General features: G+C 36.1%; 1 protein-coding gene and 3 pseudogenes across 1 annotated transcript; 1 reads left to right on the top strand and 3 right to left on the bottom strand.

The window, feature by feature from the left end:
- The first annotated feature begins 21,686 nt into the window (after positions 1-21,686).
- LOC125829238 (uncharacterized) lies at positions 21,687-22,664 on the top strand. The gene is made up of 2 exons (XM_049508487.1): positions 21,687-22,259; positions 22,430-22,664. Exons 1-2 carry the CDS (start codon positions 21,687-21,689, stop codon positions 22,640-22,642), a joined length of 786 nt encoding a protein of 261 aa, XP_049364444.1. The 3' UTR covers positions 22,643-22,664.
- A 4,962-nt stretch (positions 22,665-27,626) lies between these two features.
- LOC125829289 (uncharacterized) lies at positions 27,627-29,951 on the bottom strand (annotated as a pseudogene).
- Positions 29,952-32,732: 2,781 nt separating this feature from the next.
- LOC125829288 (uncharacterized) lies at positions 32,733-42,469 on the bottom strand (annotated as a pseudogene).
- Positions 42,470-45,266: 2,797 nt separating this feature from the next.
- LOC125829287 (uncharacterized) lies at positions 45,267-51,914 on the bottom strand (annotated as a pseudogene).
- Between the last annotated feature and the right edge of the window lie 20,175 nt (positions 51,915-72,089).

Below are 72,089 nucleotides of genomic sequence, written 5' to 3'. Positions count from 1 at the left end.
TTCGGTCAATCAGAGGTAATTCAACCTCTGGTTCAACAAAATCTGGCTCTACAACTACTCATTTCTTTTCTATCTGCTTTATCTTTTTTCCTTTCTCTCCCGATGGGAGATCTTGCTTTCTTTTCTGTGAAGGATGTGATCTTCCTTCATTTATTATAATATCCTTTGTTATTTTTTGAATGGGCTCGTTTAGGTTGGTGCGTACCATTTCTTCAAAAGATCAAGAAGAAACTCAAATGCAAGTACAAAAAAGTTATTGCAGATAGACTCGCTGATCTAATCGGTGAGTCACCAAATCATTTTGGCGAACCTGAACGAGCTCACCGAAGGGATTGGCTTACCAATGAGAAGAAAATAGCGATAGGTAGAATCATTCGGCGAATCGCCGACTACTTTCGGATAGCAGGATGTGTCCGCCAAAAGTGACAGTGCAACAGGATCCCAGGGATGCAGATAAAGGGCGATTATAATACTTTCGGCGAGTCGCCGAACGTTTTCGGCGCCCTCATACTTCTAACCGAAAGTTATAAAATCAAACGTAAATTGAGGTGCCAAATCATCGGCAGGGTGGAGGCATTAGGCGAACTGCCGAGTCGTTCAGCGATCTCGACCTAGCTCGCCAATTGACCCAACGTGCCTATTTTTTATCCACCTTCTCAAATTCAATCCCCCAAATCCCAGAAAATCAAATCAAAGCATGCACTCATGGAATTCAAATAAGACCCACACTACCCATCACTCTTGAGATACTCAAACTCTCTCAAATTTGTCAAATTTTGGTCATTTGACGATACCCGCTCATAAGATTGGTGTTACCCGATCTTTCATCAAGCAATTTTCGTCATTTAGTGCACATATAGGTTACTCAGACTTCACCCAATCAACCTAACAACTAACATGCAACACCCCTATCGATATCAATTAATTCAAAGTGCAAACACTAAGGCATTCAATTATTTAAGCATTTTAGGCAAGGTTTACGAATTGAAAACAGCATCATAGCAACCTATTTCTATCAGACAGGCCCAACACACATCATCCTGATACTATAACTACAAAAGAGTGCAAAGTTTTCAAAAATAAAATTGGGGTTTTAGAGACAAACCTTGTATGCCGATCAAATAGCTTTTTGTAATGCTAGGCAGCAAAAAAATCCTAGTTCTGAGTACCAATCGACAACTATAATACTAGTTACAAGCAATAATCTGTAAAATGCTACGATTGTGGGAACTTGTGAGGCATCAAAGCGAGGGAAAGTGAATAGTTTTAAAAATTTGGCCGTCTTTGGCCAGATATTAACCGTTCAGTTCCTAGCATTTCAGCGACGTTAGTCATGTCGCCGATAGCATCGACGATGCGCCGAAAGCTTACTTACCTCATCGAGTTTTATAGGACCTCCTTTTTTTTGAGGTCCTTACGGCGGATTAAATCAGAATCACGGATATATTCGGCCACTCGCCCACTGGGTCCTTGGCTCGCCATTTTGTACTACTCAACACCTTTCGCATTTTACCCTACAAAATCAGCACACCCTTATTCGAACAGAATAATTAAAACGCAGTAAAACCTTGGGTTGCCTCCTAAGAAGTGCCTTATTTTACGTCGTGGCACGACGTAAGTTCGGTCTCACTTTCCGTTATTGGGGTTAGCCCTAGTGTCACTAGGTGACCCCAATATGTCATTTGGGTGGAGATGGAGCACTGTGAAACTCAGGAATGACCTGATCAACTAGATTGATCTAGAGTGAGATCCAATCATTTGATTCAACACTTCAACATTCTCCTTCATTTCCTCCAATACTCGATCCTGATCGGTGACCTTTTGGAGAATGATTTGAAGTCTGTCCTCGACAAGATTTTCTCTCCCATCTCTGGACTTCCTCTGCTCATGATGGGGTATATACCTCCCTTTGTTGTTGCATTGGACTTCCACCTCTGAGAGTTTGGTAACTAGTTCGTTTAGCTGAGATGCCAGGGCGGTCAGCGTGAGGCCCTTTTAGACTTCTTGGCTCAATTCCACCAATTTGCCACTACTTTTCTCAGCCATGTTCGTCTAAATGGATAACTCAACGAAAAACAAAATTGAAAGTAAATTTAGTGAACTACGATAAATAAAACGAAAATTCTAGTGAACTGAAAATTCTCGAATAACACCTCTCCGGCAACGGTGCCATTTTTATGCTTATCGTGACCAACGACACCATCCTACGGTAAGAGTGTCTACGATCATCGATAATATAGTAATCCAACCAAGGGTTGGGGTCGTGTCCCAAGGGAGCGGTTTTGAGAATTGATAGAAAAATAGAATTACATTCTAACTAGTCGTAGCTAAAGATATTAACGAACAAAAACATAGTAAATAAAAGGGGGTGACATGAAAGTGTCAAATATCAAATGGGGGTTTTGTAACAACTACTAAAATAGCAAAATAAATAAGAAAATCAAGTATGGTGAAAGTTCTTGGGATGTGACCGTAATATAAGTTGAGATAAATTATTGAGTACGTGCTTTCGATAGGAAATTTGCAAAATAATAGTGACTAGGCTAAACTTTTTAAATGGAAATAAGTTCCCTATCGGCAACTTACCCCGTTTCAAATGCGTTCCTCTCAGATACCCATTTGCCGCATGAAGACCAGCCTACGCCTTACCCCACTCACTCTCTCGAGCCGAGTGTTAGGATATGAGACTAAGGCTCACCCTCTTGGGTTGAACCTCAAGTCGACCCACTCCTTAGGCCATTAGTCTAGTGGTTTTGGTTTCGCGACCTCCCTCTCGGGCAAGCCGAAAATAGATGGGTGGCTTTGTATTATCAACTACAAACCCTTAGATTAAACCACAACCACTAGGTGAAATCACCATTAAAATATATCTAACCTATCAGCAAGCAAGACCCAATAAGAATATCAACCCATATTTGCTAAATCACACCCCAAAAATTAGGGTTTTTAGCCACATATCAAGAAATAAGAAATTATACCTAACATGATAATGAAACCAACTGGGTATAAAAAATTAAACCTTAAATTAAGCAAAGGAAAATGAATAGAGAAGGCTCACTTCCAACTTGGGGAAAAAGAACTCATTTCTTCAAGTCTCCACAAAACCCTCTCCAAACTTGAGAGAAAAATACTATAGACTAATAGTAATTTTTACTCTAAAATGTTCCACTCAAATTTTTTCTAACTAGTATTTATAGTTTCCACAGATTGTGCTGCGGAAGTTTGTTCGGCGACATTAGTCAAGATCACCGATGAACTCGGTGATCCACTTTTTGGTCAGCTCATCGCCTTCAGTGTCATTCCTTTAGCATCCTCGGTGATCCATATGATTCCATTTCTTGTTCTTTTCAGCCCTATTTGCTCCGTTTTACACCTAAGTGTCCATGGTTCCACTAAAACTTTAAATACCTGAAACATCAGCATTTTAATCAGGTATTGAGATAAAAAAAAGTATTCAACGACACTTTTTCCATTATTATAAAGCCCTAAATGAGTCCAATTTGTGGACTCATCAGGCATCATGGTAGATCCAGTAAAGATTGAGGCTATTCGTGATTGGGCAAGGCCCAATTCAATTACTGGTGTTTGAAGCTTTGTCAGTTTTGCAGACTACTACAAATGGTTTGTGGTGGGCTTCTTCACCATTCCTGCACCTTTGACCTAGGTAACTCGCCTACATGTTACTTTTGAGTGGGCTGAGAAGTATGAATTGAGTTTTTGAAAGCTCAAGAGTTGCAGACTACCGCTCATGTATTTACTCTTCCAGTTGAGGACAATGGCTTGATGGTCTATTGTGATGCATCCGACATTGTTTTGTATAGTTTTTTGATATAACAGAGTTGGTTTATTGCTTATGTGTCAAGGCAGCTTAGGCTCCATGAGTGTAACTAACCCACTGATGACTTGGATTTCGCTGTGGTAGTTTTTGTGCTTAACTTCTGGATGCACTACTTGTATAGAGTTTGTCGTGAGATCTACACATATCTCAGTATATTATGAGCCAAAAGGACCTAAATTTAAGGTAGCATCACTAGATTGAGTTTCTGGAAGACTATGACATCTCTATCTTTTACCATCCAGGCATGGTGAATGTGGTAGCATACGCGTTGAGTAGGAAGGTAGTGAGTATGGTAGTCTAGTCTTCCTATCTACTATGGAGCGACCTTTTGAATTGAACATTCAGTCCTTAGCTAACCAGATGGTTCGTTGGATGTTTTATATTCTAGGCGTCTTTTAGCCTATATGGGAGTTCAATCATCCTTACTTGATCAAATCTATAGCCGTCAATTTGAGGATGAAGCCGTTGTGGCACTTTTAGATCAGTGTTAGTTGCTGATATCGGTCAGGTTACTTTGGATTCATATAGGGTTTTGTGATTTGTAGGCTATACTTGCGTTTTGAGAGTTAGGGGTTTGATTCAACCGATACTTCGTGAGGCCTATAATTCTAGGTATTTTATTCATTCGGGCACTGCAAAGATCTATCGTGACTTAAGGCAACATTACTGGTGAGCCGACATAAGGAGAGATTTTACAAATTATATTTCCAATTGCCAGAGTTGCTAGCAGGTGAAGGCTGAGCGTTTGACGCCTGGTGATAAGTTCTGGATATTGCCCATTATGGAGTGGAAGTGGGATCACATCAATATAAACTTTGTGGCAAGTTTGCCTTGGAGGTGTTGACATCATTTGGGTCATCGGTGATCAATTGACCAAGTCAGCACATTTCCTCCCTGATCAGTCTTTATTCAGTGCCAAGAGGTTAGCCCATATCTACATTAGTGAGGTGGTTAATTTTTATGGTGTGCCGATCTTCATAATAAAAGATCGGGGTGCTCAGTTCACTTCTAGCTTTTGAAGGACTTTTCAAGATGAGTTAGGTACTCGTGTTGACCTTAGCACAACTTTCCACCCGCATATTGATGGTCGGTGGGAGTGTATTATCCACGTTGTTGAGGATATTTCGTGGGCTTGTGTTTTGATGAATTCACGATTTGGACTCATTTAGGGTTTTATTTAGATAGATCTAGTGTCCTGAAATGCTTGTTTTGTGCCAATAACTGATGTAAAATCCTTGATTTCAAGGTATTTGGATTGAGGAACAAAGCATGGACACTAGTGAGCAAACACGAACAAGGCAGTTGAAAGAACGAAGAAAAGAAAGCTTGTTGATCGCCTAATCCATTGGGCGAGTCACCGAATGGCTATTATCTCATCTATAGTTCCAATATGCCAAGCTCTGAAGGATAAGATCAAGTCGGCAATGGAAAATCAAGTCAGCGTATCGCCGAACGGTTCCGCGATGTAGTGTTGGTTTACCCAAAGTTACAGAACTTGAGGATGCTGAAGGCCAAAGCAAAAAGGCGATGGAATTGACCAAAGGGCATATCGCCAAGTGGATCGACGATCCCGACTAACTGCGCCGAATGGCCATTCGTACCATATTTTTGGCAACTATAAATACATTTTCAAATATTATGTTTAGTATCAAATTTTATTCTAAACACTCATCAGAGTAATTTTTGAGTTGTGAATTGAGAGTTTGGAGAAAAACGTTTCCTTAACTTTGAAGAATTGAAGTTTTCCATTTTTGAGAAATTGGAAGTGGGTATTTGAGATTCTTGAACTTGGACCTTTGTAAAGACGAAATTAATCTTACCGAGTTGTTGGAAACATAATTTCGTAACGATTTCTATCTTTTTATGATGTCTAGCTAAAACCCCAATTCTTGAGGTGTGATTATGTGATTATAGATTGATTTAGCTGATGGGTATTTCTAATTGTTAGTGTAAATGTTGTTTAGATGTGATTTAAATCAGTAATTGTGGTTTTATTTAAAGGGTTGTAGTTGCAAATGCAATTCTACCTTTGTGCTTTTGGCTTGCTCGAGAGAGAGGTTTTAAAACCAAGATTACTGAATTGATGATCTATGGGTATTGGGTTGTCATTGGTTCAGCTCGAGAGAGTGAATCCCAAACCTTTTTCCACACATTCAGCTTGAGAGAGTGAATGGACTAAAGTGTAGGATGTTCTTAATTGATTACTTATTGGTGTTTGAGAGAAACCAACTTGATTCGGGGTAAATTGTTCGAGAGAAAGTTTATACCTACTAAAGTCTAGCTTATTCACTGATTTACTGCTATTACTAATAGTTGCAATTACCCATTCGTCTACTTTAGCCTATAATCCAATCACACCCCAAGAACCCGTCTCAATATTGTTACTTTCGCGTTATTTGTTGTTGTTGTAGCTGATAGTTAAAACAAAAACCCCATTTGTTATTTGACATTTGTGTCACCCCTAATTTGAATTATGTTTTTATTCGATAATGTCTATTTCTATGATTGACTTGAAAGTATATGTGCTTTCATATTGATTCTCAAACACGTACCACTCCCTGTGGGATTTGACCCCAACTCATTTAGTTGGGTTATATTACTGACTAACAATCGTTCACACTTAGAATTGGATGAAGTGTCCTGATACGTGAAATCAAAATGGCGCCGCTGCCGAGGAGTGGTGTTGGTTGAGAATTTTAAGTTAAGTTGAAATTTGTTCTTGTTAGTTATAGTTTAATATACTTACTTTTAGTTTTGGTTAAGTTGTTTGTGTTTTGAAGCAGGAAGTATGAGTGTGAATGGAAGAAATGGTAGATAAGTAGGCCACCAAGATGACATCGGAAACCTCAATGATGTAAATGAGCCTAATGCTAATGACCCACATCTAATGGGTGGAATTGGTGTCATTCGCTTGCCTCCTCAAGAAGGGAATGTTACGTTCCATATTACAAGTACCATGTTACAGCTCTTACAATTGAAGGGGCTGTTTGGTGGTTTGGCTCATAAGGATCCCCATGAGCACATTAGAAATTGTGTTGATGTTTGTGGGCCGTTCTTCTTCAAGAACATATCCCAAGAGTCGGTTTGGTTGAGATTGTCCCATTTTCTTTAATGGTAGAAGCATGTAAGTGGCTGACTGAATTGCCATGAGAATCAATCACTTCGTTAGAAGAGCTTGTTACCATATTTCAAATGAGATCTTTCCTCCTTCGAAGATAATGAATCTTCGGGATAGCATCCAAAGCTTCAAACGTTTGGAGGGTGAGCCAATTCATGAGACTTTGCTACGATTCAAGAAGTTCATGCTGCAATGCCTAACTCATGGTTTGCCTGACAATGTTTTGCTACAATATTTTTACCGAAGTCTTGATTCAGTGAACAAAGGTGTAGCTGACCAACTTTCTCCGGGAGATTTGATGCAACAACCTTATGTTATAGTAGCCCAACTTTTGGATGGTATGACCACAATTAATCGGGCTTGGTACACCTGTGAGGATCAGGTCTCCCCTCTAACGTTCAAATTAACTAAGGAGCAGCTTGAGAAAGACCATGAGAAAGACCAGAACATGGCCAAGATCATGACACAACTTGACATTTTGCCTAAAAATGTAATGGGTTTTGGTGCTCGGAGTGTCAATGTCGTGGGTGTTGGTGTGTGAATCCCCAAGATGCCAAGTTCGAGGCTTTGTACAACGAAGAGGTGAATTTATTGGCCAACCAAGGTGGTGGTTATCGTTCAAACTACCCAAGCCAAGGTGGTAACCAAGGTTGGAACAGATATGAAGGTTGGAAGGATCGTGATCAAGAATGGAGGGATCGGAATCCCAATTGAAATGATAGAGAGAAGGATAGGTGATCGTGATCAAGAATGGAGGGATCGGAATCCCAATTGGAAGGATGGGGAAAATGATAGGTATGTGCCTCCCCACGAGCACCAAAAGACAAAGGATTCCGAGATCGATTGGTCTAGGGATATGCTTTCTCGTATCCTTAACAAAGTTGAGGGGTCAGACAAGACTTTAAAAGAGCTGAAGGAAGATGTGTCGACCCTTAGCCAGACGGTTACCTCTCATTCTGTCTCGATCAAAAAAGTTGGAGACCCAAATGATTAAGATCTCGTCTAAGAATGAGGTTTGAGTGTGGATGTGCGTCGTGCCGCAACGTTAACTAAGATGTTGCTTGGGAGGCAACCCAAGTTTTATTTGCTTTCTTTTCAAGTTGAAATAATGGTGTGTTGATTTTGTAGGTTAAAGTGTGGAAAGAGTTTGAAAAAGTGGAGATTGGTGAGCAAAAGTCAAGTCGGTGACTCGCCGAAGAGGTCGGCGAGCCCCACTTAGATCGCTGTTGGACTCAAGACAATTTTAAATTGGAGTCTCTAAAACTCGGCAAGCCCAGGAGCTGATTGGCAATTTGCCGAACAGGTCGGTGATCGCGACTTTGTCCGTCGTTTGGACCCCCACAATAACTGAAGGTCCTATAAAACTCAGCGAGGTAAGTGCCCACTCGGCATGTCTCCGAGTGGGTCGGTGAGAAATACTAATGTCGTTGAATGGGTGAGAACTGGACGGTTTTTAAAAGCCAAAGGTTTGAACTTTCAAACTCACACCCCTACTTTAGTATTCAATATTTTGCATCTTTATTGCATTTTAGTCGTCGGATTTGTGTTCGGAATTGGATTACTTTGTTGCCTAGTATTACAAAGTATTTATTCAGCATCTAAGGTTGGTTTTTCAAACCCCGAGTTTATTTTTAGAAATTTGTACTCATTTGTTATTGGTTTTATCTTAGTGAAATGTGTTAGGCCTCTCTGATAGTGTTTGTATGCTAGAATGTCTGTTTTAATTCAATCATTTTTCCTGTATTGCCTTTATTGTTGAATTCCCAAGTTTTTCGTGCCTTAAAATTGATTAAAATTGTGGGGTTGTGCTTGCATGTTGCTGGGTCTAGTCGTGTGAAGTCTAAGTAACCCGCATTTGTGCCAAATGACGTAATTTGCCCAATGATGGAGTGGTTGACGTTATTGCTAAGGGAAAAAGTCGTCAAATGGCCAAATTTGGCCAAACCGGGAGAACTCTGATTATCCCGGGGGCATGGGTGTAATGGGTCTTTGTTTAATTAGAGGAGTGCATGTTTTGATTTTGTTTTCAGGGGCTGCAGGCTTAAATTTGGGAAGTTGGGTTGAAAGTAGGCATGTTGGGTCGTTTGGCAAGCTAGGTCGAGCTCGCTGAAACACTGAACGGTTCGCCGAAGGTCCCTTTATCGCCTTTAATTTCATGCTTAATTGTGAGTTGGATTCTGTAATTCCGGTGAGAAGCCTGAGTTCACCAAATGCACTTGGTAACACGTCGAAGGTCTTCCTTGATGACCCTTGTTCTGCACCCTTAATCCTTAAATGCATTGTAACTTTCGGCGAGCTGATCTTTGCTCGCCAAATGCTGTCAGTGATTCGCCAAAAGGCCCTTTCCATTGCCGACATTTCATTTTTCTGAGGAATTTTTTAGCCAATCCTTACGGCGAGCCTGATCTTGCTCGCCAAAGAGATCCGGTGACTCGCCGACCGGTTCGGTGAGTCTGTCTGCAACTGTTTTCTTTTGTACTTTTGTTTGAATTGTTTCTAACTTTTTCTGATGTTTTGCACACATGGCTAGACCAAATGTTCTTGGTAGGGACACGCCGCCCTGCCAGAGGGCTAAAGGGATAAAAATCAATGAGGATGTAGCTGCATCCAGGGCCAAGGCCACCAAACCTCCCACAGCTGGTGGGAAAAGAAAGGACAAAGAAAAGGCACCTGCGTCACCGAAGGCCAGCTTCGACAATGATGGTATCTACGCCACTCACATTACCACTTCTAAGAGTGAGGGTGAGCACCGGGAGAATCAGGCTGCAACTTCTGAGCCTGAGGAGGATGGGTCACTAGCAGCCTAGAGAGCAGAGTTGCGCTCTAAGAGGATGAATTATCCGTCTAGGATCAAGACGCCCCAGGCCACCACTACCACTTCTCCTGCTCTAGCATGGGTCGTGGTCCTAGCACAATCGGTACAGGGTCCTCCCCCTCGGTCTATGAATAACTGAAAACTGAGGGACTAAGGACAATCATAGAGGAGAAGAGGTTGTCAATTGATGGGATGATAGACAGGTACCCAGAGATCATGAGCTGCCTGAGATCCCACAAATTCCATATCTTCACCAAGCCCCGTGGTCCTTATATTCCGAGTTGGCTCTGAGAATTCTACAGTGTTTACAGTGCTTTGAAACGACAAGGGAAGAAGCCGACAGCCAAATTAAAGTCGGTTGACTATGTGATTGTTAGGGGTAAAGGTAAAGTGTGATAGTAATGCCATCAATGTCATCCTGGAGTGCTCCAATGATATTGATGATGACGGTCAGCACATGATCAGGAAGAAATTGCTGGAGAATATGAAAAGATTGTTATCCCGGCTGATAACAGATGGTACTCCCAAGTGGCTTGAGGTTGGAACGGCCATTGAAAAGAAGGACCTCATTGTAGCAGCAAGGTATTGGTTTGGCTTCATCACCAGTACCATTATGACGTCCAGAATGAGTCAATCATTTGCCATGCCAAAGCAGTCTGTCTTGGTTGCATCATTGATGGGACGAGGCTGAATCTGGGGATGATTATTGCACAAGAGATGCTGAAGAGGGTCAAGCAACGATAGACCTCTCTTCCCTTTCCGGTGTTGATCACCAAGCTGTGCAAACGGGCTCGAGTGCCTAGAGATGAGAAGAAGGATGTGGAAGTAATTCCCGCATCTTCTACCGACATTCGAAGGATCGAGGCGAAGTACTTGAAAGATGAGGTGAAGAAGAAGAAGGCAACCCTGGTGGTGGATACAAATGCATTACCTGCAGAGGCACTAGTGCCTACTCCGGCCCCTGGGCGTTCAGGTACTTCTAGTACTGTTCCTTCTGATACTCCCAATGCTTTTAATGCTCCATTGTCCCCTAGACCTAGATCTGCTGCTGCTGCTGTTTCTCGGCCCCCGCTCACTCAGGCTGCATTACTCCGGATGGGGCAACTGGCCCATTATGCCAATCATCGTGCTGCCAGACTTGAGGCCTCCATTTTGGGCATGATTCAGATAGCCCTTGCTGATTCTGTGACACCATTGATTGCTACCATTGATGCCCTTGCGGCTAGGATAGCGATGTGTGAGCGTGACCAAGGGGCCACCGAGAAGATGATGGCTCTAAAGGCCGCTATTGCTGCGCTAAGGAGAGATGTGGACCAACTGAAGTCCATAGACATGTCCATCATCTTCGAGATGGTGGAGATCCCAGATGTGCCCAGTTGAGCCAGACATGTCTCCGGCTACCACCGGAAATGAAATTTGAGTTGAAGAGGCAACTGATTCCGAGTCTAAGGTAGAGACGGATGAGGAAATGTTTGGGGTTGCTGAGGAGGCTTCTTACAAGGGCCTTACAGAGACTGAGGATGCCATGGTAGATGCGGCTATTCAGGCTTCTTTGGCAGATACACCCTTGGCTGACCGTAATGGAGCTCGTGATACTGTGGAGCTGACTTCGGGCATTGATGCCCAAATTTAGAGTGATGCATTGGGCACTGCTCCCCCAACAGATGGAGCGACTATGTAGACAGTATTACTCTTTACCTCCCTCTAGGTCTTGTCTTTTCATTGACTTTTGGATATTTTGCTTGCATTGAAGATAAATAGCTTTTATTTTGTGGTGGGGTGAGGCCCGTCTTTTGTGATTATAGTTTTGTTTGTACATTGGGCTTTGTGGTATATATGGTGTTTAGAATTGTATTTTATGGATGTTTGAGCTTATGGCTTCTCGTTTTAATTGTAAATGATTTTTGGACCCTTCTGAAAAATTTGTGCCACCTATTGTTTGTGTTTGAATGTGGTTGTTCTCTTGCAAATTTGAGTATCGGTCTTGATCAATACCGATGACTTGAATAGTCCTTATAATCGAACAAATATGAATGTGCGATTACGATGAGGCCAAATGAAGTTGCATAGGCAATATGTGAACTTCTTACATCTCGTTGTGACTAGCCAATTATCAAATTGTGTCTCTTGTGATGAACATTGCACACTAGCAAAAGTGTTAAGTCTTGTTTGACATTGGTGTCAATGCCTTGTGTGATGAGCTTATCGTGAACCCTGTGTGATGACACCTAGAATTTGCCCCGTTGGTCCGGTTGACTAAGTGACGCAATCTTTTGAAATGATCTTAGGCAACTTTGAAAAGTGTGAAACAATTCGATATTATACCTCTTTTGTGGCCAACCTTGTGAGTGTGTGATACTTGCTTGAACACCCTTTGGAACTTAACCCTTTCCTTGGAAGAAACTTGATGAAATTGTGACCTTTCTTTATCCATTACCCATAATCCTCATGATTTGTGGTCTTCTTTAATAGCCAATTTAGGCCAAAAGCCTAAGTTGGGGGTGTGGTGGAAAGAGAAGGTAAATGAAGAAATGCAAAGAAGTCTCCTTTGACCAATGATTTTGGGGAAGATGGAACTCCTCCATACAAAAAAAAAAGAAAAAGAAATGAAAAAGTTGTTAAATAAAACTGCAAAAAGATAATGGGGTGTCCGGTATTCCATGGAAAGTGAATAATTGGGTAACCTATGAGCATAAATGAGAATGATAAGAAGAAGGAAAGGAAGTTTTGTTCACACCACATTTCATGAGGATAGAAGTCACTGAGCCTAAATGACCATACCTTTACACTCAGCCCCGTTACAAGCATTGAAAATACCTTTTTGATCTTCAGTGAGCTGAAACAAAGGTTGATTGGGAAATAAGGGCAAACCTATGGGTGAAATCATGCATTATGTTCATCTTTGTGAGTGTGAGTGTTGCATTTGATTCCGGAGCTATAAATTATTGAACCATTGTGTGTGAATGTGGAATCATTCTTTGTGTGAGGGTATTTGAGTACCTTTGTTGAGCTTGAACTTGCATTTGAAGCAAGTATTGTGAGCTTGAGAATCTTTGGTAATGGTGAGTCACAACTTGAATCTTTGAGTGCACAATTGATCCTTGCATGAGTAAATTGAGTCTTTTTGTGTGCATTCATGATTAAGTCTTGTGTAGCACTATTTGAGACATCCTTTTTGAACTACTGAATTTGAGTTTTACTTAAGGACAAGCAAAACTTTAAGTTGGGGTGTTGATGAGTACGCAATTTGGACTCATTTAGGGCTTTATTTGGATAGATCTAGTGTCCTCAAATGCTTGTTTTGTGACAATAAGTGATGTAAAATCGTTGATTTCTAGGTATTTGGATTGAGGAACAAAGCATGGACACTAGTGAGCAAAAAGGAACAAGGCAGTTGAAAGAACGAAGAACAGAAAGAATGTTGATCGCCTAATCCATTGGGCGAGTCGCCGAATGGCTATTATCTCGCCTAAAGCTCCAGTGTGCCAAGCCCTGAAGGAGAAAATCAAGTCGGCAATGGAAAATCAGGTCGGCATGTCGCCGAACGGTTCCGCGATGCAGTGTTGGATCGCCCAAAGTTACAGAATTTGAGGATGTTGAAGGCCAAAGCAAAAAGGCGATGGAATTGGCCAAAGGGCAGATCGCCGAGTGGATCGACGATCCTGACTTACTGCGCCGAATGGCCCTTCGCACCATATTTTTGGTGACTATAAATACATTTTCAAATATTATGTTTAGTATCAAATTTTATTCTAAACACTCATTAAAGTAATTTTTGAGTTTTGAACTGAGAGTTTGGAGAAAAACTTTTCCTTAACTTTAAAGAATTGAAGTTTTCCATTTTTGAGAAATTGGAAGTGGGTATTTCAGATTCTTCAACTTGGACCTTTGTAAAGACGAAATTAATCTTACCCAATTGATGGAAACACAATTTGGTAACGATTTTTATCTTTTTATGATGTCTAGCTAAAACCCCAATTCTTGGGGTGTGATTATGTTATTATGGATTGATTTAGCTAATAGGTATTGCTAATTGTTAGTGTAAATGTTGTTTAGAAGTGATTTCAATCAGTAATTGTGGTTTAATTTAAAGGGTTGTAGTTGCAAATGCAATTCTACCTTTGTGCTTTTAGCTTGCTCGAGAGAGAGGTTTTAAAACCAAGATTACTGAATTGATGGTCTGTAGGTATTGGGTTGTCATGGGTTCAGCTCAAGAGAGTGAATCCTAAACCCTTTTCCACACATTCAGCTCGAGAGAGTGAATGGACTAAAGCGTAGGATGTTCTTAATTGATTACTTATTGGTGTTTGAGAGAAACCAACTTGATTCGGGGTAAATTGTTCGAGAGAAAGTTTATCCCTACTAAAGTCTAGCTGATTCACTAATTTACAGTTATTACTAATAGTTGCAATTACCTATTCGTCTACTTTAACCTATAATCCAATCACATCCCAAGAACCCGTCTCAATATTGTTACTTTCGCGTTAGTTGTTGTTATTGTAGCTGATAGTTAAAACCAAAACCCCATTTGTTATTTGACATTCGTGTCACCCCTAATTTAAATTATGTTTTTATTCGATAATGTCTATTCCTATGATTGACTTGAAAGTATCCGTGCTTTCATATTGATTCTCAAACACGTACCACTCTCTGTGGGATTTGACCCCAACTCATTTATTTGGGTTATATTACTGACTAACGATCGTTGACATATATAATTGGATGAAGTGTCCTGATACGTTAAACCATGTTTTAGAGTTTGAAAGTCACTAGGACCAGTTCTTGCCTTAGGCGGACTTTGTGTATAACAACTACTACAATTATAGCATTCAGATAACCCGTTTGAGGCCATATATGGTAGGTTTTGTCGCTCTCTGGTTGGCTGGTTTTGGTCTACAGAGCCTAGCCCTTGTGGTACATACTTGATTTAGGAGGCTTTGGCGAAGGTGAAATTGATTCAAGATAGACTTCGGGCAATTCAGATTAGGCATAAGATTTATACGGATCATAGGTGGCTAGATACCTTTGAGGTTTTTAGTTGATGATAGATTTTTCTTCCATGTATCACCCATGAAGGGCGTGATGAGATTGTGGAGGTGGGGCAAGCTTATCCCAGGTATATTGGGCCTCTTGAGATCCTTCGGTCAGGTGTAGAGGTTGCTTATGATTTAGCTTTGTCTCTGATGTTCTCATCTATCCACTAGTCTTTCATGTTTTGATGTTGCACCGGTATGTTCCTAATGAGTCTCATGTGCTTCAGTATGATGTAGTGGAGTTGGATGACTGTTTGACCTTCATGGAGGCGTCGGTTGCCATTCTAGCCAGAGATGTGCGGCGATTGAACTCGAGATACATTCATGTATTTAAGTTATGTTGAAGGCATCCTCTAGATAAGGAGGCAATTTATGAGACCAATCATGATATGTGGGACCAATTTCCTAGGTTGTTCGAGCCTTCAGATATTCTTGACTCTTACTTTCACGAACAAAAGTATTTTTTAGTAGTGGATGATGTAATGACTTGCAGGTCATTTCAGTGTTTATTCCTCAAGCTCGTTGTTTGAAGCTTTCGTGTAATGAGTTTTAGTAACAAACAGTTTGGTACCTGGTCATTCGTTTAGTTTTTATGCGAGTTTTAGTGTTTTGGAATTTTGAACCTTGAACAGTCATTTTTTATTAGGAGTTCAGGAAGATGACCTCAGAATCAAATTCTGACGATTTCTTAGCTCCAGAAGGGTCATTTTAGAATAGTAGCATAGTCAGCACCACTCCCGAGGCTTTCAGTGCGAGTCTGTGCGATTAGGCATTTTAACATTCAAGTTGAGGCCTAAGTTTGACTTTAGTCAACATTTTGTATGAATGAGCTTGGATGAGAATTTTGTTAGTGCGATTAGCTCCGGGATGTCGAGTTTGGTCTAAAACGACCCTTCGTTTAGGTCTTGAGGCTTTCGGGCTGATTCTTAGGCTCCTCATGGATGTTGACGAAGTGGAAAAATGAGTGTCGGCAAGAGGTTTTGCTAAACGGCCAAACTTTGCTTAAGTGGAGTGGAGTTTTACAGGATCGTATCCTCTTGTGGAAAAACTCTCTACATGAGTAGAGGTCCATTGATAGGGGACACTCGCTAAAGCGACCAGCCCTTCACAGGAGATGCTCCACCAAAATGACCCAGGCTTCAGCGAGGAGGTTCCTACATTAAAGTGCACCAACAACTTTAGTATTAAAATCCCAAGTTTCAATTAGATCTTCAGAAATAGTTTGGGGTCCCACCAACATAAACAAAAAATGCTTCCTAACCAAAAACAGCATTTCAAACTTTATGGACTTTCGAAACTTTAAATGGAGTTCGTCTCAACAAAAAGTGGGTCCAACACCTAAACTGTATTTTATCCATAAGCCTTAAGGTTGCTCGAAATGAGTTCAGAACCCTCGAAAAGCAGACCAAAGATCATTCTAGACCAAACTCAATGTTCTTAAGCTAACAGAACAAGGAAAGTAAAAATATACACAAGATTCCAACTTCGAACTGGTGTCACCAGTACAAGAGCTATTGTAAGTATGAGAGTAAGGCTATACAATACATAACTGTCTGAACGAATACAAAATATAGACAATCAATAATAAAAGGAAAGATTAAGTCTTATCACAATCATATCATTAAAAGGGCCTCAAACGAGCATAGAATCAGTACAGATGAAACTTATTAGACGATGCATCAAAAAAATATGCATAAATGTAGTATGAATACTAAAACTATAACAATCTGACCTGATTTTTATGAGTAAGACAACAGTAAAGAATTTAGGTGAGAAAACTTTTCGAATAGTGACTTCAATTTTTTTTGGCTAAGCAAGCCCTAGATGGAATCTGGGCAAGGTGAGGTCTAGGGCATCCGAAAATGGTTGGGATTTGATGTTGAAGTTTGGTTGATATTTTATTGTAGTCATGACATTAAGGAGTCCATAAGGCTTTCTGGAATCAAATTCGGGTAAATGCAACTCTCGAAATTGATCTTGGCATGGACAGGATATTGGTGGAAAACTATATGCACAGTGGAAGTATACCAGAATCATACAACTTACATGAATAATAGACAACACATGGTTTATGCTATAACAAGTACAATCATGTTAGAGGATATAAACTTTTATGAAATTTAATTCAAGAATTACCTCTTGAAACGTGAGCAAATACCTTCAAGTGAATCCACAAGCTAGTCCACAAGCTAGAACCTCTAAGCGAATTCACAAACTGGACCACAGTTCTTCGGTCTTCTACAGTGATCCCAAGTTTACTCCCTAACTCTCTCAATACTTAGGTGGACAAGTATTTTATAGAACACTTCATGTTTTCAAGTGTTAGAAGAATCCTTATTTATAGAGATTTCTTCCTAGTCCAGGGAGGAGAAGGAATACCATGTCTTTATTTACAATAGAAAAAGACATGTACATCTCCCTTTCCTTAGAATAGAATAAGTCATGTCCTTAATTCTCCCTTTCTTTAGAATAGAAAAAGTGATATACTTCTCCTTTGCCTTAGAATAGTGAAAGACACATACTTCTCCGTTTCCTTAGAATAGAGAAAGACACATACTTCTCCCTTTTCCCTTTAGAATAGACTGTGAGTTCTAGTTAAATATGGGCACGGTAGGGACCACAAAATTAATTACTGAGACTTCCTATTATGGAAATAATTCCAAATAATTAATTTGAATTATTCTTCCCATAATAAGTTACAAATCATTCCACTAGAAATTCATAATTGTACTCCTCCATTTATATTTCGAAATTCCCCATTAAACACATATGTAATTCCCCATGTTAAGATTACCGATACTAATCAATAAATTAAATTACTAACGAACTTAATTCAATGATCAATTTCCTTTAGAGCACTGCTTAACATATTTCATGTGCCGAATTCATTAATCCATTTGCAAGGTTTGACACAATGAAAACTTTTAAGCTTCTCAAAAAGGCATATCATCAATCTCTATATCAAGACATGAATTCCGTCAACTAACTTATTATTTCACCAATATATATTATCATCATCCAATCTACCAGGTATATTGACCCATCTTAGAATCTCACCTTTTAATATATCAAAACGATAATTAACATATACGGATCATAATAGTTATATCAAGATTAAGAATATAAGTACATTTAATAGTTTAAAGAATATGTTTTTGTCAGTCAGTCTAAAGCAACTATCTCTACTCGGTCCCGTTCAATACATACAAAATGCACTAGTACAAGAAGTTGGAACTATACCATTCCCATAATCAAGATAAATTACATATAATCTTGTGCTACAATCATACCAATGGCATGTCCAATTCTCATCTTAGATTGTGAACAAAAAAATTTATACTTATAAGAACCGATGATTTAATCCTCTGTGTATTATAAGCTTAAACTCTACACACTAAATCATCTATTATATAAGTAAACAAACACCATAAACGACTATATGATCTATTAAAAATGAATAAATAATTATTCTATAATAAATATTATATCTAAACACATGGTTAATAGTATATATTCCAACAATATGTCAGGACATCCAGGGAAAGAGTTGTAGCATTGGGCTTGTCACTTGAAATAAAACATAGCCTACTTCCATTAGTAGGCAAATTACTTCGACTACACCTAATGTAACGACCCGTTAGTTCGACTACGCCTAATGTAACAACCCTTTAGGTCGTTTTCAACACTAGGATTTCTTTATTTCATAATGGACTCTTTAAATGAAAATATTTGAACTATTTGGTAACTATGATTGTTTAATTGACAGATAATTTTAGAGAATTAATTTAATTGATGATTAGTGGGCTAAGTTAATAATTTATTTAACACCCTATGCCACTTAGTCATGAATAAAAGTGAATTAAACTATGTGGAGTTAAATATATGGGTCACAACCGAAGAAAAAAAAAGGGGGAACGTGCGGCTTCTATCGAAAGAGAGAGAAAAGCTCACTTTAATGTAATCAAACCCCTTTTAGGGTAAGTTTTATATTGGGTTGGATGATATTATTAGTAGTATATGTAATGGTGGAAGTTTGAAAAAAATAGTTGTCATCAATTGGTTGGGTTGAACAGAAAGTGTAATTGAATTGAAATTGGTTGTTGATTCGACATGGGTCCCTGGATATGGTGTGACTATTTTGTTTAATGGTTAATTTTATATGATGACTAATTATAATAGATATTCAGTGATATAGGGCGTAGGGATTTGATGTTTGGAGATCGCGGTCTTTCAGTGAATAGTTCGAAATTTGACTTACTTTTCTTATTATTGTCACATTATGATTTATGATTTGGTATATTTATATAGGTAAGTAAATGTTAGGTATATTGTATTACATGAATAGTAACAAATTTGTAATGTTTAGAGGAATTGAGATTTAACGTTAGGCTTATAGTTTAACAATATGAGACTTTGCATATTAGTTGACACTAAGATTTATGAATTTAATTATAGATTTGGGTGAGTTTTGGGTCTAGGCTAGACATATAGTAATATGAGTGTTTATGGACTCATTTGCTTATGAACATTGTATATTTGATATATTGGGAATGTTTTGAAACTTTACAAAAGGGAAAGGAAAAATTTTGAAGATTCATGACACTTATTTAGCATTCGAGGTGTGTTAAAACTTTCAGACTTTGTTGAATAAAGTTTTTCTAATAAAAGATTAAAAATAGAATAGACAATGGGTGAGGGAGAAAGATGAGAGTCTCGTACCAATGGTGTGATGGGCATTGGTATGAGTATCGGTGTTATAAATGTAAATTTATTATTATAGAATGATGGATTGTAATCAAAGAATGTCAAAGCATAAGAGCATTAGTTGATATATTAATGACTTAGTTTCTTTTGTGTAGTTGTGTTTCTAATTGAACCCACATATTTATGATAGTTAAGGTGATTATATGTCATATCGATAATTGATTGATTGAGGTGTATCATCATCCCCTTTTATTGATATTATATTATACATATACATTGACATGAGATTGAGTATGTGTAAATGTCTAACACGTGGATATCGATCGTGTTGAGATCGATTTGTGATTATAAGTTGGGCACATAGAGATTGTTAATTATTTGATTTTATGATAGTGTATTGAGATTATCCGCACAAACATGTGAAGATCGTTTGTGTCAGTGTATGGACCTCAGATGTCTCCCATGAGTCACGAACTTTTAATGTATTTCCGAGAAGTATCATGTATATACGATTGAGAGAGTACTTGACATTTGAGGCGTATCATTTCATGGTGTTGCATTTGAAAGTCAAGTGTTCAATCTATCTCATAGATGTGAACTTGTGAAGGAGTTTAAGGGACAGAGATAACCAAAAATAGTAATATCCAATATCAATAGAAACACTAAAAATTAATCGATGTAAAACCAAAGAAAGATGTCCTTTTCAAATGGTAAAGCTTACGTTAGGTAAAATAACTACTTCGTTTAACAAAAAGGACATACTTTTCTTGGTGTGTTTCAAAAAAATGATTTTCTTTTCTAGTTATACTTTAAACTCAGCTTTCTACATGCGTATCACACATGTTTAAGATTTAAGAATATTTTAATACATTTAATATAATTTTAATTTAAAATTACAACATTTAGTTAAAATACATCATTCTTTTTTAAAAGAAAATTAAAAACAAAAAATATTTTTTGCTATTTAAATCATAGGATACATGAATAGTTTCCTTAAATTTTTTCTATTTAAAATAAAATCTTGTTATGTATTGTAATAAAAAAAAAAATCGTATGCTTTCTTCCTTTTGGTTCTAAAAAATAAAAGGATGTGCATGCTAGTGAGTAGTGATGTACGGTACTAACTAAGCTTTTTTTTAGAGACTTCCACGTACACCCTTACACACGTAGAAACTATTACACGTGTCAACTGCTAGGATATGAGAAAATCTCACAAAACAAAATTCATCAATTTCCTTGTCTCTCTTGTAAGGTAAAAAAAACATAGTCTGCAATTGCTGGCCCCTCTTCTGCTACTGTGAGTTCAATTTTCCTCTATTATTCAAAGCATTCAAACTTCCTTTTATTCAAATCCACAACGCTTTACTCTTAATGATTCTTTTTTCTCTAATTAATTATTGCTATGTTTTTTTTCTTCTTTTGGTTAGAAATGGAATATTTGTTGCGTTTACAATTTTCAACATGTGTCAGTTGGATGGTTTTCATATTCTGTTTACTTTAATTGAATCACTAAGTAGAATCTATATCATTATCATAATTAATTGCAGAAAAGAAAGTAACAATATCCATCTTTTTTCTCATATAAAAGATAGTTTTGAATGATTTGCTGATGCAAAATAATGGAATTTGCTATTGTTTGATGACACAATTCACTCTGGTTTCAGATTCAATTCCCTACACCAAGCACAGGTGTTAAGACATGCAATTTTGTTTAATAACATGAACTACATCAAAAACTCGTCTTTAGAAGCAATTAATTACTGCACAATTAGCAGTTTTTTAAATAATTTTAAAGTATATAGCGACATTGAATCTGATAATAATTAATAAAGACATTAACACTCCTTATTAAATGTTCTTCAAACCTATAGCATCCGATAACTATTAACTAAGGTTAGTGAAAGCTTTAGCCCTCTTTGGTAACATGCATATTTGTTGCCCCTAAGAAAACAACTTCAGAGGAAAAAATAATCTTTGCCCATCATCAGTACAAATTACTTGCCGTTTATTTTTGGATCCCATCAATGCATGTTTATAAGTAAATAGCTAATAGATTAAAGCTACTTGCAATCAACTATACATAGTAATTTTTTTTAATCACATAAAGATTAAAAGATTTTTATGTTTTGGATTACAGGTAAAAAAAATTAGGAAAATTATAATCTGAAGGCAATTAAAATGTCAGGGGTAACCTTAGCTACGGGTCCAGATGAGACGACATCTTCAGCAAGAAAGCCTGAGCGACAACAAGGTGTAATGGGATCACTTCGAGTAATTGAGCTACAATTAGTAGCTTTCATTATGGTTTTCTCCGCTAGTGGTCTTGTACCATTACTTGATCTAATTTTCCCAGCACTTGCATCCGCATATCTTTTGCTTCTTTCGCGATTTGCGTTTCCATCACTTGGCACAACTACTTCTAGTTCCCACGAGATATTATTTCAGGGCAGTCGGTTTTTCCGTCTTTATATGGTTGCTGGTACTAGTGTTGGATTGTTCTTGCCATTGGCATATGTTTTGGGTGGATTTGCTAGGGGTGATCAACATGCGGTTCGCTCTGCCACTCCTCATTTGTTCTTGCTTTCTTTTCAAATTCTAACTGAGAATATTATAAGTGGATTGTCCCTCTTTTCTCCGCCGATTAGAGCACTTGTTCCCCTGGTTTATACAGTTAGAAGGATCGTTGTCTTGATTGATTGGATACAAGATGTGTGGATCAACAAGACTTTACCCCCAAATGCACAATTCAAGGTACTCCATCTATAATGCCTTGCATATAGGTATCAAATTAACGGATTTGTTCGCGGATGTGTTTTTGGTTTAAAAATTGATTGATTGTATCAAATCTTTTAGAAACTAATTCCATGAAATATTTGTAACTAAAGTACTTTATTATTATTATTATTATTTATTGTTTTCAGGATGTGACATGGTACTGGTTTGGGAAGGGACTGGCAGTGGCTAATCTGGCGTATTTTTCGATCAATCTGTTTGGTTTCTTGATTCCGCAATTTCTTCCACGGGCTTTCGAGAGGTACTTCAGGGAGAGGAGTGAGGTTAATTCGAAGTTGGCTGAAGATAAGCACTCACAAGCTATGAACAGAACAAAACACGCAGACAAGAAGGCAGAGTAATTGGCCAAAATGTATGTCTAGCAGTTTTTGTTTTTTTTTTTTTAATTTGGGAAAATGCATAACTACTCCCGTCTATACCCAAAATCGCAGAGACACACCTAACCTTTACTAAGGTCATATTACCCCCGAACTTATTTTATATGTAATATTCTACTCCTTTTTGGCCTACGTGGCACTATCTTGTGGGCCCAGCGCATGTTGACATTTTTTTCAAGGATAGTGCCACGTAAGCCAAAAAGGTGTAGAATATTATAGATAAATTAAGTTCGGGGGTAATAGGACCTTAGTAAAGGTTATGTGTGTCTCTGGGATTTCGAGCATAGGCTGGGGGTACTTATGAATTTTCCCTTTTTATTTCACTACAATAAGCTGAATGGACTTGTTTTCGTTTTTAGCTGGTTAGCGTAAGAGCGTTTGTTGAGGATCTTACATCGTAGGAACTTAGAAACGTATTTTGTTGTATTTGGATGTGAATTTTTATAGATTCGTTAGAACAATAAATTTTTTATGTAAATCGTGTGAAGTGAGTAATATTTTTTTAATGTGCGTCAAGAAACATTAAATGAGGGGCACATTGTAATGTTTAAAATCAATTCCTTTGAAGTTATCAACAGTAAATCAATTTCATTGAAGCTATTATCGATAATTTTTAAACTTTGTTTTGTAGTTAACACACTTCTAATAAAGTTATAAATGACTAACTTGAGACAAATATCAATACAGACTGACGATAATATGTCTCGACCTATTGATTCGTAAGACTTTATTCATATAATCTATAAATAGAAAATAAATATAGAATCAATAAGTTATCCATATTCGAAATTCGAAATCTACAAGTTTAAAGAGGAAAAACAAAAGGCACAAACCATGAGAGGGAAGTAATTGCACTAACAAATTTTATAATTTGCAAATTATGTATAACGAAGTATGCATCATATTTTCTCCAGAATTAGATAATACTTATTACATACTTATTTCTGATAAAAGTAGAACAAAATTTACCAGCAATGCAAGACATCATATTCATTGCTTCACACACCATTATATATATGGAACATGCTTTGCATATATATTTTCAGCTTAATTTGTATAATAAAATAATAAATCAAAAATGTATTTTAAAATATATGTCACTTGAGAAAATATTTGTTGTTAAGATACGAAGACACCATTTAAAATTTGTGAATTTAAAATTTGAACTTGTATGTGTTTACTGTAAGGGAAAATGCATATGTACCCCCAACCTATGCCCGAAATCCCAAAAACACACTTATATTATACTAAAGTCCTATTACCTCCCACCAAACTTATTTTATAAATAATTTTCTACCTCTTTTCAACCTACATGGCACTATCTTTTGGGGCCCAACGCGTGTTGACTCTTTTTTCAAGCTATCTAGTTGATAGTGCCACGTAGGCCGAAAAGGGATAGAAAATTATTTATAAAATAAGTTCGAAGGTAATAGGACCTTAGTATAGTATAAGTGTGTCTCTGGGATTTCGGGCATAAGTTGGGGGTATTTATGCATTTTCCCTTACTGTAATTCATTACTTTAGTTATTTATTTGCTGAATAGAAATAAATTTGAAAAAGTGGACAAACACAGTCATCATCTAGCAATAAATACGTGAAGAAAATCAATATTAGATAACCCATAATGGTATATAGAAATATGCCGATTGAATTTTATACTCTAGATTACTGTAAATGCATGTAAATACCTCTAACTCTAAATATTAAATTAACTAAGAGAATTGAAATTTAAAGACAAAAGAAATTTTAAAAATTATCAATAACTGATCAAACAGGATGAATAAGCATATTTCTCGACAAAACTAGCTAACAAAGAAAAATAGATGTACATTTATTAATTCAGCCCAAACGTTACATTTATCAATTCAGTCCAAACACTTAAATTTGTTGTCTGATTTATAGCTATTTCTTTTATAATAATAACATATCTCGTAAAATTCGTCTAGAGAGTGTAGGGTGTGCAAAGACCTTACATCAATTCAAAAGACCCTCAACTTGAGTCGAGTATAGCAAATCAGAGTAAATATGAAAAAGAAAAATGACGGCCAAGAGAATATAATATAATATAACAACTATTACGAAAACAGTAACAAAAAAAAGAAGTGCAATAACCAAAACATCATAAAAACAATTGGTGGTAGAAAGCAAAAGGAAGATAGTACAAGAATAAAAGTACTACTATGACAGACACCACTAAGCCTAAACCCTTCGGAAAGCAAGATAACTCTCCACTACAATCTTCTACCTTAATCGACGATCTCCATGCTTAAGCATTTTCTGTAATTGATGAAATCAGATTCTTTTTTCTTATGAGCTTTGAAAGGCGAATTAGCTTAGGTATTTGCCAATAATAAGTTTACCTCATGCACATGGTATTTATAAGACAAAAATTTGCGTAGAATTCTGTAGAAAGCTCAAAAGTTATGTTGGAGAATGGAGAGACATAGAGTTTGCCTAGAATTCTGTAGAAAGCTCAAAAGCTATGTTGGAGAATGGAGGGACATTCTTAAAATTCCTTTTAAAACACATTTTCATTTTTAGTATTTAATATAATATAATATGATATAATTATTATAATTGCTTAGATATTTTATAACATTTTAAATTAAGATAGGGGCAAAATAGTATTTCAACTTTTACTTTTGTGGCTTCCCACTTTTAGTATAATACTAGTTTCACAACACGTGTGTATCATATCATATAGTATACGATGTTGTAAAATTAAATTAATATTACTAAATTAAACTCTAGTAAATGATTATAATTGAAAGAACATAGAAAAAGTACTTTTAAATGATTAGTATAGATTGTCATAGAATTACTTGCTTTTTGAGATCAAAATGACCAGATATCATGGAAACATTTTCAAATTCACTCAAAGTTAAAATATCGGGAGAAAGTGACATTTCTTTAGTAGTATTTTTCCACATTTCTCGGTTCTTTTTTTTCTAATTTAATAGAAAGCAAATACCTAAATTTTCATGCTATGAACTTCGGCGAACCATATCAACAGATTGAGGATTAATCATTTATGAAATTTTTTAATAATCTCAAATTGTCGCACAAAAGAAATCCCCAAGAATTTATAAGAAGTGAATGGTTGTGATTAATAACCGGAGAAACATGAAGGTTGAAATTGTTATGACTTATTTGTAGCAAAATAAGTGTTTTTTAATAAATAAAATATGTAGGTTAACTAAAAGGGTATAAATTTTCTAAAATGATATAAATAATATTGAAGTATGTACGTGATGAAAATCGTAATAGAAAATTACGAGTGTGAATTGATGAATGAGTTTTTACGATTTGTTCACCAACTCTTTCTTATGTGGTACCTCAAATTTCATTGAATTTTGACCTTAATCAAGTGTCGCATATATCATTTGAGATTTTTTAAGAAGAAGAAGAGTAGAAAACTTTAAAAATCATAGATTAAAAGTTAGAGGAAACACCCTCTATTTATAGCTAAAAAATAGTAGTATGAATCAGTGCCTTATTAGAAAAGTCACAATCTTTCGAAAAATTCACTGCTCATCAGAAAAGTCACAATCCTTTGAAAAATTCACAACTCATCGGAAAAGGCACAACCCTTTGGAAAATACACAACCCTTTGAAAAATCACAACCCTTCTAAAAAGTCGCAACACATCGGAAATGTCACAACCCCTCAAAAAAGTCGCAATCCTTCGAAAAAGTCACAACTCTATAATGTGAAAAGTTATCTACTTTTAATATAATAAAATTAATTAAATAAATATATTAAATAATTTGAATATTTTTATTTGGGGATATTATAGTAATTCAACATTGAAGTTTGGAAGTTCATGTTAGATAGATAGATAGATAGATAGATAGATAGATAGATAGATACATAGATACATAGATACATAGATACATAGATAGAAGTATAGAAGTATAGATGATGTGTAAGGGTGCCACAACAACAAAAAGGAAGAGCGAGGAACTTCAGTTAACTGTTAATTTGCAGCCATACTAAAGATATTAGACTCAAAGTTGGAAGTAACGGGTTGACTTTCGTCATCATTTGCTATACTCGATCCAAGTATTGATAACAGACTGCGTTGGTTATTTGGTACGATGTATTACAAAAAGATTATAATGTTATGTAAGTCTTAAAAGAGAAATAATGTAGAAATTTATTTCCGAATGAGCAAATAAGGGATATTAGATGCTCATATTTCTGCTGCTGGCGATATAAAGATGCAGGATGCTCCAGTAGTAGATCAGTATACTCATGTAGTGGTTCAGGGTGTTCTTGTAGCGGTACAAGATACTCGTATAGCAGCTCGGATTTCTCCTATAGAACTTAAACAGCCAGTTGACTCAAATGCAATAATTGATACATTTTATAATGATTGTATTTTCTGACCACAATGGTGGAGAGAGTGTCATATGTTCTGAGGATTATGTAGATAAAGATTCTCTCTGCATTCTCCCTTGCGAGCATGTATATCACCATGATAACATCAGTGGATGGTGGTCAATTGGAGTTAATCAGTGCCCGAAATGTCACCATGATTATTACAATTTAGGTCTCTAGTATAGATACTATATAAAAACAATTAGTGCATGCAACATGTCTTATTTTAGGCTACAACAAGTACATCAAAGTAAGTTGTTGATTCCCACTTTATCTGCAGTCATATAGGATTTGTATATATGCAAATCATGTGCATTTTTTAAAATTTATTAAAGACGTGCAAATTATGTGCATTTTAAAGATAGGATTTGCACGTTGATTTAAAAATGTCCGTTAATTAACAAAATAATAAGCAAATAAGAACGATCAAAACAAAATATTTTGAATATGAATTTTTATATATCATGGTTTTTAAATTTTTTGTATATATTTCAAAACTTCCATTCTCAATAATATAATGCTACTTTGACACACAAGTAGACATTATTTCAAAATATTATGTGTATTTTTAATTTTTCTTCTTTCTCATCATCCATTTATGGGCCAAACGGATTATATTTTTGAGTAAAAGTAATGTCATTACAAAGTTCAACACTGTAACAACAACTTCAATTACTTGACCAAATTTTTTATTATTATTCTTAGGCATGATGGTGTATATTAATATGCCATAAGTGAGTGCTATTGAAGTGACTGTCAACCACATAGGAATCATCAAATTCCACATAAAAAGCTTTTGTTCGTATGAGCAATTCACTAATCAGCAACAATATTGTGATACGAGAAGCCACAGAGGTTGTAGCTGCAAAACTTATCTCTACTATTAATTAAATAACCTCTTGCAAGATTGTAGGCAATTAGAAAAAAGAAAATAACAGGGGAATTAAAGGAGATGGAGATTGAGAAGAAACTCTATGAAGTTGCAGTTGAAGGAGATGTAATTACTTTACAAGAACTACTTCAATAAGATGTTTTGATTCTTCATAGACTTACCTTAACTTGTTTTAATGAAACTCTTTTACACATAGCATCAATGCGGGGACACATTGAGTTAGTGAAATTCATTCTTTCTCGAAATCTCTTGCTTCCTGCTGAGTTGGATGTTCGAAAATCATCTGCTCTTCATGTTGCTTCTATCAAAGGTTATGTAGAATTTGTTAAGAAGTTGTTAGTAGTGAATCTTGAAATGTGTCTGACTCATGATTGCGAAGGTAGAAATCATTTACATCTTGCAGTAATCAAAGGTCGAGTTGCGGTTATTAAGGAACTGGTTCAAGCGAGCTATCTTGCAGCTTTGCAGACGATTGATCGCGATGAAAATGTTCTGCATTTATGTGTGAAGAATAATAATCAATTGGAGACTCTGAATTTGCTAGTGGAAATATATGTGTACAATAGGAAGGAATACAATGGTGATAAGGGATGACAAGCAATCAAAGATGAGAGAGGTCATCTCAAAAAGACCTTCACGAACACTTTATGTGGAGAGCCAATAAGATAGACCCTTACTCCTACTGGGTCTTTCTATATAGAGATTTTTTGTGACGAGGCATATGTTTTGATTAGCACATTTTCTATATTTCGAATGTTTAAGTAGGAATGTGCTAATCATGACATGTGTAAGATAGGCCATGTTGTCTATGAAGAGGGAAAACTCATGCGAGTTCTTCCTTCTTGTGGTCACTTTTATCACCACATTTACTCCTTCTTGTGGTAACTTTTATCACCACAATGTCATATTGAACTTTGACGTTTTGGGATCTAAAGTGCCCCTTTTATCATGTAGTCATATAAGATTTGTATATGTGCAAATCATGTGCATTTTTTAAAATTTACTTTAGACGTGCAAATTATATGCATTCTTAAAGATAGGATTTACACATTGATTTAAATGTCAATTAATTAAGAAAATAATAAGCAAATGAGAACAATCAAAACAAAATATTCTAAATATAAATTTTAATATATCATGATTGTTTATTAAAAATTCGTGTACATTCTAAAACTTTTACACTCAATAATATAATGCTACTTTGACACACAAACAAATATTATTCCAAAATATTATGTGCATTTTTAATGTTCCTTTTTTCTCATCATCCATTTATTGGCCAAACGAACTATGTTTTCGAGCAAAAGTAATGTCATTATAGAGCTTCACATTATAACAACAACTTCAATAACGTGACCATATTTTTCTCAATCATTCTCAAGCGTGATGATGTATATTGATATGCCATAAGTGAGTGCTATTGAGATGATTGTCAACCACATAATAATTATCAAATTCCACATAAAAAACTTTTTTCCCAAAGGGCAATCCACTTATCAGTAGGAGTATTGTGCTACGAGGAATAACAAAGGTTGTAGTGTTGACACGATAAAGTATCAATACGATTTGGGATGACTATAAGACATTACTGTTTCCACTGATTTTTATGGTATCTGTAAGGAGTTTACGTGATAATTCACTTCCTTATTATTTTGTCAGACACCTCCTGGAGGTTTCATTCCTGCTTGAAATTTCATAGTTGCGATAAGAGATTCCATCACCATTATTGCATCACTTTTCCTCGAAAGTCAATCATTTGATATGTCGTGCTTCAGGACTAAAGCAACTTGAGAATTAGGAAATTTGGCAACATTTTGGATGTTGGATGATGAAATCATGTTCATGTCTTTTAAACGACCACCTTCGTGGAGACTGTCTCCAATTTGAAGATCATTCACGTCTCTCTAACTTTGTGTTTCCATTGTCATCTTTTAAGGTGACCTCCATCTTTTTATTCCTTAGCTGATATTAAACCGTCTGCAAGTTGTTAACATGAAACATTAGCTCTATTTTAATTTATCAAGCAAAGGTTTTTTTTTCATATGCTAGCTATCAAGGTTTTTTTTTCATATGCTATCTATCAAGCTGCTTGATATTTAAATAGATGAATTATGAGTAAACACTTAAATAGTATTTTCTTTGGAAAAATCAATACATTTAGAGAGGGTGGATTATGACTTGTTTGTTGACTTGATCCAATAAGTTTAACCTCTTATGGCCCATCAAATTACTGGATCAAAATAGTGTAATCGATTGGTTAACTTGCAATACAGAAAAAATAAATCAAACATTGATATTTAGAAGCTTTGCTGCAAATTAGGTTCGAGATGATGTGAGTTGGGCAGAGTAAGACTGTCGACTAGGACGTTGTACCTTATTGTAGACAGTTTTCTGATTTTATTTGTTGTTAATATTATTTTTAGTTATATGGGTTATTATCGACGACGAGGGATGTCAGATACTCATGTTTCTACTGCTGGCGATAAAGAGATTCAAGATGCTCCAGTAGTAGATTAGTATGCTCATGTAGTGGCTCATGGTGTTCTTGTAGTGGCACATGATGCTCGTATAGCAACTCGGGTTGCTCTTATATAAGTTAGACAGCCAGTTGACTCAGATGCAATCATTGATACATTTGTGATGATTATTTTTTCTGGACCACAATGGTGGATAGTGTGTCATATGTTCTGAGGATTATGTTGATGTAGATTCTCTCTGCATTCTCCCTTGCGAGCATGTACATCACCATGATAGCATTAGTGGATGGTGGTCCATTGGAGTTATTTAGTGCCCGAAACATCGCCATGATTATTATAGTTTAGGTCCCTAGTATAGATACTATATAAAAACGATTGATGCATGCAACATGTCTTTTTTTAGGCTACAACAACTACAAGTTGATTCCCAAAGTAAACTGTTGATTCCCACTTTATCTGCAGTCATATAGGATTTGTATATGTGCAAATCATGTGCATTTTTTAAAATTTATTAAATATGTGCAAATTTTGTGCATTTTAAAGATACGATTTGCACACTGATTTAAAAATGTTAGTTAATTAAGAAAATAATACGCAAATGAGAACGATCAAAAGAAAATATTTTGAATATGAATTTTGATATATCATGAATTTTTAATTTTTTGTATATATTCCAAAACTTCCACTCTCAATAATATAATGCTACTTTGACAATAGATATTGTTTATTTTAAATTTTTCTTCTTTCACATCATCCATTTATAGGCTAAACAGATTGTATTTTTGAGTAAAAGTAATGTCATTACAAAGTTCCACACTGTAACAACAAATTCAATAACTTGACCAAGTTGTTTTTTATCTTTCTTAGGCGTGATGGTGTATATTGATATGCCATAAGTTAGTGCTACAGAAGTGACTATCAACCACATAAGAATCATCAAATCCCACATAAAAAGTTTTTTTCGTAAGGGCAATCCACTTATCAGCAACAGTATTGTGCTAACAAAAGCCACAAAGGTTGCAGCTGCAAAACTTATCTCTACTATTAATTAAATAACCTCTTGAAAGGTTGTAGGCGATTATAACAAAGAAAATAAGTGGGGAATTAAAGGAGATGAAGATTGAGAAGAAACTCTATGAAGCTGCAGTTGAAGGAGATGTAATTACTTTACAAGAACTACTTCAATAAGATGTTTTGATTCTTCATAGACTTACCTTAACTTGTTTTAGTGGATTTACTTTACACATAGCATCAATGCAAGGACACATTGAGTTTGTGAAATTCATTCTTTCCCGAAATCTCCTGCTTGCTACTGAGTTAGATCTTCGAAAATCATCTGCTCTTCATGTTGCTTCTATCAAAGGTTACGTAGAAATTGTTAAGAAGTTGTTGGTAGTGAATCCTGAAATGTGTCTGACTCATGATTGTGAAGGTAGAAATCATTTACATTTTGCAGTAATCAAAGGTCGAGTTGAGGTTATTAAAGAACTTGTTCAAGCGAGCTATCTCGCAGCTCTGCGGACGACTGAATGCGATGAAAATATTCTGCATTTGTGTGAAAAATAATAATCAATTGGAGACTTTGAATTTGCTGGTGGAAATATATGTGTACAATAGGAAGGAATACAATGGTGATAAGGGATGACAAGAAATCCGAGATGAGAGAGGGCATCGCAAAAAGACCTTCATGAACACTTTTTGTGGAGAGACAACAAGATAGACCCCTACACCCACTGGGTCTTTCTATATAGAGATTTTTTGTGATGGGTAATCTGTTCGGATCAACAATATTCTATATGTCGAATTTTTAAGTAGGAATGTGCTAATCATGCCATGTGTAAGATAGGCCATGGTTACAACGAAGTGGGAAAACTCATGCAAGTTCTTCCTTCTTGTGGTCACTTTTATTACCACATTTGTAACTTCTTGTGGTAACTTTTATCACCACAATTTTATATTGAACTTTATGACGTTTTGGGCTCTTAAGTTCCCCTTTTATCAAGTAGTCATATAGGATTTGTAGATGTGCAAATCTTGTGCATTTTTTAAAATTTACTGAAGACGTGCAAATTATGTGTATTCTTAAAGATACGATTTACACATTGATTTAAAGGTCAGTTAATTAAGAAAATAATAAGCAAATCAGAACAATCAAAATAAAATATTCTAAATATAAATTTTCATATATAATGATTGTTTATTAAAACTTCGTATATATTCCAAAACTTTCACACTCAATAATATAATGCTACTTTGACACACAAACAAATATTATTCCAAAATATTATGTGCATTTTTAATGTTGCTATTTTCTCATTATCCATTTAAAGGCCAAACGAACTATATTTTCGGGCAAAGGTAATGTCATTATAGAGCTTCACATTATAACAACAACTTCAATAACGTGACCAAGTTTTTCTCAATATTTCTTAAGCGTGATGATGTATATTGATATGACTTAAGTGAGTGCTACTAAGGTGACAGTCAACCACATAATAATCATCAAATTCCACATAAAATCTTTTTTCCTAAAGTGCAATCAACATATCAGTAGGAAAATTGTTCTACGAGGAGCCATAAAGGTTGTAGTGTTGACACGATAAAGTATCAATACGATTTGGGATGATTATACATCATTACTGTTTCCACTAATTTGTGAGATATTTGTAAGGAGTTTACGTGATAATTGTCAAACCCCGAGCCTACAACCTGGGCGGGACTGGCACTAGAGAACTATTGTTGGCCGCAAGCGAACCCACCTGTCTTACTTACTGGGCGGAAGACTTTAAGCATTAAGAAAGGAACTCAAATGCAAGATAATCAACTGTCTCAAACTAAACTCATAATGTTTTAGAAATAAATATTTAACTTAGCCAAAGTGACAACTCAAATCTGAACATAAGCCAATAACAAGGTAAAGACAATGACTAACTGACTGTTTATTTATGAAGCCTCTAAAACTGAGATGGATGTCGGGACAAGACCCCCAACATCCTAATGAACTAAAATGATAAAGTAATGAAAATGGGGATCCTCCAGAAGCAAGGAGGTTCACCAACAACTCTAAAACTCAACTGGATCAACGATGCGCTAGATGTTGATCCTGATTACTTGAATCTGCATCATAATAAGATGCAGGCCAACTGTCATTAGTACATTGAATGTACGAGCATGCGAGGAGAATTCTAAAAAAATATATAAACTTGAAAGGAACTGAAAGAACATACCTGGGCTCAACTCAACTCAACTCAACTTAACTCATTTCAATATAAAACAATAAAATAAATGCAATATAAAGAAAAGCTTTTAAAACATGGATACCAACTCTTTGTATTTAGAAATACAATAGTAACTCTGAATGTATGCAAAGATACATTATAAACTCTAAATGTATATAAAAATACAATCAACTCTGTGTATATAAGAATACAAAATACTGTTGGGGGAGTTTCTCTTACCAACAACTATCACTTAAGAGCTATTGTGATGATACAGTGTTTTGTCTCACGCTGCAAGGGCGGTTCTATACCTTGCCAAGGGTATAGAACCTGACTACTAAGTGGATCCACTAGTCTATGCTAAAAAGCACTAAGGAATTATCTAAAAAGTATGACCCTTTTCTACACATGATGACTACATGGTTTATGGGGGCTGGGAGTTGTCTGAACTCTCCCCCATATCGGTGCTCAATACTACTCTCAAAATATAATACTATCTCTTTTGTTTAAAAGCATACTTCTTCCTGTGGTTTGAGATAATTTCTCAAAACTTAGCTCAAAGTGTATCTTGGAAATCAAATTTTCCTCTCTTGCTTAATTATGAAGCATTTACTCTGTACTGAAAACTAGCTCAAAGGCTCTTTTGGAAATCTCAGTTTCCTTTCTTATTTAAATGTGAAAACATTTTAAACTCTTTGGGAATACATAGTCCCGATACACTCTTTTGAAGAAATGAACTTCAAATATTTTACTCTTTACTCAACTCAAAACTCAGGTCTTAAAACAAAGTTAAAACATTTGTAAAAGACTTTTGGAAGACTCTATGAACTTGTCTTGACTTGAGTCTTAACTTATCTTGACTTGACTCTTAACTTCTCTTGACTTGACTTTTAACTCTCCTTGAATTAAATTATGGATTCAAGGATTGTGATTTCTGATTGGAAAGATCTCATGATGTTTAGGAGTATTTTTAAATAGTTACACATGAGAAACGATCAAGAAATAACTGTCTGGAAGCACGTCCACAACACGGAGATGCATTTATATATTTGGTCGCGAAATAAATTTTGAGGCAGAATGGTCCGTGACCACTCCGCGACGCGGAGAAAATTTGGTCCATCCTAAGGAACAGGTCCGTGTCGCGAACCTGGTACCCAGATTGCCTGACTTGTTCCTTCTTCATTTTCTAACCCCAATTCGCCTAAATTTGATTCTTTTTCTCAATTCCTCTTTAAATTCAGATACCCATCATATGTAAACAAGAATGTAATCAAACACAACTCTAAAATCGACCTTAAACTCTCAAGAACTTCTCAATTTCATCCCAAATTCAAGAACGAAAGCAATTCAAGAATACAACTCAAGAACATCAAAGTCTCAAAATCTTTTGGGATGAAAATCATACTGAAATAAACATGTTTGGCGCGTGGGTGAACGAACCCAACGTTGTGTGAACTCACATACCTTGTAGGGATTGCCCCATGACAAAATCGACAATCAAACTTGAATGTCCTTGATGAATCTTGCCTTTTCTCCTTCTTTCTCCTCTTTTCTCCTTTCTCAAAGCCCTAGCATAAATTCCCTATTTTCTAAACTAACCAAATTCTGATTTGACCCCAATTAAACTCCTAAAAATGGATTAAAATAATTGGGAAAGGAAAAGACAAAAATACCCTTCCAAAATCCGGTTTAGACTTTCCTTAATTGAACAGCCCAACCTCAAATGGGCATATCTCATTCATACGAACTCGAAATCACGCAAACTCGGCGGAGTTGGAAAGATTATTCCAAGATATTTCCTACGGTATCTGCAAGCACACGTAACTCATTCTGAACTAGGAGTTATAGTCGTTTGAAGTTGACCAAAAACCCAAACTTAACATAACTTAACAAATTTCCAGATTTTTCATTCTTTCCAAAAATAACTCTTTCTAATTCTAGCTCTTTCTAGTTCTTTCAAAAAGCGAGGTGTTACAATATCTCCCTATTGAGAACATTTGTTCTCGAATGAGATTACTCTTAATAGGCTAAGGGTGTAACATCTAACATTCAGTTTAAACACCCAACAATCAAAATGCAAAAACAACATGCCAACTTATAAATAAATACCAAGAAAAGGATTAGTACCTTGATCTGGAATTTCTCCGGTTACAAAGAGATGTGGATATCTCTTCTTCATATCCTCCTCAGCTTCCCAAGTAGCTTCCTCAACAAACTGGTTCCTCCAAAGAACTTTGACTGATGCTACTTCCTTAGTCCTCAACTTGCAAACTTGACAATCTAGAATCTGAATCGGAATCTCATCATAAGATAAGCTATCCTTGATACCAATATCTTCAGTTGGTATGACAAGTGAAGGATCTCTCATGCACTTCTTCAACATGGAAATGTGAAATACTGGATGAACCGTTGCTAACTCTTGTGGTAGCTCTAACTTATAAGCTACCTTTCCAACCCTTTTTGATATCCAGTAAGGACTAATATACCGTGGGCTAAGTTTTCCCTTCTTACCAAATCTCATAACACCCTTCATGGGTGAAACTTTCAAGTAAACCCAATCATCTACTTCAAACTCTAACTCCCTTCTCCTAACATCAGTGTAGGATTTCTGACGACTCTACGCTGTTTTCAACCTTTCTTGAATCACTTTCACTTTTTCCAAAGCATGATGAACTAAGTCTGGTCCTATCAACCCAGCTTCACCAACTTCAAACCATTCAATAGGAGATATGCATCTTCTCCCATAAAGAGCTTCATAAGGAGCCATCCAGATGCTAGAGTGGTAACTATTGTTGTAAGCAAACTCAATGAGAGGTAGGTGATCATCCCAATTACCCTTGAAATCAATCACACAATCTACTTTGATACCTCAAAACACTATCTCCCTCTTGTTCAAAAGCCATCACTTTTTGCTTATGAACACTTGCCTTAATTCAAGCAATAAAGGATCTTGGTCTTACTTCTCTTTTACTTCTGACACTAATGATGAATCTGCCCCATTCATCACCACTACTCCTCCTTCTGTGGAATCCATTAGTCGAACTCCTAGTCGTGCAAGTCTATGCACCTATTTTGCTAACTCTTTCTTATCTTCCTCAAAATAGGCGGTACTACCCATAGATAACTTGCTCAAGGCATCAACAACAACATTAGCCTTACCTAGGTGATAAAGAATACTTATGTCATAATCCTTGAGTAATTCTAACCACCTCATTTGTATGAGATTAAGCTCTTTTTGACTAAACACATACTGAAGACTCTTGTGATCGGTAAACATATCCACATGAACACCATAAAGATAATGACGCTATATTTTCAAAGCAAATACTACGGCAGCCAACTCTAGATCATGTGTTGGGTAATTCTTCTCATGAACCTTCAACTGTCTGAAGGCATAAGCTATAAATTTGCCATTCTGCATTAACAAACAACCCAGACCAACTCTAGACACATCACAATATACAATAAAGCCTTACGTGCATTCTGGTAAGGTCAATACTGGGGTAGTAGTCAACCTCTTTTTCAATTCCTGAAAGCTTTACTCACAAGCTTTAGAACATTGAAACTTCACTGTTTTATGAGTCAACTTGGTCAACGGAGACGAAATAGACGAAAACCCCTCTACAAACCTTTTATAATAGCCAACCAACCCCAAGAAACTCCTAATATCAATTGGAGATGTGGGTCTAGGCCAATTCTGCACTGCCACAATTTTCTGGGTATCAACTTTAATTCCCTCTCCAAACACAATGTGGCCTAAGAATTCCACAGAATCAAGCCAAAACTCACACTTAGAGAACTTGGCATACAACTCTCAATCCGTCAGAGTCTGGAGAACTATTCTAAGATGACTAGCATGATCTTCTTCATTCCTTGAATAGATTAGTATGCCATCAATGAATATGATAACAAACATATATAAATAAGGCTTGAATACTTTGTTCATAAGGTCCATGAATGTTGCAGGAACATTATCAAACCAAAGGACATAACTAGGAACTCATAATGACCATAATAGGTCCTGAATGTTGTCTTTGGAATATCACATTCCCTTACACTCAACTGATAGTAGCCTGATCTGAGGTCTATCTTAGAGAAACAAGTATCACCCTGAAGTTGATCGAAAAGATCAACAATTCTCGGGAGAGGATATTTTTTCTTGATGGTAACCTTGTTCAACTGACGGTAATCTATACACATCCTAAGGGAACCATTATTCTTCCTCACAAACAAGACCGGAGTGCCCCAAGGTGACACACTTGGTTGAATAAAACACTTATCTAAGAGGTCTTTCAACTACTCTTTAAGCTCTTTCAACTCTGTTGGAGCCATTCTATATGGCGGAATAGATATAGGACGAGTATCTAGAAGAAGGTATATACCGAAGTCTATCTCTCTCTTAGAAGGGACCCTGAGAAGATCATCTGGAAAGACTTATGGAAACTCTCTTACCACTGAAACTGACTGAATCAAAGGTATCTCAACACTAAAGTCATTAACTCGGACTAAGTGATAGACACACCCCTTGGAAACTAACTTTCTCACCTTAAGGTACGAAATAAAATGACCCTTAGGCACTGTTGAACTACTTTTCCACTCTAAGACTAGCTCATTTGGAAACTGGAACTTGACAACTCGAGTTCTACAATCAACTAAGGCATAACAGGCTGAAGCCAGTCCATACCAAGAATGACATCAAAATCTACCATGTCTAACTCAATTAAATCAGCCATAGTACTCTTGTGATTGAAGGAAATGGGACAATCACGATATACTCTTTCTGCTAGAATAGACTCACCAACAGGCGTAGAAACACTGAAAGGCTCACTAAGTTACTCAGGATAACATCGAAATGCATAGAAACATAAGGAGTTACAAAGGATAAACTCGCTCCCGGGTCTAGCAAAGCATAAACATTAAAGTTAAAGACTTGGATCATACTAGTGACAACATCTGGCGAATCCAATTGCTCTTGGAGACTAGTGATAGCTTACAGACGGTTTCCTCCTCCGCCTGTCCCTAAATTAGCTCCTTTATATGCAGCTCTATCTGGAGGAGCAACTGAAGAAGACTGGGCTTTATCTCCCCCATTACAATTACCATGCTAATTCTTTGGACATTCGTGCATGAAATGGCTATTCTCGCCACACTTGAAACTTCCAGTGGAGCCATCACGACACATCCCTGAGTGGTTCCTACCACACTTAGCACTTGCAGGAATCTTAGTACCCCCTTGTGACATACTACCTTGTGACTGTGCAGGTCTAGCTATGAAATTCTGGGAATTCTGACTATTATACTCACATTTGTTTCTTGGTGCAGGTGCACCAGCAGATGATGGAGAAGGTCCTTTCTGCTTATGTTGGAAAGAAGACCGGTTCGCATTACTCTTTTCCTGCCCGAATTCATTCCCTGATGCCTTAGCCCTCTTATTCTTAAACTTTTCTCTATCCCTCATCTTGTCCTTCTCAGCTTGTTGCACATGGGTCATCAGTCATGTTATGTCCATGTCACCTATCAGCATAGATGTCTTGCCTTCCTTTCTTGACAGGCGAGACAACCCAATAAAGAATAAACTCATTCTACTCCTCATATCCACAACCATCTCCGGAGCATAACGGGATAGTTAGGTGAACCTCAACCCATACTCATGAACGCTCAACGAATCATACTTAAGTGTGAGGAACTCTCATACCTTAGCCTCCCTCAGTTCTCAGGGAAAGAAACGCCTCATGAAGGCACTCTAGACCATAGCCCAGCTCACAATAGATTACGTGCAAGCACGAGTTAGAAAGAAACTTTATAGAGAAACTCTATCACACAAAATGAATGTGAAAGAAGTGAGATAGTTCCTAAATGTTGCAGCCTCCTAATTATAGATGTGGCGCGCTTCACATCGATAACTAGGACTCTACAAACACGGCTTCATAGACTCCCTAAGACTCTTGAACTTTGTGCTCTGATACCAAGTTTGTCAATCCCCGAGCCTACACCCTGGGCGGGACTGGCACTCGAGAACTATTGTTGGCCCTAAGCAAACCCTTGGACTGGCTTACTTACTCAGCGGAAGACTTTAAGCATTGAGAAAGGAACTCAAATGCAAGATAATCAATTGTCTCAAACTAAACTCATAATATTTTAGAAATAAACATTTAACTTAGCCAAAGTGGCAACTCAAATTTGAACATAAGCCAATAACAAGGTAAAGACAAATGACTAACTGACTGTTTATCTATGACGCCTCTAAAACTGAGATGGTTGTCGGTACAAGACCCCCAACATCCTAATGAACTAAAATGATAAAGTAATGAAAAAGGGGATCCTCTGTAAGCAAGGAGGCTCACCAACAACTCTGAAACTCAATTGGATCAACGATGCACTGGATGCTAATCCTGATTAGCTTAATCTGTTTCATAACAAGATGCAAGCCAACTAGCATCAATACATTGAATGTATAAGCATACGAGGGGAATTCTAAAACAAGACATAAGCTTGAAAGGAACTGGAAGAACATACATGGGATTAACTTAACTCAACTTAACTAATTTCAATATAAAGCAATAAAATAAATGCAATATAAAGAAAAACTTTTAAAACATGGATAACAACTCTTTGTATTTAGAAATACAATAGTAACTCTGAATGTATGGAAATATACAATATAAACTCTGAATGTATATAAAAAATACAATTAACTTTGTGTATATAGGAATACAAAATACTGTTGTGAGAGTTTCTCTAACCAAAAACCATCACTTAAGAGCTATTGTGATGATACATCATTTTACCTCACGCTGCCAGGGCCGTCCTATTCCTTGCCAAGGGTATAGAACCTGACTACTAAGTGGATCCACTAGTCTATGCTAAAAAGCACTAAGGAATCATCTAAAAAGTATGACCCTTTTTCTACCAATGATGGCTACATGGTTTATGGGGGCTGGGAGTTGTCTAAACTCTCCCCCATATCGGTGCGTAATACTACTCCCAAAATATAATACTAGCTCTTATGTTTAAAAACATACTTCTTTCTGTGGTTTGAGATAATTGCTCAAAACTTAGCTCAAAGGCTATTTTAGAAATCAAATTTTCTTCTCTTGCTTAATTATGAAAGCATTTACTCTGTACTGAAAACTAGCTCAAAGGCTCTTTTGGAAATCTAAGTTTCCTTTCTTATTTAAATGTGAAAACATTTTAAACTCTTTGGGAATGCATAGTCCTGTTATACTCTTCTGAAGAAATGAACTTAAAATCTTTTACACTTTACTCAACTCAAAACTCAGGTCTTAAAACAAAGTTAAAACATTTGTAAAAGACTTTTGGAAGACTCCATGAACTTGTCTTGACTTGACTCTTAACGTATCTTGACTTGACTCTTAACTTTCCTTGAATTGAATTATGGATTTAAGGATTGTGATTTGTGATAGGAAAGATCTCATAATGTTTAGGAGTGTTTTTAGATAGTAAACATGAGAAACGATCAAGAAATCACTGTCTGGAAGCACGTCCGCGGCGCGGAGATGCATTTAAATATTTGGTCGCAAAATAAATTTTAAGGCAAAACGGTCCGTGACTACTCCTTGACGCAGAGAAAATTTGGTCAATCCTAAGGAACATGTCCGCGGCGCGGACCTGGTACCCAGATTTGCCAGACTTGTTCCTTCTTCGTTTTATAATCCCAATTCGCCTAAATTCGATTCTTTTTCTCAATTCCTCTTTAGATTCAAATACCCAACATATGTAAACAAGAATATAATCAAACACAACTCTAAAATCGACCTTAAACTCTCAAGAACTCCTCAATCTCATCCCAAATTCAAGAACGAAAGCAATGCAAGAATACAACTCAAGAACATCAAAGTCTCAATCTTTTAGGATGAAAATCATATTGAAATAAACATGTTTGGTGCGTGGGTGAACGAACACAACTCTGTTTGAACTCACATACCTCGTAGGGATCACCCCTTGACGAAACCCACAATCAAACTTGTACGTCCTTGACAAATCTTGCCTTTTCTCCTTCATTCTCCTCTTTTCTCCTTTCTCCAAGCCCTAGCGTAATTTCCTGTTTTCTAAATTGACCAAATTCTGATTTGACCCCTATTAAACTCCTAAAAACGGATTAAAATAATTGGGAAAGGAAAAGACTAAAATACCTTTCCAAAATCCGATTTAGACTTTCCTTAATTGAACAGCCGAACTTCAAATGGGCATATCTCACTCATATGAAGTCAGAATCGCGCAAAATCAGCGGTGTTGGAAATATTATTCCAATATATTTCCTACGGTATCTAGAAGCACACCTAGCTCATCCTGAGCTAGGAGTTATGGTCGTTTGAAGTTGACCAAAAATCCAAACTTAACATATTTTAACAAATTTCCAGATTTTTCATTCTTTCCAAAAACAACTCTTTATAATTCTTGCTCTTTCTAGTTCTTTCAAAAATTGAGGTGTTACAATAATTCACTTACTTATTATTTTATCAGACACTTCCTGGAGGTTTCATTCCTGCTTGAAATGTCATAGTTGCGATAAGAGATGTCATCACCGTTATTGCATCACGTTTCCTCGAAAGTCAATCATTTGACATGTCGTACTTCTAGGCTAAAGAAACTTGATAATTAGGAAATTGGGCAACATTTTGGATGATGAAATCATGTCCTTGTCTCTTAAACCACCAGCTTCGCGGAGACTGTTTCCAATTTGAAGATCATTCACGTCTCTCTAGATTTGTGCTAAAACGTCTAGTGTTGTGTTTCCTTTTTCATCCTTTAAGTTGACCTCAATCTTATTATTCCTTAGCAGATATTAAACAGTTTGCAAGTGTTAACATGTAACATAAACTCTATTTTCATTTATCAAGCAAAGGGTTTTTTTTTTCATATGCTAGATATAAAGGGTTTTTTTTTTATATGCTAGCTATCAAGTTATCTGATATTTAAATGGATGAATTATGAGCAAACACTTAAATAATATTCTCTTTGGAAAAATGAATACATTTAGAGAGGGTGGATTATGACTTGTTTGTTGACTTGATCCAATAAGTTTAACCTCTTATGGCCCATCAAATTACTGGATCAAAATAGTGTAATCGATTGGTTAACTTGCAATACAGAAAAAATAAATCAAACATTGATATTTAGCAGCTTTGCTGCAAATTAGGTTCGAGATGATGTGAGTTGGGCAGAGTAAGACTGTCGACTAGGACGTTGTACCTTATTGTAGACAGTTTTCTGATTTTATTTGTTGTTAATATTATTTTTAGTTATATGGGTTATTATCGACGACGAGGGATGTCAGATACTCATGTTTCTACTGCTGGCGATAAAGAGATTCAAGATGCTCCAGTAGTAGATTAGTATGCTCATGTAGTGGCTCATGGTGTTCTTGTAGTGGCATATGATGCTCGTATAGCAACTCGGGTTGCTCTTATATAAGTTAGACAGCCAGTTGACTCAGATGCAATCATTGATACATTTGTGATGATTATTTTTTCTGGACCACAATGGTGGATAGTGTGTCATATGTTCTGAGGATTATGTTGATGTAGATTCTCTCTGCATTCTCCCTTGCGAGCATGTACATCACCATGATAGCATTAGTGGATGGTGGTCCATTGGAGTTATTTAGTGCCCGAAACATCGCCATGATTATTATAGTTTAGGTCCCTAGTATAGATACTATATAAAAACGATTGATGCATGCAACATGTCTTTTTTTAGGCTACAACAACTACAAGTTGATTCCCAAAGTAAACTGTTGATTCCCACTTTATCTGCAGTCATATAGGATTTGTATATGTGCAAATCATGTGCATTTTTTAAAATTTATTAAATATGTGCAAATTTTGTGCATTTTAAAGATACGATTTGCACACTGATTTAAAAATGTCATATAGTAAGAAAATAATAAGAAATGAGAACGATCAAAACACAATATTTTTAATACGAATTTTGATATATCATGATATTTTAAATATTTGTAGATATTCCAAAATTTCCACTCTCAATAATATAATGCTTCACTGACACACAAGTAGATATAATTTAAAAATATTATGTGTATTTTTAATATTTCTTGTTTCACATCATCCATTTATAGGAAAAACAAATTGTATTTTCGAGTAAAAGTAATGTCATTACAGAGCTCCACACTGTAACAACAATTTCAATAACTTGACCAAGTTTTTTTTATCTTTCTTTGGAGTGATGGTGTACATTGATATGCCATAAGTGAGTGCTACTGAAGTGACTGTCAACCACATAAGAATCATCAAATCCCTTAAAAAAGGGTTTTTTCTGTAAGAGCAATCCACTTATCAGCAACAGTATTGTGCTAAGAGAAGCCACAAAGGTTGTAACTACAAAACTTATCTCTACTATTAATTAAATAACCTCTTACAAGGTTGTAGGCAATTAGAATAAAGTAAATAACAGGGGAATTAAAGGAGTTCAGAAGAAACTTTATGAAGATGCAGTTGAAAGAGATGTAATTACTTTACAAGAACTACTTCACCAAGATTTTTGATTTTTCATAGACTTACCTTAACTTGTTTTAAATGAAACTCCTTTACACATAGCATCAATGCGGGCACACATTAAGTTTATGAAATTAATTCTTTCTCGAAATCTCCTGCTTGCTGCTGAGTTGGATCTTTGAAAATCATATACTCTTCATATTGCTTCTATCAAAGGTTACATAGAAATTGTTAAGAAGTTGTTGATACTGAATCCTGAAATGTGTCTGACTCATGATTGCGAAGGTAGAAATTATTTACATCTTGCAATAATCAAAGGTCGAGTTGAGGTTATTAAGGTAATGGTTCGAGCGAGCTATCTTCCAGCTCTGCAGATGACTGATCGCGATGAAAATGTTCTACATTTGTGTGTGAAGAATAATAATCAATTGGAGACTCTGAATTTGTTGATGGAAATATATGCGTACAATAGAACTGAATACACTGGTGATAAGGGATGACAAGCAATCAGGTCATCTCAAAAAGACCTTCACGAACAATTTTTGTGGAGATCCAACAAGATTGACCCTTACACCCACTGGGTCTTTCTATATAGAGATTTTTTGTGCTGATGCATCTGTTCTGATTAGCACATTTTCTATATGTCAAACTTTTAAGTAGGAATGTGCTAATCATGACTTGTGCAAGATAGTCCATGTTGACTATGAAGAGGGAAAACTCATGCCAGTTCTTCCTTTTGTGGTCACTTTTATCACCACATTTGTTGTTTCTTGTGGTTACTTTTATCACCACAATTTCATATTGAACTTTATGACGATTTGGGCCCTTAAGTGCCCCCTTTATCATGTACTCATATAGGATTTATATATGTCCAAATCATGTGCATTTTTTAAAAATTTACTTAAGATGTGCAAACTATGTGCATTCTTAAAGTTACGATTTACACATTGATTTAATTAAATGTCAGTTAATTAAGAAAATAATTAGCAAATGAGAACAATCAAAACAAAATATTCTAAATATGAATTTTAATATATCATGATTGTTTATTAAAAATTTGTATATATTCTAAAAACGTTCACACTCAATACTTTAATGTTACTTTGACACACAAACAAATATTATTCCAAAATATTATGTGCATTTTTAATGTTCCTTCTTTCTCATCATCCATTTATAGGCCAAACGAACTATGTTTTCGAGTAAAAGTAATGTAATAATAGGGCTTCACATTATAAAAATTACTTCAATAGCGTGACCTAGTTTTTATCAATCATTCTTAAGAGTGATGATGTATATTTATATGACATAAGTGAGTTCTACTGAGGTGACTGTCAACCACATAATAATCATCAAATTCCACATAAAAACCATTTTTCATAAAGGGTTATCCACTTATCAGTAGGAGTATTGTGCTACGAGGAGCCACAAAGGTTGTAGTGTTGACACGATAAAGTATCAATACGATTTGAGATGACTATACGACATTACTGTTTCCACTAATTTGAGTGGTATTTGTAAGTAATTTACATGATAATTCACTTCCTTATTATTTTATCAGACACCTCCTGTGGTTTCATTCCTGCTTGAAATGTCATAGTTGCGATAAGAGATGTCATCACCATTATTGCATCACTTTTTCTCGAAAGTCAATCATCTGACATGTCGTGCTTCTGGGCTAAAGCAACTTGAGAATTAGGAAATTTGGCAACATTTTGGATGTTGGATGATGAAATCATGTCCTTGTCTCTTAAACCACCAGCTTCACGGAGACCTTCTCCAATTTGAAGATCATTCACATCTCTCTAGCTTTGTGCTAAAACGTCTAGTGCTGTATTTCCATTGTCATCCTCTAAGTTGACCTCAATCTTATTATTCCTTAGCAGATATTAAACAGTCTGCAAGTGTTAACATGAAACATTAACTCTATTTTAATTTATCAAGCAAATGTTTTTTTTTTCATATTCTAGCTATCAAGTTGTCTGATATTTAAATGGATGAATTATGAGCAAACACTTAAATAATATTGTAACACCTCAGAAATCAGACTTGGACTTTCAGCAGAAAAGCACAGAAAAAATTTGGTGAACCACGGCAGGGTTCACGGACTGTAAAAGGAACCACGGTCCATCTACCTACCCGTTGTTCACACCCACCCAGAAGTGGTGGACCACGGGACCCTTCACGAGTCGTGGACCACCACACGAGCCGTGGGAAGGCTCGTGGAGGCTAGGCAGAAAACACCCAAGCTCAGGCCTCAGACCACAGTGCCCACCACGGCTGTGGTCTTGATGACGGGCCGTGGGAGGGTCCGTTATCCTGAGCCAGCAGACCCCAACCCAAGTCAAGAACCACAGTGGCCTTCACAGTCTGTGGTCCTTCACACGGGCCGTGGTAGGGATCGTGGATGGACTCCCCCCAGAACCAGTAGCACTGGCCAAGAACCATGACCCACTTGACGGGCCGTGGTCTCAACGACAGACTGTCAGTGGTGCCATGGTCGGCCCTCGTCAGCTTTTAAGTTAGGGTCAGTTTGGTCCTTTTCCCTATGCATTAGGCATTTAAACTACGTCGTTTTACTCAGTTTAAGCCTAATGATTTAGTCATAACCTACCTAAAACCTTTATTCCCAAAAATCACCAAAACATAGAGCAAAAAGAGAAGAAAGAGGCGGCAGTTTTCTCAAGAACACGAAGTAGGTTTTCTTCAGTTTCATCCCAGAAATCGAAGGATTTCTCTATAGATTTTGTTACCAGGTATGTGGGATTTCACTAGTGGGTTCCTTTCATGCACTAGGTCCCTAGAATTTAGTTAGTTCTTCAGATTTTCATAAACTGTTCAGACCTAGGGTTTCTAGATTTTCAAGATTTATTGTGATTATGGTTCCCTTGATCTAAATAACTTGTTTCTTGATAATTTTAGTATAATTCCCTGCATAGTACCCAGAACCCTATTTTGTGTAGATTCTCTTAGTTCATGGATTACACTTGCGAGGTCAGTTAAACAGATAATCATTCTCCAGTTTTGAATGTTACATTATAAGTATATAAATGTTGCATTCTCAGATTTGCATGTCAGTATTTGAGCTATTCAGAATGTCAGTATTTCAGTTACATTTCAGCTATATACATATTCAATTGGGAGTAGACTTAGCACTGAGTTGGACTAGGGTTCAGCGTACACTTATAGTCCTAGAACTACGTGCCCCGTAGGAGTATAAGTCCTCTCTGTTGGGCATCAGATTTAGTGATCATGCCAGTCATTCCTTTATACCCTTGGCAAGGTATATTGGGTCCTCTCGATGAGGCATATACATCGGACTCCACATTTAGCTCACGTGGTTTTATGTCGGTTAATAGTAGCTCCCACAGTCAGACTCGTAGTGCATTTGACTACGTTTTCAGTATTCAGTTTAGCATGTCAGGTTCATGATTAGCACTTGGTCATTGCATCCAGTTATCTTTTCAATACTTACATTCTTGCTCATTTTACAGTATTGCTCAGTTATGCCTTGTTTCAGCTTATATATGTTTGTTCAACTTAGTATTTATATTTGCATGCTCAATACATTCCAAGTACTGACGCATACTCTACGCTACATCATTTCATGATGTAGGTTCAGGTACTCAACATCTAGATCGTTCTTAGATCGATTCTCAGTCCGCATTCAGCAGCTTCAGTGGTGAGTCATCATATTTCAAGGACAATAGACATGCTTTCATTTCAGTTTCAGTTTTGTTAGAGTTAGCTGGGGGGGATGTCCCAGCAACTCAACTCAGTTAGAGGCTTGTCAGACATAGTAATAGAATCAGCTTGGGTTGATGAGTTTATTTTTCGGTTATTGTTAAACTCCTAGTATGTTTCATACATTCAGATTGTTTGGGTATTCCCCATTTTCAGATAGCCACTGCATTAGCTTCCACATAGTTCTTGTTTATTTAGTTATCTTTCAGTATGCTTATGATATGCCAAACACAAGGTTAGCTTGGGGTCACTCGTGATCCTAGGTCCCGTGATAGCCCTGGGGCGTGACAAATATTCTCTTTGGAAAAATCAATACATTTAGAGGGCGTGGATTATGACTTGTTTGTTGACTTGATCCAATAAGTTTAACCTATTATGGCCTATCAAATTACTGGATCAAAATAGCTTTAATCGATTGGTCGACTTGCAATACAGAAAAAAAATCAAACTTTGATATTGAGATGGAAATGAGATGAACTTAAGCTAACAATTTTTTTTTCTCAAAAAGCAAATGACAAAGGAGGGATAAATCTGGTCATTTTTTAAAAGTTTGGGTTATGACCCGACTTTTTAAGCCATCTTAAATAACTCAAGCCATTTTAATCTTAAGTAAACTCAGTTGGATTGGATCATGTCCATTATATTTTACCCATATGTCTGTATCAAATTTTTTCATCTCAACTTTTCTGATAGAATGCTAAATTAATTACATAGTAAATTAGTACAACGAAAGACAAGAAATTACCTCAATTTGCTTATCAAAAACAACTTAAGTTAACTGTTAATTTCCTCCTAAAAGTCTAATATTTTTAAATTCAAATACATTTAATACTTTGAATAATAATAAAAAATTATTACAAAGTATATTAACTTTATTCTAAAATTACCAAGTGTTTTTTCATTAACATTGCAATCTATTCTCCTTTAGTATATACTAGAAGAATGTCATCCAACATTTCCTCACACGATCAAGTTCGTTTTATTTATTTTTCCATATTCATATCATACATTAATATTGTCTACCTTCCCCACATATTTGAAAACATTCAATAAAACTTCTCGTTTGATTCATTTCCTAAGAAGAGGACCACAAATTTATTAATGATTCAAGGTTGTTGAACAGAATAACAAATATTTGTGTAGGACTGGAAGTAATTCGTCGAGACATCCGAGTTACTCCTTCCAATACTCGTTCGTCTGGGAAAGTATCTTCAATCTCAACCCCATCTGACAATTTCATCATTGTCTCTTCCTCTAACCTTGACAAGTGATCTGCTACCTATTTCTCAGTCCCCTTTCGGTCTTTAATCTTAAAGTTGAATTCATGCAACATCAACACCCACCGAATCAATCAAGGCTTAACATCCTTCTTTTCCATAAATTACCTAAGTGTAGTGTGGTCAGTGTGAACAATCACCTTGGTGCCAAGCAAGTAGGATCTAAATTTCTTGAATGCAAAAACCAATGCAAGCAATCCATGTTGAGTCACAATGTCATTCTTCTGAGCAACATTTAGAACTTTGTTAGCATCAATATTTTCAAAAATATTTTTGGGGCAAGTCTCGGGGTGGGGAGTACCAAAAATGCTCTGGGGCGCAAATTGTAGGCTTAGATCCATATGACCTAAGTCCTAGAATTTGGGGCGTAAGCCTCGACCATAAAAAGTAAGTCCTGGGTGTAAAAGTACATGCATAGGGGGTTAATTTTTGTTTCTTTTTTTCTTTTTGAACCACTTTTACTTTAAATCATATTTTTTTATTATCGGTGTAATGATATTTATATTTTATGTTATCATTATTTTTCAGGTTGTAGTGACTTTTTGTAAATTGTATAAATAAACTCTAATAGAGAATAACATCCCTACAAATAATTTTCTTTTTCGTGTCTAAAACAAATAAAATAGAGCTTTCATAGCACTATGCTCCTCAAATAGCTTTATTCATTTTTTGTCAATACTCTTACACTTTTTATCCTACTTCTCTTTAAAATATATAAAAAATAATCAGTGCAAATATTTATTGAGTGTGGGAAGGACTAGTAAAGTGAAGATGGATGATGTTTTCATTTTAAAGATTATTTTGGTTATTAACATTTGTTTTGTGTTGTTAGTTGTTACATTTAATTATAATACGTTTTCTATATTATTGGTTATTCATACATTTTTCAAATTATAATTATAATATCCTTTTTTATATTATTGGTTATATATTAAAAGTTATTTATAAAATCATTAAAAGTAAACCTTTTTCTTATTTTCTCCGTAATAAAATTATAAAATTTAAATACATGAAATGTATGCCCCATAGATCCATGGGACTTATGTCCCGTGTCTCGAGGCTTATATCTTACCCTGTTTCGTCTCATGCCCATGCCTTTTAAAACATTGGTTAGCATAATATATAGGATGGAGAATCTTCTCATGTCTCTACCCTAATGTTACGCCAAACGCCACTCCACTAACATCACACATAATTTCAAACACCTGAGTCCAGTCTGGTGTAATAATGATGGGCTCAGAAATAAACTTTTCCTTTAGGCCTTCAAACGCTTTTAGACATGCATCATCAAAAATAAACTCATCTCCTTCTCTAATAACTTGCACAATGAGTGTGAAATTTTAGAGAAATCTTTTATGAATCTGCGATAGAAATCTGCATGCCCCAAGAAGCTTCGAACACCTTTCATAGAGACCGATGGAGACAATTTTTCAATCACCTCAATCCTCACTTTCTCAACCTCACCCTCTTTAGAGATCTGGTGGCCAAGAAGTATATCTTTTTTTACCATAAAGTAGAACTTCTCCTAGTTAAGTACCAAATTACACTCTTCACATTTTTTCACCACACGGCTCAAATGGGCCAAGCAATCATCAGAAGAGTCGCCAACCACAGAAAAGTCATCCACACAACCTCAATATTGTCCTCCATTATGTCTGAGAATATGGACATCATGCAATGCTGAAATGTTGTCGGTGCATTACATTACCCGAATGACATCCGCTTGAATGCAAATGTCTCATATGGACAAGTGTAGCTTTTCCAGAGCATAAGTGTAGGTCCTCATACCAGTAAGTGCACCAACCATCTCCTCATACTCAATAATGTCCTCCTCATCAAAATTCATGATCATGGCAGCAAGTGTTTGAACACTCAATCTCTCTTCAATAGATACCTTCGATTGCTCCTCGTCAACTAGATCAATCATTGAAACCACTTGCAGACCACTGGAAGGCTTCATCGACCGACAAACATTGAAAGTCACCTCTTTATTATTGAGTCTAAATTCATCTGCCTGGTTTCCATATCAATCAAAGCATGCTCAGTGGCCAAGAATGGTCTTCCCAAGATGATAGGGACCTTCAAGTCAACCTCAAATAAAGAATCACAAAATTTTCTAGGAATATAAATGCTTAAACTTTCACAAGGACATCATAAAGAATGCCCACAAATCTTTTAACCATTTGATCAACCATAAGTAGTTGCATTGACGTTGGTTTAGGGACTCTCAAGCCTAATTGTTGAAATACTGTGAAAGGAATTAGATTAATGCTAGCACCCATATCACAAAGGGCTTTATCAAATCAAAAGGTTTCAATCATACATGGGATAGTGACTACTCCAAGGTCCTCTTTTTTATTTTTGCACAAGAGAACTGGTTGTTATTGTACTACAATAGTGCAAATTATTAACAGGTTCAAAACTCACGACCCTCTTCTTAGTTATTAAATCATTTATAAACTTTGCATACTCAGGCATCTGCACCAATGCTTCAATCAATGGGACATTGACTAAAAGTTTTTCAACATAGAGATGAACTTGTGGTACTTTCCTTCTTCATCCTTCTTTATCAATCTTTACGGGAAGGGTGTAGAAGGTATTTGCGTATGAGTTGGAGATTAAGTGATCTATTTCTCCTTGTTGTTTGTAGCATTATATTCCTTGGTGCCACCTTGAGGCTGCTTCTCAATCAAATTCTTACCAGAGACTTGTTCCTCAGCTTCCCCATAGTATTATAATTAATGTAGTCAGGCTTATTCAACTCATCAACCATTGTAGGGAATGGAGGGACCACATTCTTCTTATAACTTTGAGTAGTCCTTGTCATACAATGCCCATTATTTTTAGATTTTGGACATTTTTTCTAGGAAGTGCCCCATTTTGGTTTAAGGTTGTAGACATAAACACCTAGCCCAAACACCGATCAAACTACTAAATGGCTATGGAATGGGACTCAACGTTTTCATTCATGCCTAATATATCTCCATGCATATATCCTTGAGACTTTCTTCACTTGTTCCCACCCTTTTCAACACTTTAGCCAACATGTCCTCTATTATTGAGAAACCTGACATCATGGTTACTTGGTGGGATATATGCACCACTTCTCTCATTCTTGTTGATGTCTCTCTTTTTCTATTTATAGTCTCTATCCTGGACCATGTTCCTATCATTGTACCCATACCGATTGTAGTTGTTATCCATCTTGAAGTTCCAACTTTGATTCCCTTCACCTTGGTGCCAAGTGTCTTGAAAGACCCTTAGGTATTGGTCTAGAAACATGTCATCTAATCATTCAAATAACTTGCATCTTTCTCAATTATACTCATCATATGCTGACACTTTGACTTGTGGGCCTACTGCATTAACTTTTTAAGCTCTAGTTCCCAAAACACGCTTTGGCATAAGTGTTACGAGAAGAATTGGCATTGGGGACACCTTTATAACTTAATTTACTCTATACCCATTTAATTTATTTTTGCTTTATTTTCTAGGGTTGGGCTTTTTAAAAAGGAAAAAGTGTGGGGTAATGGGTCTCTTTGGCCTTTTTAAAACTTGGGGTATATTGTGAATGTGGGTCATGGGCTTGTTTATTATTTTTAAAACTTGGGGAAAAGATATAACTTTAAAAAATATATTATAATCCCAATTAAAAAATATTATATTCTGATAAAATATTATTTATTGATGAAAATCGAGGCACCTTTTCTGAATATTTTTTCCGACGTTTCTTCTTCTCCAAGTGTAAGGGCTTACACTTCTCTTCCAGTGTAATCATACGCTACTCTTCCCCATACACTTCTCTTCCATTAACTTGTACAAACTTTTCTCACTTTTCATCGTTCTAAACCCCTGTCAAATCATCATCTATTTTTTTCAATCTTCTTCTCCAAGTTCAAATTAAAGCCCTCATCTTTGGTAAGTTGAACCTTCTGTAATGGGTTCTTTGATAATTATTGTCCATAGTTGGTTGTTTATTTTGTTATGGTAGTGTAATGATTTAATAGCCCCTTTTTATGGATTGTTTTTGTTGATGTTCTTGTTTGTATCTAAATACTAAGCCCTATTTGGTTGCTTATTTTTTAAAATTATTTTTATGTTTATTTCGCCTATTGATTTTGAAATATTTACTAAAGTTTGATCGACTTTAGTGGCTTTGCTTGTAGATTATAAAGTATGGCTAAAACTAGAGATGGAAGCACTAAATCATCTGCTCCTATTGCTTCTAGCATTAAAAAACTAAAGGCTGAAGAAGTTTTGAAAACTTGTAAAAAGAAAAAAATTGCACTCGAAGAACCCGAGTCTGATTCAGAAACGGAAATAATGACAGAGATTGACAATTACCAGGACAGTAGTCCTGATGAAAGTGATAATGTTGAGATTAGTGAAGGGGAAAATGATAGCAAGGAGAGTAGTAGAGATGAGGAAGATCATCTATCCTTTCCCATTTGTGCAAGAGATATCTCTAGTGAGTTGTATGACCTAGCAACGTGGTTAGATGAGGTAGGATCGTTTCCAGCCAAGATCTCTATAAGATCAAGGATGACAGTTTATCGTGACTTTAGAAATATTTTGGTTGAACAAAAACTTTATAATGAATTTAAGGGTAGTTGCTTTGGACATTTGAGGCATATTCTGGATTATTTTAAGTTCAATGGACAGATTGTCCATTATATCTTGTTGCGACGGGTGAGAAATGACAAAAAAAATGCATGAAATTTGGTTTTGTGTGAATGATAAGCCTGCATGTTTTGGCTTAAAAGAATTTGCATTGATTACGGGGCTGAATTGCTCAGCATACGCCCGTGAATCAAAACTGAACAAAGTCCTTAGGAAAGGTGAGAATTTTCATTTCAAAGTGACAAGGAATAAGAACATCATTGGCGCAAAGTTGATGAGATTAACCAAGAGTAACAAATTAAATAAGGAGTAGAAATTGAAATGCTCTTTAGTATGGTTTGTCCACTCGATGTTGCTTACCCATGATTGGTCTAAGATTGTGGATTCAAACCACATCAAGATGGCATATGATTTGGATTTCTTCAATAGTTATCCATGGGAAAAGAGTCATTTGATTTAACATTGACATATCTGAAGAATTGAATTAATTTGAGAAAGCAGGGGGAAATGTATAATGAAAAGAAAAATGCATGTTATGCTCTGTACGGCTTTCCCTGGGCATTTCTGGTACTTAGTATCAACTATTTAGTCGATTTATGATACTCTTATTTATTTGTGTAGTACTTCATAGACTATTTATTTGTTTGTTGTTCTATGGATTCCAAGTTTGGATATATGAGGCTTTTCCATATCATGGAAAGTATGCCGGGAAGTCCTTGGACACTCCACTGCCCATTCCCCATTTACTCAGATGGTACACATCAAAGAGCGATAATATAGTTGAAGGTGATCCATTTAAGTATAAAGGAAGAAGTACGAAGGTATACATTTATTTGTTATTATCTAACAATATTTTTAAATAAGTGAACATTGTGTAATATATATATTCTTTTTATTAGTTTGTGCACCCATACCTTACCCCTACTGTCCGTGAGATGGAGCAGAATTACATGGCAATATTTCAGCCATATACAGATGAAGTGAAGGATGCGGTCATCGATGTCTTAAAGGCCCAATTTAAAGGCGTGACCATCCTCACTTCAAGAGTAGAGAGCGCAGACGATGAATATTTGGATGATCACAATATTGTCCAACTTTGTATGAATTTTGTTTCTTGTAAATAGAAAAATGTAACGAGTACTTCTAATGATGGGAATTTAGAAAATCTGAGTGAACATGTTCTATCCCTTGAGCAATCAATGGTTGAAGTTGCAGCTTATGTACGGGAATAAAGATTGAGGAGAATTGAAAAGAATTAAAAAAACAACAAAAGAAAGGTAAATTTGTGTATATATTTATTGTTAGTCTTAAGTAATTTATTCCTATAATTTTTGTCAAAGTAATACAGTACATGTGGACTTTGCAGTAGTTGATGAAGACTTTGCAGCAGTTGATGAAGACTTTGTTGCAATTGATGAATACTTTACGGACGGAGTTGATGAAGTGGCAGTTCTTGTTGTTGATAAAGTGACAAGTGATCATGTTGATGAAGTTGCAGTTGATGAAGTGGCAGGTGATGTAGTTGATGAAGTGGCAGTTAATGGTATGGCAGTTGATGATGTGGCATTTGATGATGTGGCAGGTGATGAAGTGGCATATGCAGTTGATCCAGTGACAGTTATTGATGAAGTGGCAATTGATGAAGTGACAGTTGATGTTGTTGATGAAGTGACAGGTATAGTTGATGATGTGGCAGGTGCAGTTGATCCAGTGACAGTTGATGTTGTTGATGAAGTGGCAGGTGATGCAATTGATGAAGTGGCAGAAAAGAAGGAAGAAGAAAAAACAAAGGAGAAGTCAATAGATGATGAAGAGGAGATAGAAGAAGATGATTGTGCTGAAAATTCAGTGGATGTGATGAGTATCGTTATGGAACTCAATGGTGAAGAGAAAAACAATTGAAGTGGTTTTTGAAGTATTGGCATTTAAAGACAATCGTTTTTGTGGCTCTTGGCATTTTAAGACAATGGTTTTTGAAGTATTGACATTTTAAGACATTTTGAAGCTTGTGGTTTTACTGTTTTGAGGAGAAAAATGTACATCTGAAAGATGATAGATGTTTTTGTAAATGGTTAATGGTAGTTTTGAGAAACAATTTAACATGTTTTATTATGAAGAGGGGTTTTATGAATCTATGTTTTAATAATATGTGATTTTTCCTTAACTTCAGTTTCTTACTATTATGGAGTAAAATTATTTAGCAGCAACTATCGATAATAAAGTTGTATGTTTAATACTATAGATTGCTAACACTGTTGATTTATAACATTATCGATTAAAAATGAAAGATAAAAGAGTGCAACAAATATAGAGTGCAATAAATTTATTCAGACTACATTTTTGTTACACATTTTCAAAAAGCAAACACCAACAATAAACCACACAATACAGTTTTTAGGCATTTTTCTTTTTCATCTACCAAAATCAATCTTTCTATTAGTTGATCTCTATCTCTTTCAGTATCTTTTAGCAACACTTTCAAGTGATTCCTCTGCTCTTTGGGTTCTTTTAAGAAAGTCATTAGTTGATCCTTATATTCTTCGGATTCCTATAGCTTTTTTAATAATTCAAATTTGGCAACGCCTTGAAAATTTGATGGGCTACTGGTTGATAATTCATTTTCAAGTCACCTAAAAAATGAGCATATGCCAACTGCACAATTAAAGAATTATCGACCTGGATTTGTATCGGTGTGTGACGTCCTCAACGTAGCTGGATTACCACAATGACAATTGTAAGACTTTTTTGCTTTGGATGTTTGAGATGCTTGAGACATTGTGAAAATGGAGGTGTTTGAGTTTTTTATGAGGGATTGCCTTCCTTTTATACTAAAAAATAACCAAATGTTACCGTTGAAAAAGTGGAATTTGAACTTTTGTTACCGTTGTAAAATTTGTATATGTAAATATTTGTTGGTTATCAAAATATATAGACCCTTTGTACAACCGATGCATCTCTTTGTGTGTGGTTTATGTATGACCAATGAGATTTAAACTCTAACATTAGTAAGGTATATTATGTTTTATATCTATTTTAAAGCATTGTCGATACTTCACATACTAGAATCTAACACGTATATGTAGACCAAAACTACTAGAATTTAGAAAAGACAATAATTAATTAATAATAAATTATATTTTTGAAATTTATCCAATTAAATGAGTTTAAACAAGTCATATGATCATGTAAGAGTCTACATAAATTGGGTATGGTGATTAGAGATGTATGAGGAAGAGTTTTGGTTATATAATCAACATCCTTAGAACAATGTTTGAGAAAGCATAAGTATGATGTTTTGTTGTTCACACATGTGGTTCTCTTGTGTCTGGTTCTCTTGCAAATTGAACATTTGTTCCTTTTCTTGCTTTTGAAATTCTCACCGACACCTTTGACACGTTTTCTTCCAAGCTTGGTATCGACAAGAGGCGGAAAAATCTTCACATTAAGCAATTCTTCTGGCACACACCATTCCGACTCGAGAGGGACGACATTAATAGAATCTAAATATGCAAGGAGGTGCAATTCAACTTTATACAAAGGTGAAGAGTACTAATAAATGCTCATACCATACTCATTGTCATGCTTCGATCGCAAAACGGACATCACGTGAGCACTAGGTATCTTGATCAAGTCATATTCCCTACAAGAACATGACTTTTCCAGTAGATCCACATAGGCAGTTACACCTGCACCAAACATGGTAAATTGATTGCCGTCCCCGGTTACGTTCTCCACATATAAGGAGTCGCCCTCGATCATTTTGTTTCTTGCGATTTTTTCTGCAGAAGGCACCATTTGATTACCCATTGATTTAAGGATATATGCATGCCTCTCCCTGAACAATTTTTCCAAACCTCTTAGCAATCGAATTAAATATTGATGCCACGGGATACTCCCTTTCATCTATCAACATAGCATTGAGTGACTCGGCGATATTTGTAGTCATCACATCATATCTATTGCCAGGAAAATGTACCCTGCTCCACTTCTCAAAACCAATATCATACTCAAGGACGACGGCTGTCACGGGACATTTATTCTTGAATTCTACAAAATGATTGTCAAACTCCTCCAAAGAATAAGCATTTGCCGCATTGTAGTAAAGATAAAGGTAATATCCACAATGATGATTTACGTAGAGATTTTCACCGAGGTGCCTCATACAATATCCGTGGTGAGCTTGATTGTAAACGTTCACAATGTCGTTGGCGATGCTCTTGTGTCTATCAGAGATAAAGCACAAATCTGGTTCATCGACCACAATCTCCTTCAATTTCTCAAAGAAGAATGTCCAAGATGTATCATTCTCTTTGTCCACGACACAAAAAGCAATTCGATAAACATGATTTTCCATATCTTGTGCAACAACGCTCAACAATATGCCCTCGTATTTACCATGTAAATGAGTGCCATCAACCGCAATTACCTTTCTCATGTTGTCAAATCCCTTAATGCAAGCACCGAAGGCCAAGAAATAATACATGAACCTATGACTATCCTTGTTTACCATAATACAATAGCTAGAACCAACACTAAGTGTCTCGAACATGTAGGAAAAAGCCGGTAAGCATGAATATCCGTTCTCCGCTGTCCCTCGGACCATTTCCTTGGCAACCACACTTCCCTTCCAACATTTCCAATAGCTTGGACTACAACAAAAAGAATTAAACATAGCCCTTTGAATCTCCTTAACATTTGGACCCTTGCCATCACGATACATATTTACACGACATGAAGCAATAACTTTGATTGAGATTTTTCCATGGCTACTGTTGACATGTTCAACACCATAACTATGCTCGCCAATGTACTTTTAGATACGAAATTTATCCGAACACTCATATTTCCTTGCCCGCAACATGCATGTACAATTCTGATATACACATTTCACCTTTAAATATTTAGTACAACTCCTCAAAGTAGCAAAATCAAAAGACTTCTTTGCCGCCGCTTCGGCTAATAACAATTGCAACTCACTCTTGTTACTGAAAGTTTGATTTATGCATAAATTAGTTCCATCGGAGAAGGAATGGTTGGATTGTGATCTCAATTTCTGTTCTCCCTGCATTTCTTCACAACATTCGCGTTCGAGATCTTTCGCATCTACTGACTGATTTTCCACATTAGTTGGATCATCATGTATATTTATTGAATGATCACGCAAACTCTCATTTGAATGATAACCCAAGTTCTCCTTTGAATGATCACCCAATCTTTCATTTCCAATAGAATCACTATCGTCGTCAAATGAATTTCTTTGTTCAATTGGAGGCCTCGCATTGACGTGTATCCTCAATGTAGGCCTAGAGCCATCAATACCAATATCTAACATGTACAAGCTAACGTGCCTATCATTTTTTATGAATGTGTGATGTATTTTTCCCCTCCTATTCATTTGATAGCTAATCACCAAGTCATTTGGCTCGCAAGTTAATTCACCGGCCTCAATTACGCTTGCAATCATATCGTCATATGAACCATTGCGACGCAACGCAATGGGCACTATCATCTTACTAAAAGATTTCCAATTCCAGCTTTTGGGAGTCTCTTCTCATACTCCCATATAATCTCCACCAGCAACAACAAATTCAGCTATTGCCATTATAGACTACAAATATCGATACTAGATTACAGTATCAGTCTATGAGGTACGAAATCCATACAAACATGCGACCGGATGAGATAAGGGTACAGAATTTAGCTCCTGGAATGGCGAAACGTTTTTTTAATGCTTTTAAACTAAACAAATGTATCTATTAATGAGTTATCAAGTGATTATGGAAGATGTCTCAAATTTCTAAAATTGCGGGAAAATCATTTTAAAGCTTGGTTTTTAAAGAAAATGGAGTAAAAATGAAAATGGAGTAGGAGATGATGATGATTTTACCTTGAAAATGGATATTTTGGCCGGAAAACTCGCCGGAATCGTCAGTTTCAACAACAGCGAAAACAAGTTGCTCTTCTTTCCCGTTTGGCTTTTTTTCTTCTTTTCTAATATAATTTTTAACAAATACAAATAGATATATATATTATTTCAAATTAGTTGGAAAAGAAGGGGGACCAAAGTGGAGATAATGGAAACTTAGTGAGGTCTTTTGTATGTGTCAATTAGGGCATGTGGATGATGTCATTAATAGTGGGTATACCACAAATTATTCAAGACTTGTGACTTAATGTCACATTAAGTCTTTAAGGTGACTATTTTGCCAACTCTCCCAAGTGTTACCCATGAATGCTCCCCTAGTGTCATCTACTGGTTAGTTTTTTGCATTTAAAGATCTGTAGAATACTACAGCAGTGTATCATGAGGTATCTTGGGAGTCGGCACCTGCTTCAGTTTCTTATTAAACCTTAACCATGTCTCATACAAATTACAATTCCTCTATATTCAATTGCCTGAAGTTGTAAATCTCATATTTCAGCTACACCATTCCGGAAGGTTGGAAAAATCTCTTTAAGAAAGCGTTTTTCAATTCCCTCCATGTGGTGATTGAGTAATTTGGAAGCTCAGCCAACTAGAGTGTCACTTCTCTTGTCAAAAATTATGGAAAGAATTGAAACCTAATAGCATTTTGGGTCACCCCTGGCCTCATATGTATCTTCCAAATGCCCACAAAACTCATCAAGTGCATGTGTGCATCATCAATTAGTTTGCCTGCAAACACTCCCTTCATATTCAACAACTGTATCATAGTACTATTGATATCAAACTTTTTCGAACAGGCAGTACTGGAGGTAGTACTATATCACCAGGTACTCCTACATCATCATCATCATCCAAATCGTAGTAAGGCACATATCTGGGTTGTTGTTGTGACACGTCAACATTTAGCTTGTCTGACTCATATATCACGTCTAGCTTGCTCATTTAAAGCATCTTAATGATCAGCCTCATCTCTTCTAGAATGTTCTACAACTGCAATTCGGTGTTGCTTACCTTCTTGCTGACATGCCTAAGTTTGGCATGCCCTTTCTCATTCTTCAGCTAACATTCTAGCTCTGGTTTGAACTATTGTTTCATGAATACCATTTTTTTACCATATTCTGCAAAGTTTTCTGAAGCTAAAGATCAATTGGATTAGGGAAAGTGCTAGACATGCACAAGTGTGTACCGTAAAAAACAGAAATCGGGAAATAAAGACTTACAGTTAAATGACACAATTAATCTAATCAAAATGCCATATTCCTCAGCAATAATGTCAAAATTTGATACACCCAAACTGCACATCTGAAATAAGTATAAAACAATCGTTGTTCAAATATAGAACCTAACCAAGATTAGGTCGATCCGGGGGGGAGGGGGATTTTGTAATAGGAAATCTTTATGTATTTAAAAGTAAACAAGTAACAGAGTATCAATTTAATGTGTTATAAATCAATGAGAGACGAACTGAGATTTTGTGATCTCCATGATTTCATAATGCCATAATAAAGACCATAAATTAGTACTATTTTGTGGTGCGTAGCATGCAAGATTGGTAGGTTTAGTTCAACTAAGTGGTTGATTCCCTAAATAGTTGAATATCACCACGCAATTTGGTAGAGTATTCTCTTTACTAACTTGTAACCAGGGGCGGAGCTACGTGGAACCGAGGGGGTTCACTTGCGGAAAAATTACACTGTATACGTAAGGTCAAATTCTGGTTTTATGGGTATATTAATTAAAATGAACCCCCTTAACACTAAAGAGAAGGATCGCGGAATGGTCAAGGGGTTCAAGTTTCGCCTGGAAGGGCTGAGTTCGAATCTCATCAGGCGCAATAGTGTTTTTCCATCTTTTTTTTATGCTTTAAAAGGGCTGAGAAGTTTTAGGCCCAGATTCCCAAACAAATGAAAAGGCCTCATTGGTTCAATGTGAAGTTTTATCCTTTTTATTTTTCATTATTTTCTTTTTATGCTATTTCTTTTTTTTTTTTCAATTTGTCTTTGTTTAAATTTATGAGAAAATGGTCTAAACCCCCCCCCCCCCCCAACCTATATCCAAAATCCCAACTACACACTCCAACTTCACGGGTGTCCTATTACCCCCCCTGAACTTCATATTTCTCTATTTTCTACACACTTAAACGCTGACCTGTCATAGGAGGTGTTCTCACCTCCCTTAGGCACGTAAGGATGTATCTAAAACACATTATCTGCATTTTGGAATCCACGTGTAAGTCCAAATCAACCTAAAATTAAGGCTTTCAATTACAACTTGCATTTCTAAGCTTTTTTTCTCCCACAAATCTTCCATCCTCTTCCTTTCTTCTGCCATTTAAAAAGCTTGAAGCTTGGGAACGATTGTCTTTCATTTCAAAGCTTCAATGGTAACTTCCATTTCAAATCTTGAACCTTTAGAATTTCTAATCTTCTCTAAAAAAAATCGTTATTAGATTCAAGGTTCAAAGTTATTTTTCTCACTCATAAATATAAAATTGCAAAGTCAACTAGATCTAGCTATGGAGCTTGAGATTTCTTCTCCATGTCAATGCCCAAAAATAAGTTATTTCCCTCTTCAATTCATAAATATAGAACCACAACGTATCTACACCCATTCTTTTCACTTTCCTCCAACTCTTTCACCATTACATCTGAACTTGAAGATTTACTGATTTAGAAAATACCAATTTGCAACATCCATTTTTTCATTTAAAGATCAATTTTATTTATTTTTTAAAAGATTACATCACATGATAAATGACATTGTTAAAATTATCTGAGTGGCGGAGCAAGCAATCTTGAAAAGAACAATTCTTGGGTCACTGTGACTTGCATTACTTGCTAAGAATAATGTAGAAGAAGAAGAAGAAAGGTTGATATTCAATTGAAGAGTAGACATGTTGTTGGTTATGTTTGGAATTGAGAATTTTAACCTAATTAAAAGAATAAGTTAAAAAAAAGTGGGATCTACTGCATCTGAAATAAATAGGAAAATAAAATTGAAGAAAGTAGGCCCACCTAGCGCGTGTATACAAGCATATGTGTATATCTGGTAATGACAAAAGTTGAGCGTTTAAGTGTGTAGAAAATAGAGAAATATGAAGTTCAGGGGGGTAATAGGACACCCGTGAAGTTGGAGTGTGTAGTTGGGATTTCGGGTATAGGTTGGGGGGGTTTTAGACCATTTTCTCTAAATTTATTAGCCACATTCTTTGTAAATTTTTCTTTTAGATTCTTCTTATTTATATTTTTCATTTTGTTTCTACATAGTTCTCTTTATGTGTACTAAGTTGAAGAAACGATAAATTTTTATTAAATTTTAAATTGAGTTAGAAAAAATATTTATATATAACAAAGTAAATTAAATTTAACCGAACGAAGAAATATTAAAATTGTGAATAGTTTTTAAACAAAATCTATTTAATTTAATTTTCTTTCTTTAATTTCATTGTATTTTTTTTCAATTTTATTCTAAGGAGTTGAAAATTAAACTAATCTTATTTGATTTATTGATCATTTGTTTTTTTACAAATGACTAACCTAGTAAATTGAATTAATTGAACTAAAAAAAAAGATGATGTCATTTATTTATTTTCTAAATAAGTCAATTTTTACCCCTTTAAAAAATGTTGGTGCTTTTTATAGTAACATAGATTGAAAGGACACTAATTCAGAATTTTTTTAATAAAAAAAATCAAAATAAAATAAAACATGACAAAACTTAAAGAAAAAAAGAGCACAAGAATTTGAAAAAAAAAACTCGATGGAGCAGGGTAAAAAGTAAGAAGAACCTAAACGCGGCATAACAAGACAAGTTAAATTTAGCGAGTTAAGATTAATATTTTTCTTTCCCATCTCACGTATTTATTACTTTATACTTCGAACCCCCTTAGCGAACATCCTGGCTCTGCCACTACTTGTAACACCTCGGTCTTTATGATTTTTCTTTTTTTCATGTCAAGTGCTTACGACTTACGGGCCTAAATTTGAGAGTTCTATTATAATACCGCTCAAGTTTGAGAACATTAGTTTTAAATAAAAAATTTGAGAAAATATATTTTACTGCCTTGCAAATATATCTTAAATATTTATGAAAACTTCTTTACTTATGATATATTTGTTTAGATTATTTCATAAGAGTTTTTATAATTTTGATGATATTCCTAACGGAGATATATATTATCTATTAAGAGAAATTATTTTTGCTAAATGTTAGTCTTTATCTCAATTAAATTGTGTTTCATGTCACTATAATGTATATGCACGTGCATACCCTCCATATCATAAAGTAGTTAGTTGAAGTTTGTGGACAATATTTAATTGAAGTTTACTCTTTATAATTATTTTATTTAATTGCATTAAGAAATGAGCTACTACTAATTAAGGTCGGTAGAAAGTGACCGGCTCACTTATAGACACTCATATAAACCCAAAAGTTTTCATTCCCTTCTACAATTTAAAAATATCCTACATGCTGCCTTTATACATAATCCCATGATAGTTTTTTATTTTGCATGTTACTTTTGAGTTTTGATTACTAATTTTTGGCTGCACTTTTCTGGGGTATAGAGAAATCGTAGTTGTTGTTGATGTACTGAAATCAGCTTTTGAGTAATGGATGATACAATTTGTTGCTTTTGCTTGCTAGTGTTAAATTTGTGAAGAACCATTTTGACGTTAGATTTAAATCTGAAAAGAAAATCAATTATCTATCTCAGTATGTTAAGGCAATTTTTTTTTTTTCATATTGAACGGATCCTAACAATTGTTAATCATCGAATGAGTCATTTTTTTACTATTAAATTGGTAAGAAGACCCTTTGTGAAGGGCATTGGGATATCAATTGATCCTATTTCTTGACTTTATTGTATCTTTATCGTGCATGTAACATTGTGAAGTATGTTTGATGGTTTAAGCTATTTTTCGTCGAGTTTCTTATTCCTTAAGTCTATTACCGAGCTATTGTCCTAAGAGTGAGGTTGGATGTTGGAAAATTATTATGTTTAACTAAGGGAGTTGATAAGGCATTTTTTTTCTCATCAGAAGCTTTTACAAAAACATTATTTTGAAACTATGACAAACTTAGAGTTGTGTACAAAAAATCAAGTTAAGCATGTCAGTCTCCTTTTGAGCTCCTAAATGATTAACTTGCTAAGTTGAAGTAGAGTCAAGAACTTCGAGTGTATTATGAGTTTTACAGGCACGCAAATGATCGTATGAAAGTTAAATAAAGTCACGAGGAGATTCTCTAAGCACTTTAAGATCTTTATGAACATCCTCAGATTTAAGTTACCTTTTTCAAAGTCGAGTTAAGTGTTTAGGTTTATCTAAAAAGAATATGAGGTTCTATAGGACATTTGCATGTTATACAAGTAATTACAAGATTATGACAATAGGAGTACAGAAGGGCAAAGATTGGCTAAGTTCTTGTTATGGCCTACTATGTGCATTCAAAGCTCATAGCCTGTTATGCATTGACTTCGAGCTATACTCGAAGGGAAGGGGCCTAACTAGGTATATTGTACTGATGGCCATATGTTGACAAATATAATGTCGGTTAGCTACCGGAAGAGACCACCATTGCTAGCATTTGGTTGGGTTTGTCATGCACTTGCATTTATATATATGTATTCACTACATACCATTATTCGAGCATATCATGCATAATTGTCTAATACGAGGTTAGATATCGGTCATGGAAGTTATCAGAGTTTCAGGTGGTATTTCTATTACCCTTTTATTACAACTATTTATGATTTCACTTTCCACCTTACATACCAGAACATTTTCACTCGTATTGACGTCTCATTGCCTAGGGACGCTGCATTTTATGCTATAGGTTTAGACAGAGGTCCTGATCGGCCTTTGTAGTTGCGTGTTGTCTCAGTCGAGGATTGGTAAGGTTCATTCTTCCTAAAGCTTTTGGTTGTCTGTAGGTTTTACTTATTTGAGTTTTATATATAATTATTGGTATCGTTAGGGAATTCTTCCAACCAATTGAGTTATTGTATTATGTAACACCTCGGAAATTAGTAGGCTAAACTAGAGCTTAACGTGAGGGTTAGAGTCATGGATATAACTCCCCGTAACCGAAAGAAGAAAGAGTGGCAATTTTCCAGAACATCCAGGTGTCACCCACGAGGGGGACCCATGGGCCGTGGTTGGACCCACGCCACGTGGGTGAGCCCGTAGGGGAACATCTTAGGGACTGCCTGAGGCATTGAACCACAAGACCAGGATCCATGCCACATGGATGGATCCACGGTCCGTGGTTGGGAGTCGTGGGTTGAGGTCTCAAAAATCAAGTCTCATAACCCAAACCACGGTTCACCAGCACGGGCCGTGGGTCCAACCACGATCCACCGGTGAGGTCTCGTGGGTGGGGTCTGTGGGATGGTTAAGTTAGGACTTAAGGGTCTTTTCCGGTTTAAATTAATATTAAGTGGTGTCGTATTAGACTAATCTAGTGTAACACCCCGTAACTAGAAAGAACTAGAAAGAAGTTAAAAAGTGGAAATAGTCATTTTTGGAAAGAATATAAAAATCTGGAAAATTTGTTACGTATGTTAAGTTGAATTTTTGGTCAACTTCAAACGACCATAACTTCTATCTCAGGATGAGTTAGGTGTGTTTCCAGATATCGTAGGAAAGATATTCGAATAATATTTCCAACACCGCTGAGTTTGTGCGATTCACGCTAGGGCTTGGAGAAAAGAGAAAAAAGGAGAAAGGAGAAGAAAGTTCAAGATTCGTCGTCTTCGTAAGGAATCGCTTGTGGATTTCGTCAAGGGGTGATCCCTACGAGGTATGTGAGATCACATAGCGTTGGGTTAGTTCAACCACGCGCCAAGCATATTTAATTCAATGTATTTTCGTCCTATAAAGATTGAGAATTTGATGTTCTTGATAGTTGTTCTTGAATTGATTTCGTTCTTGAATATGAGTTGAGATTAAAGAGTTTCTTGTTATTAAAGTGTTCTTTCCTTGAGTTGTTTGAGTTTTATTTTTTGTATATGCCTTGGGTATCTGATTCTAAAGTGAATTTGAGAAAAGGAATCAGAATTAATCGATTTAAGATCAGAAAATGAGGCCAAAAGTTCGTCAAATTTTGCCTGAAGGGAGGCTGGCACGACGCGCCCCCATAGCGCCAGGCAGGCACACCAGCAGTGCGCCATTTTGGAGCCCCAGTAAGTTGGGGCTGGCGTGGCGCGCTAGGGACGCGCCCGGATCATCGTTTTCCACCAGTTTTTCGTCGCTTAGCCCGTTTAAGTCCTTCTAAAGTGTACTAACACTTCATATTGATTCTAACTACTCTAAATGACTTCTAAACATCTAGAAATTATCCAGAAACATGAATCATAACCTTGAATCCATAAATTCAAATTCAAGGAAAGTTAAGAGTCAAGTCTAGGAAGTTCTTAGAGTCCTTTCAAGAAGTCTTTTGCAAATGCTTTTAACTTTGTTTAAGGACTAAAAGTTCAAGTTGAGTAAAGAGTAAAGATTGAAATTCTTTTCTTCGAAAAAATATATGGGGACTATGTATTACCAAAGAGTTTAAAATATTTTCACATTTAAATAAGAATGGAAACTGAGATTTTCAAAGAGCCTTTGAGCTAGTTTTCATAAAGGAGTAAATGCTTTCACAATTAAGAAAGAAGGGAAACTTTGATTTCCAGAATAGCCTTTGAGCTAAGTTTGGAGCAATTATCTCAAACCACAGAAAGAAATCTGGTTTTAAACATAAGAGCTAGTATTATATTTTGGGAGTAGTATTGAGCACCGACATGGGGGAGAGTTCAGACAACTCACAGCCACCATAAACCATGTAGCCATCATGGGTAGAAAAGGGTCATACTTTTTAGATGATTCTTTTAGTACTTTTTAGCATAGACTAGTGGATCCACTTAGTAGTTCAGGTTCTATACCCTCGGCAAGGTATAGGACTGCCTGGCAGCGTGAGGCAAAATGTTGTATCATCACAATAGCTCTTAAGTGATGGTTGTCGGTTAGAGAAACTCCCACATAAGTAATTGTATTCTTATATACAAAGTTTATTATATTTTTTACATACATTTAAGAGTATCTTTGCATACATACAGAGTACCATTGTATTTCCAAAATACACAGAGTTGACATCCATGTTTTAAACAGTTTTTCTTTATATTGCACTTGTTTTAAACTGCTTTATATTGAAATGAGTTCAGTTACGTTGAGTTGAGTTGAGCCATGTATGTTCTTCAGTTCCTTTCAAGCTTATGTCTTGTTTTAGAATTCCCCTCGCATACTCATACATTCAATGTACTGATGCCATTTGGCCTGCATTTTCTTATGATACAGACACAGGTAACCAAGATCATCATCCAGCACCTCATTGATCCAGCTAAGCATTCAGAGTCAGTTGGTGAGCCTCATTGCGTTTCGGAGGGCTCCTTTGTTATCATTTGCTTTTTAGTATTTCATTTGTTAGGATAATCGGGGGTCTTGTCCCGACATCCATCTTAGTTGTTTTAGAGGTTTCATAGACAGTCAGATGTTAGTTCTTTATTCTTTTCATTGTCATTATCTTATGTTGAGATTTGAGTTTGCCTTCATGGCCAGTTGAATGTTCATTTATAACATTCTAGTTTATTACATAGATTTATCTTTGTTAAGTTAAGTCTTCCGCTAAGTAAGTAAGCCAGGCCAAGGGTTTTTTTAAGGCCAATAATGGTTCTCGAGTGTCAGTCCCACCCAATGTGTAGGCTCGGGGCGTGACATTTAGACCACCTATATAAGGATTTTAGATCATTAAATTAAGTCATTCATCTCATTATTTCTAAAACCCAAATCAATTCCCAAAACTTCATCCTCACCAAAAATTCTCTCTAAAAAACTCAAAGAAGAAAAAGAAGAAGAAGGAAATTGGAGCTAGGGTTGAAGAAGATAGGGTCTTCACATCAAATTCATGCTTTGTGACCAAGGTATGGTAGCTCTTCATGGATAGCTTTCATCCATGGAGCCCCTTCAAAATCCAAATCTCAAAGATAGAAATCCCTAAAAGTTAAGGTTTGATTCCAAAGTCATGGGTTCTTTTCAAAAACAATTCTAATGCTTGAATTACGTTATATTATGTATGAATTGATGATTTCTTATGGTTTTTATGTTGAAATCCCCAAGAACCCATGAAATCCCCCTATTTCCCAATTATGATCTTGTGATGTGGGTTCGTTGATGAAAGAAAAATGTTATGGGATTATGCATGTAGTGATTGGGTTACTTGAATTATGTTTATATACATGTCTAATGTAGTGAATTCTATATGTGTTGATTGATATGATCTTTACCCTTGTCAGAGCAAATTATGATATTATGTATGTTTTATGAAGTTTATGTATATGTTTTAAGAACACTTTGTGAGTGAAGTGTCTATGATTATGATGTAGTTGTTGTGTTGTTGAAAAGATATTCTCATATACACAATTATGCATGAATATGATATGATGTGAAAGGTTTTCTCACAATATGATGATTCTAAGGTTGAAAGGCTTTCTCACCTATTGAATCTATATGTAGACATGGACAGTGAAAGGTTATTCTCATGCATGATCTAATGAGCTATCTTAATGAATCATGTTATGACTTAATATGTACTCCGTGGGAATTAATGCTTAGCACCGAGTGGATATTGAATATGAGATGGAGGCTTCTACACTAGTTGAGTCCGGCTTCCAAATGGGATCCTTTTACACTAGTTGAGTCCCAATTCACAAAGTATGTCTCATGAGATGGAGACCTTATACACTAGTTGAGTTTGAGTTTCTAGAAGCAATCTCATTATCCCATAAACTGCGAGCCCCCGTAGGTTATTTAGCTAGTGGATCCATCTAAGCTAAGAGTATGGATCTATCTTAGGGATGTAGAACAACCCTTTTCGGCGTGGGTAGCACCGGGGGATCATGTATAGCTCATATGGTCTCATGTCGGTTAAGGCTTATTCACACAACAATAAGAACAAGAATATGAATTATGAACTATGGTTACTCAAGAAGCTTTCATATGAGTTTTCAAGGTCTTAAAGGTATGAATATGAATGATAGCCTAAAGAGGTTTACTTAGCATGGTTGAGATTTATGGGGTCTTATCCATGCATTGAACAAGTATGCTTTGAGGGTACTTATGAAGTGTTTCTCTTATGTTATGATGATCTATCCATTGACTATGTTTATGACTTATGCTTTTCCAATATATCTATGATAATGTTTAAACTTGATAAATTGCATGCATTCAAATAAAATGTCCCTTTAGCATGTTTTCAATGGTTTTATGCATGGCTATCATACTTAGTGCATTTTTGTACTAACGCCTACTTTTTCTACATTTTCCCCAAGTGTAGGATCTGGTACTCGAGGTGATCATTCTAGTGGCTAAAGCTTGGATTTGTGTATCTTCCGACGTTGGCGAGTCCTCATGGTTCAAGGATGGATTTTTCTCATGTTGTAGCTTCGTTTTATGTATTTCCCTTTTTGGACATGTTCTATGGGTGAGGCCCTATTTCATTCAAATATTATAATAGATGGCTATGTTGTGACTTAGTGTCTAGACTTCCGCTTTCCTTTATGAAAATTTTAGACTTGAATTGTGTATTTACTCTTATTGTTCTGTTGCTTATGTTATGAGGACTAAGTGGCTTGTATGTAGTCCTTCAGGGTTCTATACGTCATGCTACATCTAGGGGGTATCCCTGGGTCGTGACACATTTGTAGAGACTTGTGGACACACTTTGTTGGGTCTTCTCAACTTCCATTTATAACTTGTCGGCTTAATGTAATATATGATTTCAGTTGCAACCTTATCAGCTTGCTAGTTTTTTTATCAGTATAGTTGGTTTTGCCGGCCCTTTCTTTATATCATTGATATTGTTGGGACCTCACCGATCTAGTTACCTTATTTCAGAAGCTGATTGTGATGGACTTGTCGGCCCTCATTGTTCTCTCCATTATCTTTCCTTGTCTATCTTTAAAGAATAGGGTATAAGGTGCCCATTGTGCCTCTCCTAGTTTGGGGCATGACATAATCCTTACCCTTAATTCCAAATTAGCTATTTTCGGACGAGGTCAAGCTATTAGATGAGAGTTGATGTTCTCAAATCTCTATAGTATTGTAACACCTCGGAATCTAGTAGACTAAGCTAGGGGCTAAGTGTTAGGCATGAACTAGAGAATTGGGCCTTGGCATCCTCCACGAGTGCCCACACGAGTCATGAAGGGCACCACGACTCGTGGTGGTGCCCATTATGCCTAGGCAGTAGCTAAAGAAGGCTGCCTACCTCCCACGAGAGCCTAGACAGCCCGTGGTGGTCACCACAGATCGTGGGACCACTCATGGTGATGAGGTAGTAGCTTCACAAGGCTGCCCAAAATAGGGACCCTCCCCACGAGCCACTAGACGGCTCGTGAAGGCCACCACGGGCCATGGGAGGGGTCGTGATTATGAGTTGGATTTTTAGTACGTTACGGGGTGGAAAGCTAGGCTACTGGTCAAGGGCCAAGAGCATCACAACAATCCGTGAAGCCCCACACGGACCGTGAAGTCATTCGTGAAGGGTTTTCATTGGACTTAGAGTGTAGGGTCAACTTCAAATTGTCATATCTCATAGCTCAAAACGAATTAGGTGGACCATTAACTATCCAATTACAGGTCTCTGAGTCCTCTTTTCAATTCCACCAAGTTTTTCCAATTCCGATCTCGGAGTAAAAAGTTATACCCGAAATAATGAAGCATTGTCAGGCTTAAAATTCTTCACGACCCATTTGACGGGCCGTGGTGATGATGATGGTCCGTGAAGGCATCCATTATGCCATTTCGGCAGTTTCCAGAAGGGGAACTTCTTGGGTCTTTTCCCAATTGTTTTAACTCAAAGATATGTCGTTTTACCCAATCCTAGCACCCCTTATATAAGCCATTTTAAACCCAAAACTCACCCAATTAAATCATTTATTCCAAGACCCAAAATACTCTCCCCTCCAACATTTCTCTCTCTAGAAACCTCCATTGAAGACGAAGAAGAAGTTGAGGTCTAAGGTCCAAGAAGTCACCTTTTCTTCACAAATTCATGAGGAATCTCCAATAAAAGTATGGTAGTTATCATTCTTGGGTAGCTATCACCCAAGGAGTCCCTTCAAAAGTTTTTATTTCAAATCTCTCAAATTCCCAAAAGTGGATTTTCACTCTAAGCCATGGATTCCCTTCCAAAAACGATTTCAAAGACTTGATTAACTTATATTATGATTATATTGATGAATTACTACTGTTTTAATGATGAATTACCCAAGAATCAATGGATTTCCCTTTTTCCTCAAATTGGATCTCAAGTATTGGTATAGGTTGATACTAGTAGAATGTGATAGAGTTATGTATGTTGTAATCG

Source organism: Solanum verrucosum, unplaced genomic scaffold, assembly GCF_900185275.1.
Source record: "Solanum verrucosum unplaced genomic scaffold, falcon-dt-bn FXZP01000028.1, whole genome shotgun sequence".
NCBI lineage: Eukaryota > Viridiplantae > Streptophyta > Magnoliopsida > Solanales > Solanaceae > Solanum > Solanum verrucosum.
This window is presented reverse-complemented; position numbering and strand designations above follow the sequence as displayed.

Bases quoted from the DNA above. Each gene is read 5' to 3' on its own strand.
- LOC125829238 (XM_049508487.1), top strand. From the start codon at position 21,687: ATGTCAGGGGTAACCTTAGCTACGGGTCCAGATGAGACGACATCTTCA. The intron at 22,260-22,429 runs GTACTCCATCTA...TATTGTTTTCAG, and splicing joins CCCCAAATGCACAATTCAAG to GATGTGACATGGTACTGGTT.